Source organism: Juglans microcarpa x Juglans regia, chromosome 8D (assembly GCF_004785595.1).
Source record: "Juglans microcarpa x Juglans regia isolate MS1-56 chromosome 8D, Jm3101_v1.0, whole genome shotgun sequence".
NCBI classification, from domain to species: domain Eukaryota; kingdom Viridiplantae; phylum Streptophyta; class Magnoliopsida; order Fagales; family Juglandaceae; genus Juglans; species Juglans microcarpa x Juglans regia.
This window is the reverse complement of record NC_054608.1, coordinates 23,532,802-23,604,890: the sequence shown is the minus strand read 5'-3', so window position 1 is coordinate 23,604,890 and position 72,089 is coordinate 23,532,802. Positions and strand designations below refer to the sequence as shown.

Sequence of the window (72,089 nt, the reverse complement as noted above, 5' to 3'; positions counted from 1 at the left end):
ATTGTCACTAGAACTAGATAGTACCGATTGAGATACTTCATTCTCCTATCTGTAGAAGCTCGAGAAATGGCTTCTTTAGGGCTTGAAACCAAATCATCATCTATGCTGAGTTTTGTCTTCAAATCATCTGGCAGTGCCTGAAATTCATCAGATCAGGATTATGAACAAGTCAACAATCTGCAAGCTTAGTTGGAAGAGTAATACCATAACATCATTAATAAGCTTCTCCAGCTGAATTTGTTCTATGTATGTTCGAGGCACATATGAACCATCTAAACCCAGTTGCTCTGCAAGATATCTAACATCTAAACGATCTTTTCCCTGCACCTTTACACCCAGAAAAAAAAGTTGTAAGCGCTATGCTTTTGTGATTAACCTGATAAGCTAATTGTGACAATTTGTATAGGAAATCCCAAAGCTCAGCACATATATATATATATATGCAATTCTACTAAAAGAACGGGATTCAACAATCGAACTGTAACACCAGAGAATCTCAATATTGCCTGGTAACTGGTAAATGGTTTCCAACAACAATAGTCATAGAAAATAATCTGCGCGCGCGCGCACGTGTGTGTGTGTGTGTGTGTGTGTGTGAGAGAGAGAGAGAGAGAGAGAGAGAGGGAGAGGGATGCGTTGGATTGGCTATCTACATAGCCATGTAAACCCATGGACTTAAAAACCTAGATTAGGCAAGTGCAATCATCCACAAGTCCTGGGCTAACAATTGTATGTGACGTGATTGTTACTTGAAGACATGAAATATTTACCAACAAAAATATTTGAAGTAGAATAATCATTGGATGGTCATTAGGTACAAAACAAAAGAACCTGAAGCTAATAAGGAACGGAACTAGTGCAATAAACTCTGAATCAACTGCAACAAATGAATGAAGTAATGGGTAGAACACCTGAACATATTGCCGATTAAGTTGTTCTAGCCAATCAATTTTCACACACACCCTTTCATCAGAGAAGACATGGCTGTTCCGTTTCAGGATGCTAGCAATTGTATACCCCAAGGCCATGAGCCCCCCAAGAAGGCGAACACTAACTTCGAAAGTGATTCTAGGTGATATAATAAATGGAGTATCTGTAACCCATTCCTGGAAACAAGCAGCACAAAATGGTCAGAAATCTAAAGTTTCCTGCATTTTACAATTCTCACAAGTTCCCTTAGAAAATCTTATGTAGCTAGAACATCTCAGAAAACTCTGTCTGCCACTAAAGGAGATAATCCCTTTACACTATTTTCCTGTTCATATTCAGTTATATTACAGATTCAAAAGTCCGTTACAACCACCATGATACAAAAGTGCAGGGCTCAAGCTCCTGAGTTGCAATGTTAAACCTTAGCATCTAGATGTCTGGTATCCAATTTTTTTGCATAGGTCCTTCCGCAAATAGATCCAAAAAGTTCATAGAACTTCTTGTTGGCTGTTAGCAGTAGCAAATATTAAACAATACGAAAATTCATTGAAGTTATGAGTTCATTATTCCAACACCAATCTATATAGTCTTTTTAGTAGGAAGAGAGAGATCAATACCAAGCTGTATTTAATATAAAATTTCTATAGTATGTAAGTCATCCAAAACAAGCTCATGTGGGAGCAGGAGGGGTGAAGAGGCTTTATATATGATTGTAAAGTATATGCCAAGACTCCATGTTTGTACAAGAGGCGAAGGTCATTGCAGGCTTTTTAAGGTAAAAGGGGTCACTAATCTAGGTGGAAGCTCATATGAAATTTGTGCATCATTGGCATGAAAAAACTACAATATTTTTAGGACTACTTCAGGGCTCTTAAGGAATAAACTCAAAACACAAATCACTCCTGTACTAAATAGGCTTGAGTTTTCAATTATTTTCAATTCCCCTACCTCAAACATAAGATTGTACTTGCCATCCCTGTTCCTCATCCTCAGATATGATTGACATGCTTCAGGATCTTCACCTGGTGGTAACAGATATATGTCATATGTTTCCTCTGTAGTTTCCTTAGGTTCTTCAGGAAAAATGGCCTTGATTTGATCCACTGTCACTGCCCTTGTTGACTACAATAATAGAAAGCACTCTGTGCCAGAGTTAGATTAAACAAACAAAATCATGATGCACTTGAAAAAAATAAAACATAAACCTATGGGTTGGTTAACGAAAGATTCACCTTCAGTATGTAAGTAGGGTTCTGAAACCCAGTGAAAGGATTAAACTTATTGATTATTCTTATATGTGCAGTTTGGAGATCTGGCTCAATAAAAGCTTTGTACATGGGATATACCTGTGTAGAAAACAAATTGATGAAAATGTTATTAGATGCTTTAAAGCTAATTCTTAGTTACTGAGGGAAATCATTCAAATTCCTTAAGTAAAAGATCTAACACAGGATCAGTGAAAACACCGTTTCAGAGATTTGATGAATGATTTCTTCAGGCTCTTGGTCAGCACGTTGAATGTCTCGTAAAACTCGTTTGACAAGGTCAAAATGAACTCCACCGGTAACAGAGACACGGAGATCTAGCATAGGTCTCAACCTTTCACTTAAGGCATAGATGCCTTCAATAATCACAATGCGGGAGCTAGGGACTTCAACTGTCCTATAAGAAGCATCAACACAACTAAGCAATGAGAAAAGAGCTATACATATCTGATTGAGTAGGTTTAAAATTATGCAGGCTTGAGATATTTCAAGTAAAACAAGTAGCCTCGTTTGGTTACACAGATGAGATGAGATGAGATGAGATGAGATTTGAAAGTTGAATAAAATATTATTAAAATATTATTTTTTAATATTATTTTTGTTTTGGAATTTGAAAAAGTTGAATTGTTTACTATATTTTGTGTGGGAGTTTGGGAAAGTTGTAATGATTATATGAGATGAGATCTCATCTCCCAAACCAAATGAGGCATAAATAACCATGACAACAGAAGACATCTTTAGTTTTTAATTCCATTCTTTCTGTCATATTTCCTTCTATGTGTTGGCAGAATAAGTGGAGATGGCATGGTGCCTAGACAATATTTCAATGAGAAAGAGGATGGAGAGCTACACAACCTGTAACCTATGCGAGAGCTAGTCTTGAAATCATATATTGGGACCTGAGTAGGTTTCCCTGCTTTTAAATCACGTATATTCTCGAGCAATGTATCATAATCTGTCAAGCGTGGGTCTGTTACAAAACATGATAACCATTAGAGCCCCGATGCGTTCTTCTCTCATCTTGAATCACTAACTTTCATTGTAAGCAAATAATAATATCTGGAGAGAGAAACAAGAAGCAAAAAGAATTATAAAATGCAGAACAACTGCAATAAGAAAAAATGAATATCATTTGTGACAAGTATATGATCTGTTAAATCAAAAATTGCCCCCAAAAACTTAGTTGATGTGAAGAGCTGTATTTGATCATTAATAGATATTTCAACAAGTTCACAATTTCAATGGTCTGCAGCATATTTCACCAAATGTATTTAAGAAAATTTTAAATCAAATGAATCTCAACACGTTTTTCTGAAATAACATGATAATAGAATAAAATCCATTTACCAAAGATGAAGGTGATAGCCATAGACCCAGGTGAATGAGAGTGGGAGTAGGGGCCAAAAGAAGGTGGAGTGAGGAGTGATAAACATGATTTAAGATCAATTATGCAAGTTTTATACAGGTGTAACTACTTAGGTGTTAGGGTAAGCACACAGCAAGCAGATTAACAAAATCCATCATCTCAGCAATCTCATGCATTATCACAGGCACTTACTGCTGAGTCAAATACAGCTCCTCCAGATCACACATGACAGACTTGACTTTCCATTGGTGTTATATTGTCCTTCTATTGCTTTGATTACATTTATTCTGATATCCCTTAACTTATGGGATCCTCATAGAGCACACTTGTATATATATGTACCTTTGCCACTCAATGTAATAAGATAGTGAAGAACATTTACAATTCCAGCAGTCCTCTCTTTTCAATGCTTTCTTTAGGCAGGTACTTATCTGAGAGATTCTGAATAGCCACGGTAGGCTTAGAGATACCCTGACAACCTTTAATGTACATGTTGTGTAACAGTATTCTTTGTCGATGTCCACTAAATTATTAAGTCCTAACAGTCAACTCAACCAGTCATTTGGGAGTTCCTCAACCAGATGTAAAAACAGTATGGCATGCAATTGACTTTCATTCACTCAGTCGTCTCCTCCAAGGAAATATGATTGAAAGAAAATGCAATTGTTTGAGAGTCAAGAGAAGAATTACTGCCTATATAGTATGCAACAAATACACAGAAGTGATATATGTTGATCACTCTTGGCATAAAAATTTAAGAAAACTAAAAGAAAATTTCATTTTACCATCAAAGTTCCCATCAATAATTCGGCTAGAGTCGTTGTAGTTGTCCATTGTTATGACAGCAATGCTGGGCATAAAGTTGAGCACCTTCTCAGTGAAGACAGTCTTCCCAGCTCCAGAAGGGCCTGCGACTCCTACTAATATTATCCCTTCATTATGTTGAGCCAGCAACTGGCATGCACGAATTACAATGAAGAAACCTTTCTCAAACGACAGTGGATCTTGGATTGGGACAATTTCGTGGCGGTCAGAGTCCTTTCTTTTAACCAGTTGGACCTGATCCCGCAAGAGACCAGAACGTCGCCGAGGCGATTCAGCACCAAGAGAAGGATCTTGAGCCATCTAAAAGAAAAAATATATATTTTCCAAGTTGCAAAAAAGAAAACCAATAATAAGTATCTATAACAAAACAGTTAAAACATACACAATTCAACAGCCATTGGGATTGAATAACTTCAAACTCTACTGGAATTAAGACAGACAACACTAATATGTCTCAGCTAGTCCATAAAAGTATCAATAATTAATCCAACAAAGTTTCAGAAAGCACATAATATTACTTAGTGTCACTCGGATAACATAAATTCTCCACAAGACAGCAAAAACAGTAAAATTTATATGACGCGCAAAACAGCAAAAACCAGTCAAATTTCTGCATTCATATAAAGAGATTTACAACCGCCTGCATGCACATGTAGATTCCAATAAAAAAAAAAAAAAAAAGGTTTTTTGTTCCATTGAATTACACAGCTTAAAACCCACTCGTCCATTCACACACACACACACACACAAATATATATACATACACACATAAAAACAAACCCAGAGATAGTTTTCGAATGAGAATTTTGGAAACAACCATATCAATGTCACTAATGTTAAGAAAACCACTAATGTTAAGAAAACATTAAAAAGAAGTGGCGCATAAATACACTATTAAATTAACGGAGGGCCCGGTTTGGATTCAAGAATCACTTCATCTCATCTCATCTCATATTACAACTTTCTCAATTCTCACACAAAATATAATAAACCATTCAACTTTTTCAAATACTAAAACAATAATAATATTAAAAAATAATATTCTAACAATATTTATTCAACTTTCAACTTTTATCTAAAATCATATTATCTCATCTCATCTCACTATCCAAACTCCACCTTAGTAAATGATTTATCCAAAAAGAGACAGAATAAATGAGAAAAGGAAATTAGCAAGAAGCACAGTCAGAAAACTGTTAAACCATCGTATTCTGTAGAATCGATCTAACTTTGGGAAAGAGCAGCCAATCCAACAGCAATAAAATTGAAACTAGACTTGCCCAGAACAAGAATCCACAAAATAACAACAAACCAAAACTCACATAAAGCAAATAACTATGATTGCTTCAAAGCATATAAACCTCTTTAAACTGCAAAATTCGTTCTTCCTCTTGAGTTTCTGGAGCTTCTTTAAATCAAAACGGACGGTTGGTTCTGGAAATTTTCAAGGTGGTCTTGGGATTAGTATGTATCTATGATTCTTCTGGGGTGAGAGGGGGAGGAAGGCCACTTGGCGGGATATTATTGGTCCGAACAGACGAGTACGTGTACTAGATAGTTGATAGACAGATTGTAATTTTAGATGCGAGCTTGAAGAAGAGTGGTCATGAAAGAATGGGACGAAGGAACGGAATCTTATTCATCACTTGAAATTAAATATATCTTTAAAATAAATTGGGAAAAGCTAGGGATCCGCTTGGAGCTCCCGCTTCTTTTTTTTATTATTATTTTTTTTAATTTAGGGATTAAAAAAATATTATTTAATAATATTATAAATTTTTTTTTTAAATATTTAAAAATATTAAAAAAATAATGTAATAAAAAAACAAAAAAATAAAAACTTTGAATTTGGCCTAGCGGGGGCTCTCGCTGGGAGCTCCCCAGCGGTGGGTGTAAACCCACTCATATAAATTTAACAGTACATCGTTATAGAGAAACGTGGAAATAAGAAAAAGCGGATATATTTAATATAATCCAAATATTTATAGCCATGTGACCTCATCTCATCTAATTTTAGTTAAGAAGTTTTTTTAAAATAAAAATTAATTAAGAAAAATTTTATGTATCAGCTACTATTTATTTTCACGACCTACACTTATAATTTTTTTTATAGGGTGTGAGGATATTTTTCATATGATGCATGAGTATTTTCATATATAAGGTGTGGAGTGTGGGGTGTGAGGTAGTAAATAGTAACTGATGAAAAGAATTTTTTTTCAACTAATAATCTCACAATTATTTACAAATCATCTTAACTCATCTCATCTCATCTCACTATCTAAACATACTATAATGAATTCCTTTAAGAACACTAATAAAGCAAGAAAAAAATAAATATGATTAAACAAAATATTATTCTCCTTTTTTTTTTTTAGAGAAAATATTATTCTCCTTTAAACTTAAATAATCACGATAACCTATACCATAAGGATCCATTATAAAAATAAAAATAAAATAAATAAATATATAAATATATATATATGTATATATTTATATATATATATATATATATATAAACGGCTCGAAACCTGCTGCGCTGAAGCATGAATTAGTACGTCTATAGCTTTGGTGACTTTGTGAACATATGTATTAAGTATATATTTTTCCCCACCACTTTATTGAGAATTTTGAACTTGATATTATTGTAAGAAGGATAACGACATATTCGCACATTTCGTAATCCAATTCAAACTTATTTTTAGAAAAAGTAAAAGAAGAAGAGAATAATGTTCCAATGTAAGTGGGTAATCCAAGAAAATTTTAAAACTTTCTTAGAGTGAAATGGGAATGAGAGATATTCTGGGCCATAATGTTTCAGTGATTTGATCTCTTATAAATTATCAAAAATGAAGAAACCAAGAGTTGTGTAGACTTTTATTTTGTTCCAAAAAGGCGTCGTCCATACATGTTGATAATCATAATAATCAAAATACTATGGATCATATGGTTGGAAAGATTTTTGGACTATAATGACTTTTAAACAATTGGAATAGAATAAGAACTTGTTTAATAGTAAATTTGTGAAAGACAATAATGAGTGGTGAAGGGGGGGAGAAGATTGAGCTTGTAAATTGCATGGGATTTAAGGGATAATAATTGAATTTTTATCTGATATGAATTCATAAAAATACTAAGTTTTCTTGATATTCTAAGAAATGTAATGTCAACCTGGAAGAAATAAAGTGTTCAATAATTATTGAGATTTTGATAAACGAATCCTAATAATATTGGTTATCGCGATTATTTAGATTTAAAGGAGATTTTATATAACATAAGAGAGCAAATAACCTATCTTGAAATGAGAATTGATAGTTGTTGAAATCGTGTTTCACAGTCCGAGCAGTCCCAAAACAGTCAATCTTACGCCACCTACAACAAGGAGGAAGAATGGGCTCCAGTGACTTCCGGGTAGCTCCGATGCCAAAGTTAGTGAAGAACATCCAAGTAATGGGGAAAGTTTAGAGAATGAGGGCAAATGGTAAAATGGTTCCGAGAGCCCTCCCATGAGAGGGATAACTGTTATTTATACATGATTCGAACTCTACTGCTGAAGGAGGTCACCCTGCCGTGATAGTGTGTCAAGTCGTGGCTCATATTGCCAAGGGAGATCGTGGCATGTCAAGTCGTGCCCAGTCAAACCTACTGCCACCATCCTGCCATGACAGGGTGTCAAGCCGTGGCTAAGCTATCGTACGTACTCTGGCAGCATGTTGTTGCATTCCAGGTTCCCTGACACGCGCATTGAATGCTACGTGTCTCGGGTCTGACGCGCCCATGATATGGCACATCCAGTCTCCTGCGTACAATGGGGTAGCCTGCACGGTCCCGTTTGGCAGGGCTTGGTGGGTCACCGAGTCCCGAGATGGGATCCTTGGCGTATCCGAGCTCGGTGCCAAAACCTTTCCGGATAGGCTCACAATTGTGGGCTCGGTACGTGGTCATTTGGTCTGGGCTTCTAGCCCAATCGGAGTTTCATTTGAGGGGCCTGGGGTTCCCGTGGCTTGATCTCTTTGGGCTTAGACCCTTCTGAGAGAAAAGCCCCTCCTCACAATATCCCGCGAATTCTTATCACATAAATGTGGTGGGAATTCAAACTCCCCCCCCCCCAAAAAAAAAAATTAATGGTGCTGCCCTTTTGGCTTCCGTCGATTCAAGTCCCCAAGGTCACTTGTCCGCGAATTCCTATCACAGTACCCTTCCATCTTCTGTCTTTAATGAGCCATCCGCCAATTGAGTTCTCGAGGTCACCCATTCGGCTTCCACCAATTTGGGTTCCCAAGGCCATCTGCCCCTTTAATGAATGCCTTTCCTCGTTTCCTATGGTCGTTCTGTCTCCCAACGGCTGATTGGACGTGCCAGTTGCCTTTTTCTCCACATCCTAGTACCTCATTGGTCCATGCACCCCACTATCCTGACACGACGGCTACCATCCTTGCCGTCACTTCGGTTGCTAGGTGCTGCGTGGCTTTTGCTGGCGTCATCGCTGTCAAGATTGCTTCGTTTCCCACGCACCCTCCAACCTTCTTCTTCTATATAAAGCCCACTTCTCTTTCTTCTTCCTCCATTTCTTCCTTCAATCCGTTCTTCGAGTTCCTGCCATTCCTCTCAGTTCCTTCTCCAGTTGTCGTGCCTTACTCTCCTTACCAGGCATTTCGCTCCTCCTCTGTCGTCGTCTCCTTCTTCCCTTCACACACTGCTACCTTCCTATATTTCTTACTTTCCTGTCGCTTCTCACCACTGCTATGGCACCCAAGGTTGATGCCGTTGCTCCATATTTCAAGGGGAAACACTGGGTTTCCTCAATCTCTAGCGCAAACCTCATGGCGTCTTGTGCCAAATACAACATTCCCCGCTCTGTCGTCTTGGAGATTCCTCGAGGGGTGAGCACGCTGTAAATCTTGACAGCACGACGTCGCGGGTGGCACTTTTCCCCTTGATATCGCCAACGATTTTCGCCTCTCGTTCTGCCATCCCATTCGCAAGGTTCTTAATTAGCTAGGGCTGGCCCCGGCACAACTCCATCCCAATGCGTGGCGGCTCTTAGTATCCAGTTGTGTCATTTTCTGGATGGCACTTAGTGGGGCCGTTAAGGAATACCCTGACTTGACGGCTCGGGAGTTTTTGTCGATGTACTGCATCAACTGCCAGCCAGGGAGCATATGCAGTTTTTGGGCCCGAACTCCTAGTTGGAAGATTGCTTCGCATGAGCAGAGTCACTCGAGCATTAAGGAGTGGTCCCGAAAATTTTTCTTTGTGTCGGGCTCAGATTGGGAGTACCCCGAGGGGGAGGCTGCCCACAAGGAGTACCCCGTTCAGGCGTTCTGTGGTTCCTCCCTTCCTCAGAGAGTCTAGAACTCACACTGAATCGGAAGGAGGATGCCTGTCTAGAGATGATGATAGCTTGGGTGAAGGCCCATCCTAACGAGTCGTAGATCGACTAGGCCCTCTCTGTCAAGAACATTCATGATTTCTTGTCCATGCCCGATCGCTTGTACGCGATCTGTAGGAACTTTTTGGGTGATGTTCCCTATCCCCAAGGCCGGAAGTGAGCCTCGAGCTCCTCGGGTGACCAGACAAAACGACTAAAGATGCGTCACAATCCACCTCAGAAGAAGCAAAGCGGTGAGGCTAAGGGTTCCTCTTCCTCTCGTGGTTGAGCCGAGGGGTTGGGGAGCCGTGCCGAGATGCAACAACAGCAGTCCATGTGCCCAGAGATTCCGATCCCTTCAACATGGGGGACCACGTCGTTTTCGAGCAGTTCACACTCTGCCACTGGGCCTTCTTCTTCTTTGACTGGCCACCTGACCATTTCTGTTGAGTCTATCACCGACCCATTGTTTCCTTCTGGGGAAGAGGTGGATGCATGCGACCTCCAAGCGTATTTCTTTAGTTCCTTTGCCCACCCCCCTCATGGGCCCAGCATGTTTGAGCCATTCGTGTCCTTTGAAGACACCTAGGGGAGGCGACAGCCCATAAGGTTCCCCAGCCGTCCCCGGAAGTCGGGAGCCGAGAGGAAGAGTAGAGTTGGCAGGGAGTTGGGAGAAGAACAGGGTCCTTCCAGTGCCACGAGCAAGGAGGAGGACATAGGAGGTGAGGAAGAAGTGGGAAGGCATCCCAACTTCTTCTTGGAATCGGATAACGAAGAAGAAAGAAATGGAAAAGAAGAATAAGAAGAAGAAAAGGGAGTGGGGGGAGATTAAGGAAGCACCCCTCTAGTCGCGACCGGGAACTCCGAGAGGCTCACTGAGTCCACCTCTCCCCTGCCTTCCTTTGCCAAGCAGAGCGAGGCTAACCACGAGGGAGGTTCACATGATCCCTCATTCGTCGTGGAGCTAAGCGATGACAACAGCTCTGAGGCCTTGTCCCCAATTGCCCCTAGACCGTGCAACGAGAGTTGGGGGTGCTTCCAAACTTTTCTTGGCAGTTGGCCCTCCCCGATCCCTCCTCTTCCGCTGGGGTCGATGGGAGCTAAGCACCAGCCTCGAAACTAGATAGGGCCAAGGCTGTGGCCACTGAGACGGCCCAAAAGCTACGCCCCTTCTTTGCCCAGGTTGGCCTTTTCTTCCTTCTTGTTTTACTTCGTTATGCTTTCTCAGCTCGGTACTTTGAAATTTCTAATCGTTCATTTCATTGCAAGTCGCAGATCAGTTAGCTGCGATGATAGGGGAGGAGCTCGGGGAGTTGGAGGAGGTCAACCGAGAGCTCGGGAAGTTGGGTAGCTTTGGGTACTACAAGATGAAGCAGGCAGCCCGAAAAATTTAAGGATCTCAAGACCGAGTGCAAAGAGTTGATCAACAAGGTTATGTACATGAAAGACCATAACCAACTCTTGGAGACGGTCGCCGTGAGGCCCAAGCAGAATAAGAAGGTTCTAAAGGGCTTGCTGTGTGATGCTTAGAAGAATATCTGCCAGTGGTTGTCTACGAACCAACGAGCCAAAGAGGCCCTTGTTGCGGCCGAGCGGAACCTGGTCGCCCGAGAGGCGGAGATGGAGTCTGCTCAGGAGAAATTGAAGGAGTCTGAGCAAGGTCAGGCCTAGGTAGTCGAATAGTGCTCGAAGCTATTGTTTGGGCACTTCAAACTTACCTAAGAGGCCCAGCACCTAAGGGAACAACTACCTTGGGCGAAGGAACGCGTTGGTGAACTTTCTCGCTCGGGGACTTAGGAGAACATCGACCTCCTAGCTCGCGACATCGAGATTGCCGACCTGAAGTCCCAATTGGACAATGTTGCGCAGCGTTCCGAGGAGATCAGGTCCCGGATCGTAAAGGCCAACACCATCTGGGACGCGGCTTGGTCTTACAGCTACCGGGAAGGTCTTGAAATGATGCACAAACACCTGCTCCAGAACCTCAGATTGGACTTGCACGCTCTAGACTTGGCCTCCCTTCCCCCAAACGCCGAAGCGCAAGCTTATGTTAAGAACTTTGGGAAGCTAGGGTATCCTCCGTACCCCGCGGGTGCTCCTCCGCCTCCTCCTCCTCCTCCCCAGTGATGGGCACGGACTCTCCCCTTTGTTTTTTGCTTTGTAGGACCTTTGTATAGCACCTTTTTGTTTCCTTTTTTGTAAAAGTTGTATACTTCTGGTGAAATGAAATGGAAATCTCTTTGTACTAACTACTTGTGTCCTACTTTATTTTTTCTTTGTGACTTTTGACTTTACGGCGAATCTCGTGGGTCGACCCCTTGAGGCCTTGATGAGAACCCGGGATCTAACATTTGGCACGGTCCCCCTGGCGAGTTTAGGGATTCGACATCGAGACGAGTCTAGGCACTCAGCTTTATTGGACGAGGGGTCGGTAAGTCAAGAGACTTGGCCTTACCCAGCAGCGAGTCTAGGGACTCGACTTGGATGGGGGTCGGGGAGTCAAGAGACTTAGCCTTACCCCGTAATGTGGTAGCGAGTCAGGCCTTGTAGAGGGCTGGGGATCCGGTGCCCAGCCTGGACCCTACAGCAAGTCTAACTTTGTTGGACAGGGGGTCGGCAAGTTAAAAGACTTGGCCTTACCTCGCAGCGAGTCTAAGGACTTGACTTCTTTGATCGCGAGTCAAGCCTTGTCTAGGGCTCGAGATCAAGAGCCCAACCTGCACCCCACAGCAAGTCTAGGGACTCGGTTTTGTTGGACAGAGGGTCGGCGAGTCAAGAGACTTGACCATACCCCTCAGCGAGTCTAGGGACTCGACTTCTTTGGTAGGTAGCAAATCAGGCTTTATCGAGTGCTCGGGATCCAGTGCCCGGCCTGGACCCTGAGTGAGTCTACGGACTCGGTTTTGTTAAACGGAGGGTCTGCGAGTCAAGAGACTTGGCCTTATCTCGCAGTGAGTCTAAGGACCTGACTTCATGGCGAGTCTAGGGACTCGATTTTTTTGGACGGCGGGTCAGCAAGTCAAGAGACTTGGCCTTACCCCGCAGCAAGTCCAAGGACTTGACTTCTTTGCTCGCGAGTTAGGCCTTGTCGAGGGCTTGGGATCTGGAGCCTGGCCTGGACCACGCTACAAGTCTAGGGGAGTGCTTTGTTGGATGGGGGGTTGGAGAGTCAAGAGACTTGGTCTTACTCTACAGCGATTCTAGGGACTCAACTTCTTTAGTCGCGAGTCAGGCCTAGTCGAGGGCTCGGGATCCGAAGCTCGGCCTGGACCCCGCAATGAGTTTAGGGACTCGGCTTTGTTGGATAGGGGGTCAGCAAATCAAGAGACTTGGCCTTACCCCACAAGAGACTTGTTGGACTCGTTTGAAGGAGCGCGACTTGACTCGTCTGTTAAAGTATTGCTTTGCCTTTCGCTTGTTACTTGTCGTTCGTGTAGCCACCTCTTCCTTTTTTTCTTCCAACAAGTCCAACTGCTCAGCTATCCTCCCGTTATTAGCATCCAGGTCGAAGTGTTGAACACGAAAGGTGGGCATTTCGACCTCTACAAGGATTACTGCCTCGCTTCTGTATGTGAGGGCAAAGGATGTCTCTCTAGTGGGGGTTCGGATAGTTGTTCGGTATGCCCATAGTACGCCCAAGAGTTCTTCTGCCCACGCTCCTTTTTGCATCCCAAGCTTCTTCTAAAGAGTGGAGAGGAGGGTTTTGTTGGTTGCCTCGACTTGGCCATTAGCTTACAGGTGTCCCGGCAAGGAGTACTTTACCTTGATTCCAAGCTCTACGCACCACTCCTGGTAATGTGTTCAGTCGAACTGTTTTTTGTAGTCCGATATGAAACTCTAAGGTATGCCAAACCGGTAGACTATCGACTTCTACAGGAACTTCGTGATGGTTCAAAAGGTGATGCTTGTAAGAATCGACTGCAACGACTACAAACTTGGCCCCTCCCCAGGCTGCTGGGAACTGGCCGATGAGTTCTAAACCCCACTGGGCGAAGGGCCAGGGGGCCATGATCGACATTAGTTCCTCTGGTGGGCAGTGCAGCACCGCCCCATGCTCTTGACACTTTGGGCATTGTTTTACGAAATCCTCCACATCTCTGAGGGAGGGGTGCCAGTAGTACCCAACTTGAGTTACCCTTGCGGCCAGTGCTCTTCCTCCTAGGTAACTCCAGCAAATTCCTTCATGGATTTCCACCAATACGTACTACGCTTTGTCCGGCAAGAGGCATCTCAGGAGTGACTTGAAAAAGCCTCTCTTGTACAGGATCCCTTCCAACAGGGTGAACTGAGCCGCCCTGTTTCTGACCTTCCACGCTTCTTCCGGGTTGTCTGGTAGTTTGCCCTCCTACAGGAAATTCCTGATATCTGTTGCTCATTCGAGGGATGCTAGGGTGGTGATGGACACCTCTCCCCTAATGGACGAGGTATCGATTGTTCTAACCACTGTGTGTTCCGAGAGGGGGATTTCTTCCTACCCAAATGCAGCCTTAGCCAGGCAGTCCGCCTTTTGATTCTCTCCTATCAGGACTTGTTGGATGTAGAAGTAGCAGAAGCAGTCGCGCTCATTGCAGATGATTTGGAGGTACTTCTTCAGCCTTTCTCCTTTCGTGGCGAACTGACCCAGCACCTAGCAGACGACCACTTAGGATTCGGCCCTTACTTTTATCTCCTCTACTCCTAAAAGTCGAGTGACTGACATCCCGGTCAAGAGCGCTTCATACTCGGCCTCATTGTTGGTTACCTTGAAGGTGAGTTTGACTGTACAATTATGCTCCTCCCCTTGCTCAGTCACTATATGCACCCCTCACACCCCCGTCACCCCGGCAGGATGAGCCGTCTACATAGACATGTCAGGACTTTCCTTGGGGTGCAATCAAGACTTCCTCTGGGAAGCTGGTGAACTCTGAGATGAAGTCTGCCAACACTTCCCTTTGATCATAGCGTGGGGCAGGTACTCCATGTCAAATTCACTGAGCTCGATCGCCCACTTGGCAAGGCGTCCCGAGGTATTTAGCTTCTGCAAGACTTTCTTAAGGGAAAGGTTGGTGAGTACTTTTACCAAGTGGGCTTGGAAGAATGGCCTCAATCTTCTTGTGGAGACAACTAGGGCGAACACCAACATCTCGGTCAGCGGATACCTAGATTAGGCTTCGCGGAAGGCTCGCCTTGTGTAGTAGACCGGCCATTGTCCTTCCTTCGTTTCCTGTACCAGTACTGCTGACACAGCGTGCAAGGACATGGCTAGGTACACGGTCAGATCCTTTTCTGGTTTCATTTGGCTCAGCAATGGGAGGTGGCTCAGATACTTCTTAAGCTCGGCGAATGCCTCTTCACCAGTTGCATCCTAACTTTGGGCCTTCCTCAGAACTTGGAAGAAATGGAGACACCGGTTGGTTGATCTGGTGATGAAGTGGTTCAGGGCTGCCACCCGGCCAGTCAGCCTTTGGACTTCATGAAGGTTGCGGGGGAGGGCGTCCCCATCACCACTTCCACCTTTTCTGGGTTCGCCTCGATCCCCCTCTCGGAGACCATGAACCCCAGGGACTTTCCCAACTCCACCCGAAACATGCACTTCAAAGGGTTGAGCTCCATCTGGTATCTACAGAGGACAGGGAAGGCTTCTCGAAGATCTGCTAGATGCTGCATGGGCTCCTTGCTTTTTACTAACAGGTTGTCCAGGTACACTTCTATATTCCGGCCAATCTGCTGCTTGAACATTCGGTTGACGAGCCGTTGGTAGGTGGCCCCAGCATTCTTGAGGCCAAACGACATCACTCTATAGCAGTAGAGCCCCTGATCCGTGATGAAAGTGATCTTTTCTTCATCGTCAGGATTCATCTTGATCTGATTGTATCCCTAATAAGCATCCATGAAGCTGAGGAGGAGATGTCTTGTCGTTTAATCCACAATTAGGTTGATTCGCGGTAATGGAAAGCTGTACTTCGGGCAAGCTTTATTCATCAACGCACATACGGGTAGTGAACTTCCCGGATGAACCCCGCTGCTAGGAGGCGGTCCACTTCCTCAACTATCACCGCATACTTCTCAGCACTAAAGCTCTGCCGCTTTTGCTTAACTTTTTAGGCCCTAGGGTCAAGGTAGAGCCGGTGCTCAATGATGGAGTTGTCAATCCCAAGCATCTCCTCGTGGCTCCAGGCAAACACGTCTTGGTGTTCGATGAGGAGACGTTTTAACGCCTCCCTCAACTTCGGATCCAGCTTAGTCCCAATATGGACCATGCGCTCTGGTCTCTTCTGGTCGATCGAAACCAATTCCAAGGGTTCGTTGGGCTCTACCTACCGAAGGGCTTGCTCGTCGCAAACTTCTTCATCCCATTTTGCCAAGGATGGTGTTGAACTCAGCCCAGGTGTCTCCCCAGCTATTTCGATGGTTGTGATGACTTTGACTTCGTGCCTCAACTCTCGAGCATAAAACTCCCGAGCCAACACTTGCTCGCTGTGGACATTACCCACCCCCAAGTTGGTAGGGAACTTCATCTTGAGGTGGTAACTGGACTTCATCGCCCTTAAGTTGTTCAGGGTGGGACATCTCAGTATCGCATTGTACATGGTCGGGACTTTGACAACCAAGAAGTCAGCCATGGTCACAGCGGTCCTGGGGGCCTTACCTGCCAGAACGGATAGGGTGATGGCCCCCATTGGTTGGACAATGTCGCCTGTGAAGCCTTTGAGCTGCATCGGGGCCGGGTTTAGTCGGTCTGGGCTGATTCCCATCTAGACAAAGGCCTCCCAAAATAGGATGTCTGCCGAACCATCATTGTCAATTAGGATCATTCGGGTCTTAAAGTTCGCAACCTACATCGTTACCACCAACGCATCGTCGTGTGGGTGAAGGATGCCTTCTTCATCCTTCTCCCCAAAGGTTATCCTGGTGTTCCAAGGATGCCGTGGTGTCCTGACTGTTGTCCTCACGATTGTAAACACTTCTTCCTAGCGGGCCCTCCAGGCGTGCCCTCTCCGGGCTGACGACGTGACCCACCCCACCTGTATATCCTCTAGTGATTGTGCGGATTTCTTCGATTGGCTTGTCCTCCGCCTGGGGACTCCTCTGAGCCTCGTTCCTTGCAACTTGCCACTCTTTGCTTGCGCTCCACTGGGAGACCTGTGGGACCTGGCGGCCTCCCTACGCCGGTCTTCTGACTGGCACCTCTTGTTCTGTTGATCTTCCTCCCTTCTCCTTTTGAAGGCATAGCAGTCCCTGGTGTTGTGCTGGTCAGTCATGTGATACTCGCAGTATTGGTGGCTCTCTCTATCTCGGGGCAGCTCTCTCCGTGAACTCCGCTTGCGACCCGTTTCTAACGCTAAACTTGTGTGAGTCGGGTCGGGACTTCCCCCTTTTCCTTGTGCCCGATGCTTCTTTTTTCCCTCATTCGAGGCCATGACTTCCTCTTTGCCCAGCTGCCTTTCGATCCACTTGCTCCATCTCAGTCCATCTTAGAGCCATCAGGACTTTGAGAGTGTCATCGGCGTTGATAAATCCGTTTGCCCGGTCCACGAACGCCCTCAGTGTAGTTGGAGTCCTTCGTGTTATTTCAGCCATAAACAGGTTCCTAGGCCATATCCCACCTAGGAGGGCTGCTGAGGTGATTTTCTCATCTTGGCAGTCCGTGGCTCAGACTCCCGACGGAGATCGAGGCGTGTCAGGTCGTGCCCAGTCAGACCTGCTGCCACCATCCTACCATGATAGGGTGTCCAGTCGTGGCCAAGCTGCCCTACATACTCTACAGCACGTCGTTGCGTGCTAGGTTCCCTGACACGAACATTGAATGCGGCATGTCTCGGGTATGACACGCCCACAATTGGGCACATCCAGCCGCCTACGTACAACGGGGAAGCCTACACGGTACCTTATGGCAGGGCTCACCGAGTCCCAAGATGGGATCCTTGGCGTGTCCGAGCTCGGTGTCAAAGCCTTTCCGGATAGGCTCACAGTTGTGGGCTTGGTACGTGGTCATCTGGTCTGGACTTCTAGCCCAGTCGGAGTTTCATCTGAGGGGCTTGGGTTTCCCATAGCTTGATTTCTTTGGGCCTAGGCCCTTTTGAAAGAAGGGGCCCCTTCACAATAGGCTTCATTCTTTCATTAATTTATGTTCAATATGTTGTTTAAGAGCGTATTTAGTTCATAATTACAATGATTCATGAATCATAATTAACCATAATTAACTACTAGTTTTCTCAACAGTTGATTGAATCATTTGTAAAGAATTTAATTTAGAGGAGAAGGTAGATTATATATTTGGTTTTTTTGAATATGAGGAATGGTAGATTGTAGATTTCTTTTGATATCTAATATATTATTTTGAAAACAAATTAATGAATAAGATCAGATTTCTTGGGAATAGTATTTATCAAGAGACCATCACACCTATTAGCAGAGCCGTGGAATTTGTTGATAATTTTTTTTTATGAAATCAAAGATAATTTGTTGATACCAATATTATTTACTCATATATTATAGTTACTTATTTAAATAAGGGACACATAAATTCACTTCAAACTAAATGTATCTTTAATATAAATTTAACGCTATGTTGTGATAGAGAAATATGGAAATAAGAAAAAGTGGATATATTTAATATTATGCAAATAGTTGTTGAATTCTTTTAAGAACACTAAAATAAAGCAAGAAAAACATAAATGTGGGTGTATATTATATATATATATATATATATATATCTTTATACTTTAAAAACGTCTATCTGAATTAACAAGACTCTCTAGCCCTTCTAACTTAGCCCTTCTAGAGAGAGAGACTCCCTCTTCTCTCTAGAAACCACTCAAATCATAAACAGTGCAGGGGGAGGAGTTTTGTCTCCTCCCTCCCTCCCTCTTCTCTCTATTTTTTTTTCATTCTCTTTTTATTTTTGTGTATTTTTCAGGGCTAAGTGTGGACAAAGGCAGATTTGCTGCTCTCTGGCGTCCGGCAACCACCACGCGCCCCACCACGGGCTTCCTAAGGCGCCGATCCTTCAGACGAGCAAAGAATTTCGCTAAACGGAACTGCGTGTGAGCCACATGTGTAGCCCAAAGCTATGGGCCTGGAGCACGTGTATCCTATGCACCACCACTCAGAGCGCCATTCTGCTGCCACGCGCAACCTTGTTGGGTCCAAGACCACCGGCTACTTCAGACCTGACCGTCTGCTATACCTCTAGGATGGCGCATGTCTCTCACGCGCTATCACAACTTCTGTTTGTGCTTTTTTTTTCTTTATTTCTTTTCCTCTAAGGTTGAAAATGCATATCTATATCTTTTCAAAATATAATCCATTTTTTTTTATGTAGTTTTAATTTTTGTAATGTCTTTTGTTTTTTAGAAAAAAAAAAAAAACATAATCTCATGGACTTCCGTTCGAAGAGTGTGTCCTTAACTCCGTCTTAGACGGAGTGTGGGGCTTGGTTAACTCTGTCATGGATAGTGTGGTGTTCTCTCTAAGATTGTGGGGTCTATAGAGGTTTGCAGCTTAGATTAGACTATGTCAGTCATGGAAGTGGACTGAAGAGCTATTAATGTTGTAGTTTAGCTTGTAATGTATGTTTCAGGTCAAGTTTGTAATGTCCATTATTCATGAATGCAATATGCTTTTTTATTTAAAAAAAAAAAAAAACGTCTATCTGATATAAACAGTAATAAATAGTAATTCTTGTTTAACATTTTTATTTCATCAATGCCCTTGGTAGCTAGGTGTTATTATGGCTTTAGCCTTACTTTTTGCGTTTTACTTTTTCCATCTGCGCTTTGTTAGCCACTCTTATTTGATTTGTCATTACGGTTTTGGTCTTTTGATTTTACTTTTTGTGTTTTACCCCTTCTTTGATTTGAGTATATTACACTGTTACCCCTTATCACATAGAGAATAACTTTATGACATAAACATCATATTACAAAGTTTCTAAGGAAACTATTTGGTTAATACAAACAGGTATGCTCTTAAGATCATAAAGATCATTTTCACATAAAAGGGCATTCTTGGCTAGCAATCGAGCAGCCATATTAGCCTCCCTTTCAATATGACAAACACTCCAAGTTGCAAATGATCCTAATACATTTCTAGTGTCTTCAATGATTAAACCACCTGGACTCCACTCCTCCAAGGAATTCTACATCTTCTCGACCACCTGTATTGAATCACCTTCAAGAATGAATTCATGAATCCCGGCTTCTTTACAGAAGAGAACATCCATCATCATGGCATATGCTTCTGCAGTATATGGAGATAGTGTGAAATTTCTTCTAGCTCTAAGTGTGCCAAGAACCAAACATTTGCAGTCTCTGAGAATTGCTCCAATTCCAATCAAGTTTCTGGGTTCATTGATAGTAGTATCCCAATTCATTTTGTATTTTCCTTCTGAAGGTTTTTTCCAACTCTGAACACTAATTGAGGATGCTGGAGTTGTAGCAGCAGAGATAATTGTCTTAGTGGCTTTAAAACATCTGAAATCTTCACATGCTTGATGGATAATAACATTAGGATGTCTGAAAGTTTTTCTATGCAAGAATTCATTTCTCCTAGACCATAAAAGTCTTAAGATCAACCCAGCTTCTTCTAAAGCATGAAGTGTCACTTTTTCTAACATTTGTTTCCAAATAGATTTAAAACAGGTACCTTATAGAGATAGTTTCTATAAAGGTACGCTTGCCTGACACCAAATATCTTGAGCAGCCCCACAGCTCCATAGCACATGTTTAGATGATTCCTCCTCTAGATGACAAATGGGACAAAGGTTATCATCTATAATTTTTCTCTTATACAGGTTCCTACAGGTTGGTAGAACCTCATTACATGCTCTCCACGGGAACATTCTTACAACATTTGGTACTTGTAGTTTCCACAAAGCTTTCCAAGATTTTTGTTGATCTTGACCATTTGAGGTACCGCTTTCTTGATTAGATTGTAGGTCTCTATAAAGATAGTAGGCACTCTTTACAGAGAAGATGCCATTGCTTGTTCCTTCCCAAGTCAGTCGATCCACTCTGTTGCTCATACTGATGGGTATATTTTTAATAACTTCCACTGTATTCTAAGGGACCATTTTAGATAGCAGATCTTCATCCCTTATCACATAATATCTAATTGACTTCTTATCTATTTGGTAAAGTTCTCTTCATTTCTTCACAGTTTGCACAGTAGCCATCCAGTCCCTCACCGAATATTAGTCTGTTTTTTGGTCTCCTTAGTTCATTCTCATGATTTATTTCGTTCTTTCAGTACTGATTTTGATTCTTGTTCGTTGGGTCTCGCGCATCTCGTTGGTTTTACTATTTCATGGTGTGACGTTATCGGCCAAGATGATGTTTTGGCCTGTTGATAGATTAAGGGATGGAGGGCAAAGTACTGTGTTGTGGTTTTTGAGTGTCTATTGCAGAGCTTTGAGACTAGGCTGTCAAAGAGAAAGGAAAAATTTAGTTGAGGGTTCTTCTTCTTTACTGTAGCTGCTGGTATGTTTTTCTACATCTTCTTGTGGTTTTCATTCTGCATCTTTTTTTAAAAATATTTATGCATTTGTTCGTACATCTTCTTTTTTTTTTTTTTTTTTTTTTTTTTTTTTTTTTTTTTATAAATATTTCTGCATCTTGGTGTTTATTGTGATTTGTGATAAATATTTTTGCATAATTGGGTGTTAGATAGAAAGAAGAGTGTGTTCTTGCTTTCAATTAGCATATCATATACACAAACATCCAAACAAAGCAAATGAGTGCTTAACTGTGCAAATGAGAAGGAATTATTTTATTACACAAGTAGAGAAAAATTGTTCATCAATGAAACAACAATAAGCATGCTGGTTTTGCAATGAAAATGTGCCTTCGGCATATTAAAAATATATATAGTGCACCATGTAACTGTAGGTTGCAACTTGAATGAGCTATATTATCCTCATTTACCTTAGTTGTTTTCTTGTACATTAGATGTTTATATTTTTTAACAATTTATTTTATAGTAAGTAATGCAAGGCAAACATGCCTCGCACGTAACTCTACTGCTAGTGTGTGTATATATCCACTCACTTATAGAATTTCACAAGCCAAAATGCAATAAAATTACCAAAATTGGATTATTTTTCATTTTTCATTCAATCATACATAGATTAAGGTTTGGACACTTGGAGTATCTCAAATTTAGTGAATAGCAGTGAAATGGTTTGAGTTAAGATATTTTTATTGGGTTATGGAAAATGAAAAAGAAAAAATTGAATAAAAATATTATAAAGTTAAAAATTATTTGAATATTATTTTTTTTTAGTTTGAAAAAGTTATATTGATTTATGTGTTTTGTTTTAAAGTTTGTAAAAGTTTTATTATTTTTTATGTTTGGATATTGATGAGGTAATAGTTAGATGAAAAAATCGAATATTTGAAATTGAAAAGTATTTTGTGTTTAAGTGATGTTTGGGAATAAACTTACGAAAGTTTTTTGAGAATTTCATGTCTCATCTTTGTGTCCAAACGTCCTAAGACTCATACATTAATCTTGTTGAGAAACAAAATAAAACTATAGGATATCTCCAAATCTTGTTCTTGAAAACTAAAATATGTACTCTATTCTCAACATGGATTAGTGCCGAGAGGAGTCATGATCTTCCTCCTTCCTCTTTTTCATGTAACATAAATATTAAAAACTTGAAAGAATTTATCTATGTGCGTAACACAAGGAATAAGATTTGAAATGGTTTTTTCTTTATGAAACTCTCTCTATGTTTGCACAACACAAGAGGATAACGACATAAATTGGCCAGTAATCCAAGCCAATTCTTCTTTTATGAGTTCCTACAATTCTTCTTAGTTATAAACCAAATATAATCACACTCCAAAGCCATTGATTATGTCAAATTTAATAGATCCCAAACATATAGACCTTTTTTTCCCCTTTGAAGTGAAAAGTGATCTTTTATTAATACTCATAACAGAGGATGAATACATGGAGGAAAACTCTTCAGATCAATAACATCATCAGTGACCTCTAAGGCACTTTTTGGTAATGCATGAACTATGTTGAATTGACCAGCTATCAGCATTTGTAAAGAGTTTCCTTGTATCATGTACGATCAATCCTGTGTTGTTCCACCTCTCTTCATTATTCTTGATTGCATTCACAACTTGTAAAGAGTCTCCCCCCAGATTGATATGTTTAAAGTCCAAGTTTTAACAGAGGGTTGCAGCTTGAAGAGCTCTAATTGATTCTGTAAAGAAGACATTTGGATATAGAGATCTCTTCACTCTTAAGAGTTGCAAGCACACTGCCTTCTCAATCCCATGCTATGACTCCAATGCCAATCATATAATGTACTTTATCTATAGCAGCATCCCAGTTAATTTTCAGAGATCCTTCTGGAGGTGGCTGCTAGGACTGGACTGGCTACTTTATCTCCCTGGGACACCCTTCCTCTATCCAGCTGCTTTTAGTCTTCCAGGGATTGTGTAGGTTTGCAAACCAGGATGTTTGGGTGCTTAAAAGCTTCTTCGAAGACAAAGCAGTTTCTTCTCTACCAGATTTTGTGAACCACAAATGCAAACTCCTCGAATTCATCATCTGTCAAGGAGCAGAACATCTTTTTAACTACCCAGATAAATGGTTCTTGTTCAAGTCTGCATTTTTTATATCTTTCTTGTGCAGTCCCCACACATCTTGTGCCGAGGCGCAACTCTAAAGAGCATGCTCACACTTTCTTCAGCTTGCTGACAAATGGGACAAAATGGATTATCCACCACTTTCTTCCTGAATAAGTTCAACTTGGTAGGAATAGCTTCATGACAGGCTCTCCTTAGGAATATGAGTTTGGGTAGTAGACTTTAGTATTTAGGGTAGGATTAGATAGTAAGACGAGAATTTTTAGTTTGAGATGAAAATTTAAAATATTATTTTTTAATATTATTATTGTTTTGATATTTGAAAAAGTTGAATTGTTTATTATATTTTGAATTGTGCTACACAGAAGCCTCACACTCTATACACCACTTAAAAAATATATAATTTTACTATTTTATCATTGTGTTTTATATTTCATATTTCATGAAATATGAGGGTAAAAGAATAAATTCACATGTTTTAAGTGATGTGCTAGAATGTGAGGCTTATGTATAGAATTTTTCTTATATTTTATATGAATATTTAAAAAAATTATAATGATGAAATGAGAATTTTATATCTCATATAAAATATTATTTTTTAATATTATTATTTTTTAATATTTAAAAAAGTTAAATTATTTATTATATTTTATATAAAAATTTAAAAAAATTATAAGAATGGTTCTCATCCCACTTGCCAAAGTTTAAATGCAATTATTATTATCCGCTTTTTGGTGGTTCTTAAAGTTTCAATGCAATTCCCGTGGCGTCCTTTGCCCTTTAGAAGGAATTGGATGCTTTTATGATTGAAAACCAATCGGATTTGGATGGTGAGTGCGCGAGTGGTGGTGGTTCTTTCGTTCCCATGGATCTTCCTTTTATTTCCTTGCTGTTCTTATGCAAATTTGGTGATTTCAAGTTTGCTGAGTGATTGATTTTGAGGAATTTGTTAAAATTTAAAATTGAAAAAATAAATCTGAAAATTTGTTTAAATTTTGAGGAATTTGTTAATTTTTTTTATTTTAATAGTTGCCCTGCCCAGCCACATGTGAGTACTAGCATTGGTTTCTCTATATACATCTTTAAAATCACATATTTTAAAGATTGATTTTGCATATTAAGAAAAATTCTCACATTGAATTATGTATTTTTAAACTAAATAATAATAAATTATTATTATTATTATTATTTTTGTAAAATTATTATTTTTTATATATTTTACAATTAACACCATGTGTTCAAAAATACAAATTTCATATATCAAAATGACCAATTTTATCAATAAATATTAATATGTACTAAAAAATACTGTATCATCAACTTAATACAATTTTCATATCAAAATCATTTTAACACAAATTTCACGAAATTGATTTTAATGGGTAGAAGAGAGAGAAAATATTAAAAATAATATTTTGAGAGTGAATAGTGCTTCTTTACCATTTATAACTATGTAAAAATTTAGAGATACATAAGTAAATATAGATAAATTAAAGATATTATGCAAATATCAATATAAAGATAAATATGAATAAGTCATTGCTAGTGCTTAGTAGGTTATATATATATATATATATATATGGAGAAAGATCTTTGTCTTCTGGGCAAAAGAGGATGTGATTATATATTAGAGCTTATTGCTTTTCTTTGTCTTGTTCCGACTTCTTTTTGCATTATAACCATATGATAATTTAATATTTTAATGTATCAGTTAAGAGTATGAATTCATATAAAGAATTCATATATTGTGATTAAAAGCAAAAAATTTGTAATTAACTTTATGTTTTGTATGATCTATTTGCAACAAGGTCATTATGGTCAAATTTGCAACCAACTTACATCTAACCAATATCGTTGTAAAAAAATTCTCAATAGATTATGAACAAATTAACTTTGATAGTAGAGGGGTAAACTATGGCTTAGGTAGTTGGAAAATAAAAATTAAATAATTAATTAATATATAAATTATAGTTATAAAATATTACAAAAAAATAATTTTTGTAAAATATTATTTATAATACTATATTGATTTTAAAATTACTAATCTAATATAAATTTACATAGTCAAAGATTATTGAAATTCTAGTCAAAATTTATACTTATCAATGACCAGGTCAGCCAATGGCCCAGTACTCTTACGGAGAGGCGTGTGTGATGAAGGGTTCCGAAAGGTGTCTAGGTTTTCGATGCTGAGTTAGTTTTTTTTTTTTTTTTTTTTTTTTTAATAAATTAATGGTGTCACGTGGCTTAGCCACATCAAACGGGCAAATCGAGCGGTAACGCTCAGGCGGCCCCGGTAGCCTTACCCGACCAGGATGACATGTACGCAGCCATCGAGACTGCCAACAGTACTATTCCACTGACAGAGTTCACTTTCGACCCCACCGCTCTGTTTAGTTTACGAGGACTGGTACGGTTATGGAAATAGCAGTTCGAAAATGTGTCCGAACGTGTATTTTATTTTTTTATATATTTTTTTAATTATTATAAACATCTTTTAAAAAAATAAATACATCATAACATTATTAAAAACACTCCTTAAAAAAAAAATTTGAGGACACCTTCGAGACCCAAATTCGGGACCAAAGCATTTTTCATCTTGGTCTCTCTTCTCAGGTCGCGTCAATCTGCCATAGGGGATCGTCGGAGTTCCTGCCTTCACTTTCTGTCTACTATTTCAGCTTAGCCAATTCACGGTGATGGATTTAAAAGGTTCCCCTGCTCTCGATGGGTATCAAATGCCTGCTGAGTGGGAAACCCATTCACAGTGTTGGATGGGCTGGCCGGTAAGTACATCTGCTTTCAATTTTCCGGTTGCATATCACATAATAGTGTCTTGTTCAGATTTATGGGTCGTGTTGTTTTTCTCTGTTTGAGAAATGGGTTCTGTGCCTGGTTCATGTTGCATGTGAAATCCAATTTACTTTATTGGATTTTTGGTTATTTGTATGAATCCGTGATGTATCTGGGCCTTTCCTATCTTATGCATATCCATGTTAATAGCAAACCAGATGTATCTCATAGTGATACCTCAAGAACCTCTATGCTTAATTTGGATGTGCAGTATGTTATGGATTTGAGGGTATTGATTTTTATTTATTTTATCTGTTAATTATCGCCTAGTATTGTATATGGATTGTGTGAGATTTGATATAGGGCATGTCTTCTGTGGATATGTATGAATTGTGTATTAACTTGACATACATTTATATATAGACTATGTGCATGGGATGCCATTTTCCGATCCATTGATGCTTCTGGGAAACTAGTTAGGCCTTCGTTTTGCTGCGAAAAAGTATTGCTGGATGCCAAAAATGCTTCTTCCTGCAATCCAAGAAGCATTTCTGTCTACATTTTAAGAAACCAAGTGACCGGGATTTGCTTTTGTACGATTAAAGGAGAAAAGAAGCCAAAGGCGCTTTCTTTTCTTTCCTTAAAGAAGCTAAAATTGACTAGTGAAACCATTTGCCAAGCGGATTAGAATAAACCTTCCACAAACGATGTATCAAAGCCAGGTACCAGCTTGTACCAAAGCAAGGTCCTTTGGACCAAATGACACACGGATCTGTTCCCCAAATGGGAAAAAAAGGCAGGTACCAACTCCATTTACAAGCTGAAATGACATCTCCACCTTATAAAGCCATGTTCACGAACAGATTGAACACCACTTTTGCTTGTCCACTGCGCTACAGAAATACAATTCTTAGTCACATTTTTTGATAGGTAAATAAACCTCATTTATCAGTATGGGACTGAATCCATGACCTCAGCCTGCATTCCTTATGTTTTGGAGGATGAATACGCTTATATGGTCCAAGATCATCAGCCTCGAACACCTTTTTACCTCCCAGATGCCAACACCTTTTGAACAGGTCTACTTGCAATGGCACTACGCAGAAACCCACTCCTTCAGCAAATGAGTCTTAGAGCTGTGCTTTGTAACTTCACCATCATTCATTACCAAGAATAAATTCTCAAAGGCCAAAGTGAAATATAAATCTCAGAGTGCTTAATTACACCCCCTTGTCCTCCCTTTCTAATTTTATTTTTTGCAAACAAAATTAGAAAGTTATTATACTCTCACTACTCTTCTACCCCAAAAAAATCTTGTTAGCAATAATTTCTGGATGTTACAGTTTTGCTACATGTGCTGTTCGGTTGCACCATATGCGGTCTTGGCATATTTTCAATCCTGATCTTCCTTCTCACACTGCTCTCTGCACTTCACTACTTATCAATCTAAGCTTTTTTAAGTCCTGGTTCTATGCACAAAATTGTAGATCATCTCTGATTCAACCTATCATGCTTAGTCTGTTATGACAATCAGGCTTTGTTCGTGTTACAGGAACGCCCAGATAACTGGAGAGATAATGCATTGCATGCCCAACATGTGTATGCCAAGGTAGCATCTGCAATCTCAATGTTTGAGCCTGTGACTGTCTGTGCAAGTGCTGCTCAGGTTGGTTGTACATATTGGAGATGTAGATTTGTCTCACAACTTGCCTTTGCTTTTGTTCTTAACTAAGTTTGAGATTTGTGTTTCTTACATGCTCAGTGGGTCAATGCACGAAATCAGCTACCAGAAAACATAAGAGTGGTTGAGATGAGCATGAATGACTCTTGGTTTCGTGATACTGGACCGACTGTGAGCTCCCCTTTTCTACTCATTTCAGCATTTGGAATAGTAATATCTTCAGTTTGCTATTTAAATTGACAATGACAGTTATGTTTTTGCTTTTTTTTTTTTTTTCTTTGTAATAGTTCGTTGTAAGCAAGAGCAAATCAAGTTCTGTTATCTCACAGCAGAATGTGGCTGGCATTGATTGGAATTTTAACAGCTGGGGAGGTAAACTTTTGAATAGTCATCTCATCTCTTCTGTAAATATGCTATTGATATTACTATTGATATTAAAAATAAGTTCAAGATATTGCAAGAATTCTCATCTTTTACAGGTATGATAATCTTGAGATTTTAATGTTCTGTTCTGTTCATAGAAAAAAATAGTAGTTTTTTTTTTTTTTTTTTTTATATGGGTAATGGTTTATTAAATACTGTATACGACAACAGAGTCTAAAACTATTGAGTTGAACCTACGTTCCTTTCCTGTTCCTTTCCTGGTACTCTCTTACCATAAATGTTGGCCTTTTCTTAATGCAAAATCATGATCAATATCGTCTGCCATAATTGAAAAAAAGGGCTGATCAACACCTGTAGTTTGAGGAACTAAATCAACAATCAAATGTGAGATAATGAAGCTTGTTCATTAGATGTGCTGCAGTAATCTTTGAAAATAGTGCAAGGGTGCATCACTGATTGCATAAAGGAAATTACTGCCCTTTGTCTTTGTCGTTTTATATACGTCTTGCTTGGTTGGTGCCTTCTATAACTGCGACTACTCTAAAAATTTCTAGGTCCTAGTGATGGTTGCTACCAAGACTGGAGTCTTGACCTCCTTGTTGCGAGAAAGGTTAGTGTAGTTCGATAGATTGTAGCATTGCTTTTATATTTTTTCATTTTTTTCATAATATCTACCATTATTTTTTTCCAACGACAATTCTTGTGCATAATTGCTAATATTTTGTTGTTAGATTTTGGAGAATGAGAGGCTTCCTAGATTTCCAAACTCAATTGTTCTTGAAGGTGGAAGCATCCATGTTGATGGAGAAGGTAAAAATTCATATACTCTCCAATTAAAAAAAAAAAAAAAAAAAAAAAAAAAAAAAGGCTCGAGAGTATTTCTCTTGCTGCTTTTGAACAAATATAAAACAAAAGGCTTTAAAAGAAATAATTCCTTAATATCCATGTAGACCCCAGGTCTAAGGTTCAAATCCCCTTGGGTGCAAACAATCTCTAGGGGCCATCAGACTGGGGGATTTTCTCCTTGAATTACCCAATGTGTACTTGCGGGAAACTCCTTGCCGAGGGTCTGTGCACTGCCGGGATTAGTCGGGACGCTGTTCCTAGACACCTGGTGCTAATAAAAAAAAAATATCCATGTAGACAATAGTTGAGCGATTGCTGCCTCTTTGTTCTGATATGCAATGAAAGAGTACAACTATACCATATGAGCGCATTGCATTATATGTGGATATATATGTTATTTATTTTCATAATGAGGAGTAATGGATATTGAACTCTTAGAAAACGATTGAAGGCAATGTCTTCCTAATGTAATGTACAAGCACACTGGTATAGCCTTATGGGATATTCTAAGGCATCCATCTGGTTCACTTATGCTGCATATATTTAATTAGAGTTCTATCTATTAGATATGAATATGATTCAGACTCTCAATTAATAGAGTTACTTATAGCATATGCAGCTCCATTCCAAATTTAAGACTATCTACCCAGGTTTAGAAGTTTGCATACCATAGTCATTTTGGGCAAGTGGCTCATTACATGTAACTTATTTTGAAAATACTATAAAACTAATTCTTAAGGACATTCACCAATTTATGCATATTTACTCCATGTTGGAACTTACGGGACTACCACCTGTTCTATTAAAGAAATCTGTAGTTTAATTGCATACATTACTATCTTTTACTCGGTATTTGTTTTGATGAAAGTAGTTTAACTTTAAAAGTACTTTTACCCGGATATCCCTCTTTATATTTTGAGATGATTGCATGCTTATCCATTTGAAACTATTCTATAATGAGCAAGCATTATAAGGGAGGCTCATATCCTCTGTAACTGAGGGACATTTGCCGTGTGGTTGAAAGATGCGCTTCACTTCAGTCCACTAAATGCATCAAGGTTCCCATATCTCTTCAAGTTTTGCTAGAAGAAAGCAGAAGTTTTATAAACAGTTAAGCCAGAGATTGTTTGGAAATGAGAATATATAAACAAAACCCAACTCACAAAATATACAATTTTACTTTTACTGGGATGATTTTCCTTATCTTAATATTGTTCAAGAGCTCACATATTATATTTCCTACCATTTTTCTTTGTCAAACTTCTCCCCACAGAAAGTGTTACTAAAGGTTACATCAGTAGTCGATGTATCAAGGATTGAATCACCATGCACTTCACATGGAAAAAATTCAGAACCCAAGCTTTTCGCCATTCTACTGTTACAGAAACTGTCAACGCATCGCCATATAGTTTGGTTCCTGCCCATTGAATTGACTCGTTTTGCATTTATTCAGGATTTGTTTTCTGCCTTCAGGGACTTGCCTTACCACAGAGGAGTGCCTTCTGAATAAAAACAGGAACCCGCATTTAAGTAAGGAGCAAATAGAGAATGAACTTAAGGCTTATCTTGGAGTCAGGAAGGTTATTTGGTTGCCTCGTGGATTATATGGTATGTGATACTACACTGATGCTTTGCTTAATCCCATGGCTTATATTTTTTTACTGAGAAACTCTTTGCTCTTGATAGTTGTTCTCTTTATGAAGATCTACATGCCTTTCTCTCTTATTATCATATACACAAGATTGCATAGAATGTTCTTCCTTTGTCATATTTTCTGACCTTGCCATTCTTTTAGGATTTATTGCTCCCTTAAACTTTTTTACCTCTAGGGAGGATGTAGGGTTCATCCTCTGTCTTTTTGTTCTTGTGGAAATTTGTGATGGTGTGATGGTGGTGGGCTGGATTGGGGTAGTGATGAGGTTTGATGTGCCTTGATACTTTTAAACGGAGGGGCTCCAATTACAACATGTATACAGGTGGAGGAAAGATGATTTGTGCTCTCCATACCCTCCAGGAATTCAGCACTCCTCCCACTAATTAAAACAACAAAATCTCTGGTTTGCGGAAATTTTCTTTCCTAACGTTCAAATCCCTCCATTTTCCTCATTCAAGCATACCTTCTCACAATATTTATTTATTTATTTACATACAATATTTAAACAGATGGACATCACTTGGTCACCTTCTCAATCTTTCCTTGAAACATATTTTGGATGATGCTTTACAGGTGATGATGATACCAATGGTCACATCGATAATATGTGCTGTTTCGTGAAGCCTGGTGTGGTTCTGTTAGCCTGGACTGATGATGAAAATGATCATCAGCAGCATGAACGATCTGTTGAAGCCTTTTCTGTTCTTTCCGGTGCTACTGATGCCAATGGTAGGAAACTACAAATAATTAAACTCCATGTTCCCGGGCCACTTTATATGACAGATGAAGAGGCGGCTGGAGTAATTCAGGTAGTGTTTTATGGGTCCAGAATTGGGCTTTCTTGGCTGTCTTAACACTTGTCAATCTACAATCTAAGGGTAAGAAATTTCCCTACTGCAGTTCTTTCGTTCAGTAATTAAATGATAGAAATGAACAAGATACACTAACAGCACTAGTGTGTTAGTTTTTCGGAACCTTGAAGGTTTGTGGTTCATTTTTATTTTTTTCGATGAATAATGCTTGCATTGCCTTTTTTTTTTTTTTTAAAATAAGATTACCATTACAAAATAGAAGATAAATGTATCTACATTAGCAAATGTGCCTTTCCTTTGCTGAGGAAGCTACAACAAAAAGCTTGGCAAAGTCTGAAATTTAATATGAAAAAATTTATATTTATTAAAGATCAAAAAATCTTTTAGATCTTAAGGCCAAAAAATTAACTATTTGAATCATCTTCTTTGCTCTCATAGATATTTTGTCTAAATCAACGGAGCTTATTACTTACCTTCTAAATATGAGGTGATTCTTTCCTTTGCCTTTGGATTGTCTTTGGACGTATAGCATCTTCTCCCTAAATAATGGTTTTAGGGTGAGGGCATGGGTTCAATAACCTATGGCCGAGTGGGTCACATTGTGTGTTTATCTGTAAAAATGGGACACAAGATGATAAAAGATGGTATCCCGACATTATCTTCGGAAGGGTTTTGTAGTTTTAGGTAATCAAGAAGATTTATTCATTAGAAAAAGGACATAACCCAAGTGTTTTGTCACAAACTATAATAAAGTCCGCTGTCATCATTCGGCAGTGCAGCATTGTCATACACACTCTTCTGCCGTATGCTAGCCAGATTTAGGAATTTTCTGATAGCATACCTAGGAACATTTTCCCTAGCACAAAACTGTGGTAGCATATGCCATTAATATTTTCTAATAAGCCTCACTGCCCTGAATATAGCTATATATCAATCCCAAATTTAGGCCATTTGAGCTATGAATAACTTATGAATTACTCCTACACACACATGCCTTAATCAAGAAAAGTAAATTACTGGAACATAGTCCATGACTCCATTGCTGCTTTGAGTCTGGAGAACTGATGCCTTCTTTCTTGTGGCCGTGCCATTGTGGATCTTCTAATTAAGCGTCCTCAAGATGCCTGGCAGAATTAAACTTATTTCAGAATGCCTCGTACTCTCTCTGTACTCTTTTCTTCAAATCTTCTCTTTTTTCCTTTTTGAGAACAATATTTATTTATTTTTTTCACTTGAATAGAAGTCACTTGAATGCATAGAACATAATTTTTTTTGACTCTTCATTGTTTTTGCAACAGGATGGTGAGGCTAAACCAAGACTTCCGGGTACAAGACTTGCCGCCTCATACGTGAACTTTTACATTGCCAATGGAGCAATAATCTTGCCACAGTTCGGTGACCCAAAGCGGGATGAAGAAGCTGTTCGTGTCATATCTGAAGCCTTTCCAGATTATGAAGTAAGAAAACATTCTTCAATTTACATGTTCAGTCTTCATTTCAAAATTTGTGCAGGGTCCACATGCATCTCCCGACATCTCTTTGTTTTTTCTGCCCATAAAAAGATCATTCTGTTTTATCTAACATCATACTTTTCATCACTTCCATGGCTAATATCCAAGTAGTGACATTATTAAATGAGAAATGATAGTTGCAGTCGTTAGTGCGCAAGCGTCGTGCAATCATTTTTAAAAAAATGAATAAATATGAGACTCACATGAAAAAAAAATTAATTTTTTAATAGTGGATCCCACTCTTTTTCAAAACAACTGCACGACGCTTGCGCACTCCACGACTGTATATATCATTACTCTTTTGTAGTTCTGAACAAACCCTTTTAATGATGTTTGGCTGTCTCAGGTTGTAAGAATCGAAGGAGCAAGAGAGATTGTTTTAGGGGGTGGAAACATACATTGTATTACCCAACAACAACCTGCCATTATCCCGCATGGAACAGCGAAAGACGACTGATCCTTATGAACATGGGCACAGATGTATTAGTACCCAATATTGAGATTAGCTGAACAATTAACTTGCACGGTTTTATTTATCACTTCTCTGACTTCTGGTTTTCCGGATCGTTTAAGGTTGTATGTTATTGTAGATGGTGCAGAGGAAAATGGGTGTAGACACTGCCTCCAGAGGTTTTCCGTGTAGGTTGTATGTTGTTTTAGATGGTGCTATGAATCGTACCACTCAGTAGAAATGTACGAATTGACGTGCCAAAATGTTGAATGGAATTAATAATAGTTGTCGATAGCGAGATGAGATGAAATGAATTGAGATGAAAATTAAAGGTTTTTTTTTTTTATTTTTTTTTATTTTTATTATTTATAAACAGACTTCCATTAGAAACACATTACAGTGAAGTCTTATCAAACCATAAGGCTTGATGAACAAAAGCAGGAACATGCTCCCACCATACATTAATATTAGATACATTCCAAGTATGTCTTGCCAAAGTGTGGGCCACCCCATTTCCCCATCTAGAGACATGTACAACTTGAGCTTGTTGGGAATGAGACAGCAATTGCCTAGCCTCTGCAACCAAGTTTCCATCTGGTGCATAGGAGTCTTCTCCACCTGCATTAGCTTGGAGTTGCTGAACTAAAGGCAAACAATCGGACTCCACCACTAAATTAGGTATTTCCAAAGGCAAGCATAATTGTAAGTCCCTCAAAACTGCAATCAGTTCAATTGCAGCATGCCCTTCTACTTTAGATTCAACTTTAGTAGTTGCCATCACTATCTCATCATGAGTATCCCTCAGTACTACACCAACACCGGCCTTTCTCTTGTCACTAAAAATTGCACCATCAATATTAACCTTAAAACAACCAGTAGGAGGAGGTTGCCATCTATATGAGTTCCTCACATCAGTAGAGTTAACCCTTCTGACTTCAGAAAAGGTCTTATGAAGAGATAAAGCATGGTCTGCACCATCCATAGGGTCTAACACCATCTATTCCATTTGCATTTTATTACGTCTAAACCAAATACCCTAACTTAATACAAACAACATAGTGAAATCAGATTCTGTACCAAATTGCATAACAGATTTGACTGTACCCAAAAAATCCATAGGCACAGAACAGTTCTGTAGAAAGGGAATGTACCTTTTCCATATTGTTTTGATAGAGGGATAGTGCAAAAGTGCATGAGAAACATCTTCATCAGGTTCCATACAAAAGCAACACCCATTCGCCACCACTACTTTTTTCTTCCTCAGATTAATAAGTGTTGGAAGTATATCTTTGCATGCCTTCCAAGATAATTTTTCTAGGTACTTGCATCTACCACAACCACCTTCATAACCTTCTATCTTTCATCATTGCTGAGCTTTCACCACACATGTTGGCATTCTGCAACTGAATCAGCCTATAAACACTCCTAATAGAAAACCTTCCATTAGATTCCACACCCCATATCCACCTATCATTTGTTGGCAGTGCTGATAATCTGGTCTTGAGGATATTATCAGATATAATTGGATTGAAGAGAGCTTGGATAGATTGTCTTTTCCAAGAATTAGTAGAGAAATCTACAAGAGTTTCAAGTGTAGCAGCCTCATCAACATCCACCTGCCTATTTCCATGAATCTCAGGTTTTAAAATATTGAAACCTGGAACCCAAGAATCTTTTCAAATTTGAATCTGCTCACCTGATCCCACTCTGAATCTGCATCCCTCTTTAAGCCATTTCTTGCCTACATAAATCCCCCTCCATACATATGAAGGGTTAACTCCCAATTTTGAGTTCAAGAAAGAATCATTTGAATAGTATTTTGCCTTGAAAGTTTTTTGCAATAAAGAATTTTCACCTATAACAGTCTCCATCTTTGTTTAGCTAATAGAGACATATTAAAAGCATGCAACTCCTTGAATCCCATCCCCCCCTCTGAATTTAGACACACATAGCTTTTGCCAACTCAACTGATGGACTTTTTGCTCATTACTTGGTTGATTCCACCAGAATCTAGCTATCATCCTTTCAAGATAATGACATAATCTCAAAGGCAACATGAATCAACTCATTGCATAAGTGGGAATATAAAGGACAATTGCCTTAATCAGAATTAATCTCCCTCCTTGTGAGAGTAGTTTTTCTTTCTAACTTTGAAGCTTATTCCAAACTGTAAGTTAAAAGTTGAATAAAATGTTATTAGAATATTATTTTTAATATTATTATTATTCTGGGATTTGAAAAATTTGAATTGTTTATTATATTTTGTCTGAAAATTTAAAAAAATTATAATGATAAGATAAAATGAAACACTTCGTGTATCCAAACAGGACTTAAATTGCCTGCAATCTTACAGATTGTGTTATGGTTCAAAGGAAAGTCTTATAAGTCATATCTATCTAAATTTATCTATATCTATAACCTATATTTTTTTTGAAAAAATTTTATGCTCAAACTAGTGTGTAGAGCATATTGCTTACATTATTTAAATGATAATATTTAATTTATAAGATTCGAATTTTAAAATTTATTTTTCAAATCAAATTATGTCACGTGTATAATTTGATTTAAAATTAAATGACAAATAATTTGATTTAAAAGATAAATTTTAAAATTTGAGTCTTACAAATTATATCTTACCATTTAAATGATGTAAATTATGTGCTTAACATATATAACTTGAGAACACACCGAACTTGAAAATGGAATAACCGTAATTTTAAAACCTCCCGTTAAGTCACATCAAATATTAGATCACTATCGAAGAGCCTGATGACATATGATCCGGTTTTCTAAATAAAAAATCTGCATTCGAAATCCCCAACCCCTGTATCCAAAATATATATATATATATATATTAGATCACTTATTCTAGGAATATGACTCTATGAGCATACTTTGTTTTATTTTCTGCGACGCTTCGAAGTGTCCTCTGTATTACAAATGCCACATTTAGAAAACTTAACAATCAAGGTATAAAAAGAATTAATAATTTGTAATTTTTGGGCGCAGGACTAGTAGTATTTAATTTTCAACGTAAAACAGTCTTGCTATTATTATTATTATGCAACCACACCATCCACTATCTTATTATGTAAATAAATAAAACACATTCCCATAAAGGTGTAACATACCACAATTTGTATTAGAATTAAATGAGAAATAATGATTTTATAAAATTCAGTTAAACTTATAAAATGAAATATAATACATCTAATGAAATTCATTTTTATTTAAAAATATAATTATTAAATGCAAAATAATATATTTAATCAAGTTGCTAAACATTTTATACATCTTCAAAATATTTAACAAAAATTTTTAAAATAAAATGTAATTTTAAAAAGATCATAGATCATTTTAATTAAATATATTATATAATTACCTTCTAAATATTTAAAAAAAATAAAGGAAACATTATCACAAAATTAAATATAAATTATAAATTATTAAATGAAAATATTTGTAATAATAGAATTTATTTTAAAACTACATTTATTTTAATAAAAAATATTAATATTAAAAATTCCATTTCTTACTTTATTATTTATATATAATTTTAATTAAATATATTATATCATTACCGAACATTGCACGACTATGCGACTTGTCTGATTTGAAAGTGTAACGAAATGTTACAATCCCTTGAAAGTTTGAAACTATTTTATTCTAAATACTTGCTCATTTAGTTATATAAAATTAAACTATATGATATATATAATTATTATAATTTTCTCAAATATAAAATATAATAAATAATTTAATTTTTTAAATTATAAAAAAATAATATTATAAAAATATTTTATTTAATTTTTAATAAAACATTTCATCTCATCTCGTATAAACGAAATGGTAATTATAGTTACAAGATTAAAGTGTGCCATCGTGATGCAGATTGTTTGTAAAAAAAGGTGGGTTATACTTAAAAGAAATACTTTCATGGTATGGTCTACTTTCTTTTCTTTTCTTTTTTTTTTTTTTGAAAAAAAAAGGAAAAAAAACCTTGCGAAGAGAAAAAGACTGATGAGATGAATCAAATTCAAGACTTTATTAGCGCCAAAAAAAAAAAAAAAATCATAATTCCACCATTATGTAGAGTATGATATTATGCAAAGGTCAAAGTTTTGTCCAGTTGAAAAAATATATAATGGACCTAACAAAACTCAATGGGTGCATTAAGGCCTAATCTGCATTTATTTTCATTTTATATGGATGTGTCACTGTCGATGGAACTTCTCCACCGATAAAATCATTTCATGATGTGATAATAGATAATTAAAGATTATTTATTATATTTTACTTGTGAACCTATTATCTAATGCTACGTTATGAGATGATAAGAATATAGTTAGAAAATGGTTGATGAATAAACTTTTTCTTAATATATATTATCAACTAATTATTTGGATTAAGATGAACTATTAAGGCAAGTTGAACTTGAACCAACTTGATTCGACTTAAAAACGATTTTTGATTTTTTTACGACGAAAGGTGGATCTATAACGACATGAAGCGCGAAAACCCAACATGTGTTTGCTTAAGATCGGAGAGATCCAAGAAATAGAAAGAGAGAGACAGAGACCCCATATATTCAGAATAAGGCAAGGAAGGTTGACAAGGGGAAGATGGGGTGCACATTTTCTGGGTTGAATGCGCTATACGATGCAGTAAACGGCGGAGGAGACGTTTGGATCAATGAGAACCGGTTCAGGATCGTGAGGCAGCTCGGGGAGGGCGGGTTCGCCTACGTTTTCCTGGTCAAGGAGGTGCCCACAGACTCGGGTTCGGCCTCTGGTGGCGGTGGTGGCTTGGCTAAGAGAGTCAAGGACCCATCTCATCTCTCTGGTTTGAGCTCTCTCTTCCTCACCATGTATCGATTTTTTTTAGATATTCTCATCTGGATCATCGAGTTATGAATCTAAATGAACTGTTTTTGAATGTCTGTCTGAGCTCAGAAGTGATTGAATCTTGCCATTGAATTGAATAATTCGATTGAGTCTCAATTTTGCTATGGTGGCCTTAAGGGACTTTTTGGTGATCTGAAACTGTTATATTGGATATATCGGAACTATAGAATTTTCTATGAAGTAGATCTTAAAATGTGGCGGACTATGTTCTCCAATATTCTTTGTTTTGTTCTTGCTGTTCTTTCTTTTCCTTGGATCTGTGTTTCAGGTATTATGGTCTGTATATATCATTTTTCCTTGTGTACACGGGCTGTGCTATAACATTCGTATCAATAAATTTACTCTTACTTATAAAAATATATATATATATATATATTAAATTCAATTTATGATACTTGGAATAGAGTTTGGTGTTTGAATTTTTTGCTTCTTTTTTTTTTTATTTTTTTATTTTTATAAATTTGAATCTGTGATTTAAGGTTTTCTGGGTTCACAAATGTGGCTATGTCCTCTTCTTTTTAAACTTTGTAGGCTTTCACACACACACACACGCACACACATTTCAATGGGTTTGGGAATGTTTTTATGTATGTCTATCTATCTATCCTATCTATCTATCTTATCTATCTACATACACACATAACTATGATGCCCTCACCTATTTCCATATTGTCTGGTGATATTACTTGTAGATCAAAACTGTTCAAATAAATTTACCGGAGAAAGAATTTGTTATCTTGGAGTCTAAGCGATTATCTTTTTTACATGAATTAAAATTGTTGGCGGCAGCGTGTGCCTATATATATATATATATATATATATATATATATATTATTTTAACCATGCAAGGAAATCCCAAGCCACACTAGGCCCATATTCGGAAAAGATTAGTCAATGATACAATTGGAGTGCCTTGGAATCATTATAAAAAGTAAGAATTTCTCCTTTCCAAGGAATGTGGGATCCCATTCACCCCTTCCTATGCTCACTCAATATGGAGGTGTCACAATCTCCAACCTTAAATCTCGACATCCTTGTCAGGCTGTTCGATCATAGGTGACATGACTGTAGTCTCACACTTGTGGTTTGGTTTGGCTCTGATACCATTTGTTACGACTCACAAAAAGTCCAAGTAACATTTGACCCATACTCCAAAAAGACTAGTTGCTGATACTATTGGAGTTCCGTGAGATCATTATAAAAAGTAAGAATTTCTCCCTCCAAAAAAATGTGGGATCTAATTCCCCACCTTTCTATACTCGCTCAATATGGGGTATTAAAATTATAAAAAGAGCATTTAAGTTATATTTATACTCTATAATCTCTTGTACTAAAACTCTTAGTCTACTCAATTTCTTAAAATGTTTGTGTCTGGTTTTTTCTTCCTGTTTTGAAAGTAATTTCATGGAAAAAAATGTTATTTCTTGGCGTGTGTGTGCAGATGATGGCACTTATGCCATGAAGAAAGTTCTCATTCAGAATGCTGAACAGTTAGAGTTGGTTAGGGAGGAAATCCGCGTCTCATCGCTATTCAGTCATCCAAATTTGCTTCCACTTCTTGATCATGCTATTATTTCTATTAAGGTAGTTACTCAGAATAGCTATTTATTTCTAGTTTATTAATTAGTTTTCTCATCTTTAAAAAAATAAACTTTTTGACCAATATACTAAGAGGAATGATATATGACTGTTGTTTTAGTTGGTAGGCTTCAGTATGAAAATTATTTGGTATTGAACTATATATAGTTCTGGCTTTGACATTGGGCCCCCGAGTAACAAGAAGTGGAAACATTTTGTGTAAATTTGAGGAAGCATGGTAAAGACTTTGGCAATTATTATTGCTGGAGTTACACACCAACAGCATTTTAACCACATTGGCATGGAAATCATCCATAGTGTGCTTAGGGAAGTTTTTTATGCTTCAAACTGCTGCTAGGTGGTGGGAATATCATTTATTTGGGTGATATTAGCTTTTTTTTGAACGTTATTTATTTGAAAACAATCCCTTCTAGAATGCAATGTGCTTTAAAATAATTTTAAAAATAGATATTTATATAACATTATATTACTTCACTGACAGCCAACACAAGAAGGATCTAGGAACCATGAAGCATACTTGTTATTTCCAGTTCATTTGGATGGAACATTACTGGATAATGCCAAAGTTATGAAAGCTAAAAAGGAGGTTTTTTCTACCTCAGATGTTCTTTATATATTTCGACAGGTGAATAAAATCTCCTTTTCTTTTTCTACTTCATTTATACTGTTCCTACTGCAAGTCAATTTTCTTAGAATATTTTTTTTCCATGATAACTAGATACTGCCTAAGGTGGATATTTTTCTCATGGATATCATAGTTTTCTGTCTTTTTGTCACACTTTCTTAACTCCAAGCCACAATCATTGAAAGTAATTGGTTAGCTTCTGTCGAGAGTTGCAGTTGATTGCTTGAGGCTTAAGGGAGAAATGTTGTTAGAAATATGGATGTCTATTGTTTCTTGTGCTCTAGATTCTATAGGAGAGGCATAAACTTACTCATGTATATGTCCCGTATACTTGGGCATTTTTTGTCTCTCTTTTGATCAATAAAAATTTATTTACCGATAAAAAAAAAAAAAGATTCTATAGGAGAGGCACTTAGGAGTTTTTTTTTTTTTTTTTCTCTTTTCTCTTTTTGGTTTATATCCGTAGTATTTTTAGATATGATGATGTTATAAATTGATCTGAAATTTCTTGCATGCATAATAATCATTTTAATTAACGAAATTCAATTTGACAGCTTTGTGCAGGACTCGAGCATATGCACAATCTTGATCCTCCATATGCACATAATGATGTCAAACCTGGTAATGTTCTTATAACTCATATAAAAGGAAAACCTCCTCTTGCTATATTAATGGACTTTGGCAGTGCTCGACCTGCCAGAAAGCAGATTCGCTCTCGTTCAGAGGCACTTCAGTTGCAGGTGCTTTTTTTTTTCACCTTCTTCTTTCTTTTTGCAATAATTGTGATGTTAGAACATTGATTTTCCTGGATCCCTGGTAAATGTCTAAATATGCTTTGTTTTTACATATTTTTGTATTTTGTGCGTGCTTTGTAGTTTAATGATAGCTAAGAGAACCATTTTACTCTGTAGTTTAAGTTCTTCACTTTTAATTCGAAATGTCTTGAAAATTAATTTCCATATTTTCTTACCCTTGGTATGACAAGGTCAGCCTCTTGTCTCTCCCTTTACTGTTATGATTAATATCTATAGATGCTTGCAATTTTCATCTCAATCAACCCATTGGATCGTATTATAGCGTTGGTGATTTTTTGTTTTCTTCTTGTGTAGGAATGGGCATCTGAGCATTGTTCAGCTCCTTTTCGAGCTCCTGAGTTGTGGGATTGCCCAAGCCATGCAGACATTGATGAGAGAACTGATATTTGGTCGTTAGGATGCACTTTATATGCAATAATGTGAGGATAATTCTTGCTCTTTTACTGTCACCACTATATTCGTGATTTTTAAGAACTTTTTTTACTGTACCTCGTGTCATTAGTGGTAATTTTTTAAACAGTTTGGGAAAATTTTTGATTGTATGTAATGTAGGTCTGTGCATGCATTCTAACGTACATAAATATTTATTCGAGCAATTTAGGGAGCTCAAGGGTAAGCCTTTTTTATGTTTATCTTTAGTGATAATACACCTACACTGGTGAGGCCTAGCATAACTGATTAGTCTTTTAATAGTTTGACTGGATATTGATGCAGCCATGGGATAAGAGTGAAGTTGCTGTTTTTAGAGTGATCTTTATATGTAGTGCTAACATGCAAAGTCTAATTGAAGCAAGAGTCGTGTAGTTCAAAGGTCTAGTCATAAGTATACTAGATTTAAATCAGCTTATTTTACGACCTTATTGAGTGATTTGAGTTTTGGGACAAGAGTGCCTATGTTCTCTTGTTCTCTCTCTCTCTCTCTCTCTCTCTCTCTCTCTCTCTCTCTCTCTCTCTCTCTCTCTCGTCCTAATTTTATTCTAGCGCTGTTAGGCCTTGTTTGGTTACACAGATGAGATGAGATGAGATGAAAGTTGAATAAAATATTATTAGAATATAATATTTTAGTATTATTTTTATTTTGAGATTTGAAAAAGTTGAATTGTTTATTATATTTTGTATGAGAATTTGGAAAAGTTATAATGATTAGATGAGATCATCTCATCTCATCTACCAAACCAAACCAGGCTTTACTTTTCACATCAGCTGATGTCGCTGTTTCAGCCACTAAAATTCAATTTTTGGAACTCCAATTCAATATTGTTAAGATATAAATTAAATAATAAAATTTACCTCTTCCCATTAGCTTAAGTTTTTGGGATATGTGGTGATTTCATATGATATCAGAGTAGAAGTTTTAAGTTTGAACCCAATCCCTAGGGGTTGGCTCAAGTGGTAAAGGCTTTGGGCTTGAGGGTATGCTCCCCTCAGATCTAAGGTTCAAATTCCCTTGGGTGCAAACAATTTCTAGGGGCCATCGAGTTGAAGGATTTTTCTCTTGAATTACCCGATGTGCACTTGCGGGAAACTACTTGCCGAGAGTCTGTGCACCCCCAAGATTAGTCGGAATGCTGTTTTCGGACACCCGGTGCCAATAAAAAAAAAAAAAGGTCCTGAGCTTGAACCATGACTCTACATTCCACCTCATTTAATTAAATATTCCATGTGTTGGACCCACTCATTGAGAGGGAGTGTAGCCCACACGAGGGGGAGTGTTAAGATATAAATTAAATATAAAATCTACCTCTTCCCATTAGTTTAAGCTTTTGGGACAAGTGGTGATTTGACAAATATAAATTCTGAAAATGCTTCCCCTCACCATAAAAATCTGCAAGATCATTACTTTCCCTATTCTAAAGCCCGCCGTAGGCAGAATGGGCCTATTTCCATTATCCTGTCCGATATCAGTTTGGTACTTAAGTGAAGAGATTCAAAGAAAAGATTGTTGCAAAAAATTTCCATCCTTGTCCATGATGGATGTGAAATTAGATTTCAAGTTCAAAACTTTTTCTGAAGATTAAAACAATGGACCAAGAAGATTTCGCAACAGTTGTGTGAAAGGATGTTGGAAACTTTGCAGCCTCAGTTAGGTATTGGTTCAATGCATCATGGTGCCGCCTTATAGGAAGGGCAAGGTGAGCACTGCCATCATGGTGCTGTCACCACACCATAGGCCATGCCAGAGTTAAGTCTTAAAGCCATCACCTACCTCAAATCTAGTATAATTAGGAAAAAAAACCCATCCTTTCCTGATAAGAGGTGACCGCGGTATGACTGCTTAGAATTTTTCAAACATATGATGTCCAACTGAAGCAACAGGCGTATAGTTTTGATGATCTATTCATATTATTCAAGGATATCAGCATTTAATTTGTGTTTTGATTTACAATTAATGTTAAGTTTTGGATGAGGGCTCAAGGTCTCCGGGAATCCTTGCCATAAAAAAAAAAGTTTTTGTATGAGGGCAGATAATTAATTTTCCTCAACTCTATGTGAATCATGGATATTTAGGTAATATAGTTTAGAGCCTTTAGTTTTGATTGTCTTGGTGTATTTCTTTTGATTATAAGTTATTCTTTAGTTGAGTTTATTAAGTTTTTATTTTTGATTTGGAATCCTAATGTTAGTACTAGAAATGAGTGCGGATGTATTTATGATGAATGTTCTCAATGAATTTTAGAGATTTTGATTAATGAAAGGTTGAGTGATTTGCATTTTGAGGCAAGAATATCGTAGCACCTCTCTCTCTCTCTCTCTCTCTCTCTCTCCTTCTTTGGTGTACTGTGGACATTCGTGTCACTGCTCACATAGCTGCTGACCAAATTCACTCTTCTTTCTTCTTTGCAACCTCGAAAGCATGCCCTTTTCCTTGCCTATGAAAACCATTGCACATATTTTTCCCCATTGTTAGCCATCAAATCGACCATAAAGTACCTAATTTTGCTGCGAAAGAGACGCAAGAAAGGGTTATGTTTCAACTGCAATGAATGCGGTTACTGGGGCACGATTGTAACAAGCTTCAACCTCAAGTATTCCTCATCAAGGAGGGTATAGTGGTTGGAGAAAAACTGTTGGATACTAGGCAGCTTTTCACTTATTGAACCTTGAAGACGAGGTACTTCTTAAAAGGGGCAAGTGATGGAAAACCAGTCCGATGTGGTGACAGATTGCTGGTGAAACAGTATTGCAATAAAAAGTTTCATTAGGATTAGGTTTGTTTGTTTGTTTGTTTTTTAGAGTTTTTTTTGGATATTTTTTTCGGAGCAGTCTATTTTGGATTAGACTGCATGTGAAGTGTAATAGTTTACTGAACAACTACTTAGATCTTGATTGGTTTGGACGCAATTTGAATTTTTTCAAATTACTTAAAAAAAAAAAAAAAAAAAAAAGCAATCCCGTGAGTATACATGACCCCACTACCTGTATAAAGCGTAATCTCTGCTCAGGGAGTAGGTCAAAATTGGATTGCTGTTAAGATTAGGATTGGAATGTTATTCGGATCTGGATTGCTAGTTTAATTCTCTTTGGTTTACTGTTAAGATTAGAATAGGACTGTATTTTCCTTTGCTTATTTAAGAGTGTTGATTAATAAAGTATCCTCAGTTTTTTATTTGAACAGTTTGTGGTTTCTCGTTTGCCCAAAAAGAGAATTTCTATCTTTTATTTGCTTTTGTGCGTCTGTTACAATACAGCCCAACCAGATCATAATTTTCTTGTGTCTGATTCCATCACTGATATACACTAAATATAGGATGCAGCTCATGTCCATGCATCATTTTCACCATCCACACTATTTGGGGTATCATGATCTTACCATTCAAATTTTTAATATCCTCATCAAGGTGTATGTTGAGCTGAGATGTCCCAACACTACCATTGCATTGTTACGTTTTAGTACCATTTCTCACTATCAGGAGACACTAATTGCATCTGACCAATATATCAAAAGGACTAGTTACTATTGGGGCTCCTGTATCTCTCTTATATAGACAAAATCAACTTAGCATACGTCCAGTGTTATACTCAACACCTTCTCCCACAACACATTCAAACTCGACCTAATCTAAGATACCATAATTTTAGTAGAATGTTTTTGTATCTGCATACAAATGCTATAGACTTCTGCATGGAACATTCTTTTTAGTTTCATGGATTCCAAGCACGGCTTTTTCTTAAGATAATTATGACTCATCATCTTGAGAAAATGGATTCTCCCATTGAAGCAAAGCTGCATCTTTTGCAAGAAATTTTAATATATGCGTCACTGATAGCTACTTATTACAGGTATGGGGTATCTCCATTTGAGTACGCACTTGGAGAATCGGGAGGAAGCCTACAGTTGGCCATTATAAATGCCCAGGTAAAGTGGCCAGCTGGTCCTAAGCCCCCATATCCAGAAGCTCTCCACCAATTTGTGACATGGATGCTTCAAACCCAGGCTGCAGTTCGCCCTCGCATAGATGATATCATAATCCATGTGGATAAGTTGATTTCGAAGTTCTCTAATTAAGACAATATCAGAATGAACACATTGGAGTGTGATAAATGGGTTATATGCATGTCAGCAGATTGACTTGTCAAGGTCCATTGACCATCCATTTTTCAACCGAGGGATATATCATATATGGCAATGAAGTTATCAAAACAACTTAAGCTATAATGTTACAGAGTACGATTGTGGAGTAGTAGTTTGGGCAGTTGTGCATTGGTTTAGTTTTATTGTATTGTTTTGTAACAGCTATCTAGTTTTATCTCTTGCAATGTACCAAAAGTGCTAAGCTTCCCCATTTTGATTAGATTTTATTGCATTGTAAACGCACAATTATCTGTGGTCTACCCGAAGTCTCCAACTATTAATGTTTATAGGACTTTGACATTCTTGTCCTAAAGGGCTTACAAAGTCGGCATTTATCCAAGTTCATGAATGATTTCATCGTGATGATGTATATCGAGTTTTCAAGTTTCAGTATTTTTGTTTTCTTCAGGGCATCTAAACAAACTAATTTTTGTTATCCTTGCACTGGAGTGTCCATGCATTTGGTTTAAAAGATCGAGATTTGGAGTTTTGTAGATTGGTGCAATTTATCACTAGATGGAAGGAGAACTTGAAAGAATAAACAGCCAAACTCCTGGGGTCATGTTTTGAATCACCCAAATAGACCTAGGCCTCTTAGGTTGTGTTTGGTTGTTAAATCAAACTCTACTCATCTCAAACCAATCATTAATGAGATCTATTATTTTTTCAACTTTTTATAAAAAAGTTAAACTTATCTCAACCTACTTCATATATTTCAACGTGAGTCATTAAGGTCTTGAGATGAGTTGACATTAAAATTAAAAGTTGAATAAAATATTGTTATAATATATTTTTTTTAATATTATTTTTGTTTTGAGATTTGAAAAAGTTGAATTATTTATTTTATTTTATGTGAGAACTTGAAAAAGTTGTTTACTTCATCTAATCATTACAACTTTTTCAAATTACTATACAAAATAAAATAAATAATTCAATTTTCTCAAATTCTAAAATAAAAATAATATTAAAAAAAATATTATAAAAATATTTTATTTAATTTTTAATTTTAATTTCAACTAATCTTAACCCATCTCATCTCATATACAAAAACAAAGTAAGCATTAATGGCTCACGTTGACCCTAGGAATTTCCACCATAGTGATTGCATTGAATTAAAAATCTCAGTGCACGTGTTTCGAAAGATAATTTGTTGTGAAGTTACGAGTATGCGGAGTAGAATAACCAATAACCAAATATACAAGTCTCACACTTCATGATTCAGAAACAATTTGCTGTGAAGAAATTTGTTTGTTTTATTAAACTCCCGGGTAGGATGCTTCAGGGGAGTCATAAAAGTGATATGTACTAATTTGAATGATATTTCTTAAACAAATTGCTACAATTACAAAAAAAAATTCTCACAAAAGTAAACTCACAAACTGACATGATTTTATGTATATGTTAGATCTATTTTATAATAAAAGTAATTTATAATTTGACGTACCGTATCAAGTCATATTAGTTTGTGAATTTATTTTTATATTTTTTTTTTTGTGAATATTTCTCTTTCTTAAATTGTCACATGTTCTTTGATCATATGAGAAGCAAATATATTTTGAGAAATGATAGAGCCACCTAAAAATTATACAAATATTTTGTACCAATTTCTTTTTTTAAAAAAATTGTATTTTGTACCGATCGATGTTCATTCCTTGAACATCTATTTTAACCTAAAATTAGTACACAATTAAAAAAATGTCTCTCGCATGTTCAAATGATTGGTAACACAATTTCATTGATTGGGTTGAAAGGATTTTTCTAAAATTTTTGTTTGACTATAAGGGGTCTCATTACAAATAATGTATTAACACACCGACTTATGTGTAGCAAAACTCATAATAAGATTTTTGACGAGAGAATATATTTAATAATGATGTTGTAGACCGTCTATTCAACGAGATGGTGCATAAATGAATTAATATTATGATAGTTTTTTTTTTTTTTTTGGCAATTAAAGATTACATTAAAGTAAAACTAAGAATGTGTTTGGATACAGAAATACTCTTAACTCATTTCATCTCATCTTACCTCACCTCACTATCCAAACCAGCCAGATGGGAGATCTCAACAAAACCTTCATTAAAATTGATGCAATGTAAACATAAAACATAAAGAAGGGCCTGCTAAATAAAGAGGTTTGCAGTCCAATTGATGGACTACACAAATGTAGTTTGTAACATCAACCGAGAAAGGATCACTGCAATTTACAGTAGTGATCTTGATGATAGAGTTATCCACATCCTCTTCCTCCAAAATTTTAAACAGGGAAAGCACGAACACAGTTTGATAGCTATACCAACGGTATTTCACAAAAGAAATTCGCAATGAGTGTCACGCGTGCAGTGGGATGTGAAATCGCATGGTCAAGATTTGTAAGATATGGACATGGGGAAATCAGTCTTGCTGTACATGGATGATGGTGGCCGGAATAGACGATGGTGTGTGTGATGCATGTGCGGCCTGGGTGGCGCATGAGAGCCACGTGCAGGTCTTTTGGCAGCACTTCTACCTGAATTTTGAAGATCAGCGGCCGGTGAGCATGATGATGGTGTGCGGTTAATATTTTGTGGCTGAAAAACGGTAGATTTGGCAGCACTTTCTGGCCTAGTGGAGAAGAAATGACAATAATAAATGAAAAAAAGATGTATGGACAGTGGCTTAGAGAGGAGGGCGAGGAGCGAGGCGGAGAAAGCTTGGATTTTCTAGAGAGAAGGGAGAGAAAAGTAACATTCTTCTATAGATTAATTTAGAAAAGAAACAGAGAACAATAATCAACAGAAAGTTTCTTTGCAGCTAATTGAAAATATCGTAATATTAGATAATAAGATGTACCAATCGAAGATTTCTGAATTAACAAGCACAATTTTGGATCCCTTATCTCCTAGTATAATTCAAAACTAGCTTAATGGGACTTGAACACAACACGGTAACACGAATTACTAGTTCTATCACCAAGTCCTTGGAAATTGGTTGCGTTTTCTCATGTTGCTCACATGATCAGCAAGTGTTAGTTCTTGTGTGGAGGTGTGATGGCTTCCATACTAAGGGAATGCATGGCTCGGATTCTGCACATATGCTGATCCTCCAAATTTTGTCTACTCATCCTTCTACTAATACCAGTCGGATATGCTGTCTTTGAGTAATGAACAACCATTAGAAATGAAAAAGATATCTCCGAGCTAAGATAGATACTGCATCATATGGTTTGCTAAAGCATGGAATCAGCCATCTCTTATATTACGAAAACCGGTCTAAAATTGCACAAGTAGAACAGAAGTAACAATGCAAGATTTCTCCTGTAACTACTCTTTTATGATGAACCATGCTTTATACTGGCCAAAAGTTGGCCACGAATCAAGTCATTAACAAGTTACTACCTTTCAGTCATCTACATTTTCTGTTTCATCATATAATATATAAAGTTCCTCAACTACAATGATTCCTTACCAAGTGCAAAACAATTTAAAAAATACAAACTTACATTCAGTTCAAATACGAGAATGTAGACATCAAGTTCGGCAAGCCTGTTTCACAACCATCAGAATGATGAAGAACAAAGAGCAGAGTATTCTACCAGGATGATGAAAGTGAGAATGCTAAACCTTCTTGCTGTAGTTTGATATAATGGTCAGTCATCGTGTTCCGCCTCATTTTCAGAATCTGAAAAAAAGCGAAGGCATCCAAGACTGTGTAACCATAGGTGATAGCTACAAAGCAATAAATTCTTTCCTTTAACTACAACCTATCCCATATAGCATTCTTATTACATGTAGGTTAGTGATGGGGTGTAATTTGGGAAAGAAATAAAAATCTGCTGCATCTTTAATTCAAAAAATATTTGCATAATTTTCTATTTGGACCTTTTAAAATTTTTTGGCTCTAAATAATGAGCATTGTGAATGACATGACAATCATCTCTCATAAATTAAAATCCTAACCAACATGATTTCAGAACTTTACCTGTGAATGTTGGATTTGATGGTAGAATGATTCATATGTGCCTATAGATTTATTATAACCACTAAAGTGCCACATGTCCGAATAATACTGCATTATTCACTGTAACAAATAAAGCGCAATGCATGCTTTCATATCTGGATTTTCAAGGGTCTGAAGATCATGTAAAACGTCATTCTGTGAAATTTTCAAAGAGTATAATAAGCTTGCAGTCAATTTCTGGATAGAAGCTTCAATTGAAAGAATTTAGATCAAAATGTGGATCTCGGACCTATGAATGGGGATATTCCCGAAACTCACAAAGAAAAAGGGAAGTGAGTTAGACAAAAAGAGAAGAAACTTAAAAATCAGATTGAAAGTTGAGAGGTAGCAGATCAAGGTTGGATGGATACAGGAATGCCAAAGAAGAGATTGTTGCCCTTTTAGAGCCAAAGATGTTTGAGACAATATTTTGGACCTAACATAGAACTCATTATGACATTGATATGATCAGGTTTGTTAATGTAAAATCATAAAATAAATTCCAAACATAAATCTATGTTTTTGGACTAATTATTGTGGAATCATCCTAGGGTAATACATAAACTTTTAGACATGTTGGTTAAATAATTTCTTTGGTGAAGGAACTTATAAGAATGGATACAACAAAATTAGACAACATTAGTCTCTTTGTTATTTTTTATTTTTATGAATAAGGGCAATTAATGAGTAACGATAATATGTGGCTACAAGTAAAAAATAATGTATACAAGTGATATAACATTGATTCCGCTCCTTAGCCTGACATTAAGTGAATACAAAACTGGTTTACAAAGTTATGTGGATTGATGTGGTTTGTCAACTTATAAAACTCTTTTTATTATAAAATAAATCTGACATATCACATTATGCCATGCCAATTTGCAAGCTTCTTTCTTCTAATTTTCTTTGTATTCTTCTTGTAATTTTGTTTGTAGGCCTAGCATTTATCATTTTTATTGCATCTTATATTAAGCCTTCACATATATCCTTCGTTGAATTTGAAATTCTTCTCACTTTACCCATGCACATGCTTGTGCAGGTGCATGTGCGCTATTTTCCAAACAATGAAAATTATGCTACTTACCAGATCTAGCATCATCACCAATCTGGCCTCTTGCACGAATTTGTTCCAAGAGCATTACAAACATCAACTTCCACCAGTAGATATGTACAACGAGCAAGCAGAAGAGAAGAGTGTTAAACAAGTAATAATAAATAGATCCATTCACCATGTGCCTCTCCATGTCCAAGGTCAAAAGAACTTCATAGCTGCCACAAAGAAATGTAACAAAGTTAATCAATGTAGAGAGAATAATATAAAGCAGTGAAAGAACTCCTTTTCATAATTAGAAAAGAAAAAAAGGGCACGTGAACAAGATGTGGACCATGTGGTGCTCATCCAGGTATATATATATATATATATATATTTTCAGAATTGGAAGACACTAGGTTACTGCAGTCAAAGAAATGATGACTGCAGTTATTATAACTATGGCACTAAGAATTCTAATAGGAAAGGCCACATAAAATTATGCTCAAACTTAATAGATGCCTTCATTAATGAAAGAAACACAATTCAGAACTTTGTAAAAGATATTTACATGGCAGAAACTTCAACGTGCAAGTAGAGGAGCCTAAAGGAAAGGGAGGAGGACTCTCTTACCAATATAAAAACAGAATACTCAGTGCAAATTAAAAAAAAAAATAAAAAAAAAATGAAACTTGGCAAATCTAGTCCTGACAAAACAAAGTTGCCCTCAAATTCCTGACGGAAATCAGGTTGTTATCTTACATGGTATGATACATGGTTATATTTTTGGCCATATTTCCGTATATGTATCATATATAATGCACACACATCCTTGAATACATATTGATGTACAAACTTGTTGGCCATGTCACAATAAATCTGGGGTAAGGAGGTACTCAAAAGTATTGACGCATAACATTCACCTAGTGCTCCGAAGTATCCTGAAGGGGTAGTAGATAAGGCGAAGCACAGTCCAAGAGAGAACAAAAAGAGCGAAAGAAACGCTTGCTATCTTTTCAAAGCCACTATATTTGGACATCTTTCCAACTTCTAGAAATACATCGCTTCCATCATGGAGAGCTAAAATGACCGAACCAACACGGGCAAACCTGAAGGTGGCAAATGCAGATAGATGAGCTACAGAAGACATGAGTGCATCTTGATCTAAAACTTAGGAAATATTTATAAGCAAATCATGAGCATGTGCCTGCACTAAGATTCTTTTTAGAACAAAAACCAAGCATGCTAGTTTCTTACTCATGTTCATTAACGTCACCTTCTCCCTCATGATGTTGGATAACTGTCTACCTTCTCGAATGTTAATAGAGTTTCAAGTTTTTCTAATGCGTTGGCTTTCTCAACTCATGCCTTTTTAGTTTTTAGATTCAATGGATCCTGGATTCAAAAGGATTATTGAATTTCAGAGGAACTTAAAAAACTTACAAGCTATGACTTTTATGAGTAAGGTTACATTGTCACACTAAATAAATGGCTCTAGGTTGCTTTCTCCATTCAAGCAAGGTTTGTGAGCCTTTTCACTTCTTACATAAAAACATAAGGAGAGTAGGGCGAGAAAAGAATAAGGTGCTGAACCAAAGTTTGGAAATCAAGGTACCAACATAGACACACTTTTAAAGGTCTTATTTGTTGTAAAATGACTCGAGATATGTTAACTTAGTTATGTATGTTATTTTTCATTTTAAAACTTCAACTCTTCTTATGCATGCACAGATCTAGGACTAGTTTTTCATTAATTATCAAATGGATCTTTTTTTAAGAACATTATGAAATGACAAGCTGAAAGACAAAGACCTCTAAATATACCTGAATATATAAGACAGTATGATTAATATAACACTTGCTATATGATGAACCATCGATACCAAAAAGTCGGAACGTCTCGTTTCCCAAAAGATCAGAGCAATGATGGAGTAAGTATAAAACCCGGCAGCATACATGTAGAATGCCTTCAATTTTAATCTGGCAGGGTAAAAGGTTAATTATGTGGTTATGCCTAGATAAATGAGATGTAATTATCATGAAGACCAATTAAATTAAATAAGCCAATTCTACTAGTTGACTTATATTGATAAATGCTCTGTATGAGGGTAGGAACTAACTTAATTTTCTGATCTGGCCAAACCTGATCTCCAGGCCCTACCCAGAAGTATTTGGTATTAGTGAACCATAGCTCATCATAGGTAACAGAAAGAGCCAAAAGCTCTGCTGAGGAAAAATAAACACATTTCCAAGCAGACTCTTTGAATTTATTGAGTTTCTTCCTCTTATCACGTGCCTCAACGTCCAAAGTGACATGCCCCTTTCCAAAAATCAATCGCCTGGCTAATTTCTGCATCAAGCATGACCATCTAGTTCAAAATATATAAGCTCACAATTATAAGAAAAACAAGAAAAAACACTGCCAAAGAAGGAGAGGAAAATGTAGACATAAAAATTAAGCAGAGAGGATAGTCGAGAATGCTCAAAAAGCAGGAAAGAACTTCAGAATTCAGATGTCACACAAAGCGTATGAACTAATGGTTACAACAGAGAAGGAATTCTTTTTTGATGATGAGGAACCTTGGAGACTATACAAACACAACATGTATTTTATCCAGTTAAACCTTGGAACCATTTAACATGCACACATCACATGTATAGGCAAATCGGCGGCTTTTCACCTGTAAGACATGATCCCTAGAAATTATTTACACCCAAGGGTTTGAGTTCTAGACCTGGGAAGAGCATTCTCCCAAGACCAAGGCCCTTACCACTTGAACCAAGCCCTAGAGGTTTTACAACAAAAATTAATTAAGACCATTGTTTTCTTGTCCAATGAATGATAGCCGTTGGGAGAGCAAAATGGCATACATCATCATTCCATCAAGAGAAAGCTTCAAATGGCCAACTTTGCACTCCACAAGTTTCGATAGTGCAACCAAGTTGGAAGTGACGGCTGTTCTAATAAGAGGAGTTTTTGGAGCTTGGTTGTTTGAAATCACTAATGTGGCAAAATAGGATCTTTGCACTATTTGAGGTGGATGGAGGACTGCAATAGTTTTTTCATTCTAAATTCATTGCATTCACCCTTTAAAAACATGACTATCTTTTTGGGGTAGGAACTTCAAAAACAAATCTCACTTGCTTGTTTAAGCAACATTTGCCCTAAAATGCATGTCCAGAATGTGAGATATGTAATTGAAATAAAGAATGACTTAGAACCACTGCTCTAGTAACACATCATATTCCTGATGTGGAACTTAAGTGTTACAGACTATTTTACTTAAAAATTTAACATTCTCATCAGGACCATGTCATGCATGCTCTAGTATTACAGCTGGTTCTAATGCCAGGTATAACTACCCAATGAAAGCACTAGCCACATCTGCTATATAACCCCATAATGGTAAGTCACTTCCCTCCTAGAATCACATATAAAGCCCAATTTCAACTAGTAAGTAGCCAATGTTGTATTTAGTACTCATGACTACCTTTATAACTTGCCTCTTCTATGTGGGTTATTCATACTCCCAATGTGTGATTGAGTTGTTACAAATATGTAATACCCCAGATTTAGTATAAGAGGGTGGTGAATGAAATTTTCCCATATTGCTTGAGAAGGAGAACCTGCGATTTATAATGATTCCAGAGGGTGCCAATTATAATCTTCATTAATCCTATTGCAATATAGGTCCAAATGTGGCTTCGATTTTTCTTGGGTTGTTACAAATAGTATCAAAGCCAATCCCAACCAAAACATGGGACTTAAGCCGTGTCACATAAAATGGACTTCCCTACCAAAAAGGTCAAAGATTTAAGAGGGGGAGATTTTAATACTCAAATTTAATATAAGATTGTGGTGAGTGAGATTTCACACTGCTTGAGGGGAGAAGTTCTTGCATTTTTTAATGATTTCAAGGAGCTCCAATTGTAATCTTGAATTTTCCTTTTATAGTAGAAGCCCAGATGTGGTTGAACTTACCTTGAGTTGTTACATAATGTGAAGTTAAATTTGCATAACATTCGTATTAATAAACTGTCTTTCTTACTTTTAAAAAAAAATAACAATAATAATTTGCATAACATTCGAAACCAAAAATGTCTAATTTTTATTATCCTCTCTTCTATCATTCTTGTTCCTTTGTCATCATATCTTAAACAGTAATTGCATTAGGAATAATGCATTAAGAATCCAATTTGTATGACATTTTGTATTAATATTTTATTTAATAAAATAATTCCTGAACAAGGAACGTTACATATTCATACGAATAATGTAGCCCAAAAATTACATTATATGAGATTTAGGTGTATGAATGAGAGTATAATATACAGAACATTTAAATCACAATTTTCTTGTAACTTATAAATTTAAGTGTATATTTTCACTAATAAAATTGGGCATTTTATCTGATAAGACTATAACATATCAATTATGATGACCTAACTTGATTGTGAAAGTGGTGATTTCTATTGATATGTTGGTATATTTGGATTATATACTGAACTGAACCACACCACAGTGAATTATCGTTCTGAGTAATTAAAGTGCCACTGCTAATCCTATTGGAGTTAAAATTGTATTAATGTCCTTCCCCAAGCCACCCTAGATGGTTGGCCGTGTCATTATCTCTGTGAAAATAAATAAATCCTCGCCTGTGCAGAAAGGTTAGAGAGAGAGAGAGAGAGAGAGAGAGAGAGATCATTCCTTCACTGTTTTGCTAAGTATGAATACAACGCTTTTGCCAAAGGCCTGTGCCTGATTGGCATAACCCCAGCCTCCAAAATGGAGGTTGAAGTTCGAAACTCCCCTCCCCAATCAAAAAAGAAAAAGAAAAAGTATGAATACAACGCTTTTAAACACAAGAAAGACAAGTGTGTGATACATACAATGTTTCAACTTTTAAGTGCACACACAGTGTGGGATAATTGCTTGGGTTTTGTGAATACTGACCTTTTTTTCCAGAATTCGACTAATTTGAAAACAGTCAACACAAACTACAATACTAACACCAGTTCAATGGAATAACAACACTTCGAGCGGAAAAAACCGAAGACAACCAAAACCCAAAAGAATCCGACCCAAAGAAAATAAAAAGAAACATAAAAATGGTGAAAAATAAGGGATTATTTAGATACCAAAATTATCTCAATTTATTTTATCTCATCTCATCTCATCTTATCATTATAAATATTTTCAAATTTCTAATCACAATATAATAAATAATTCAACTTTTTAAAATCTTAAAACAAAAATAATAATATTTCATATAACTTCGACCAAATTTTCTCTAATTCATTTCATTTCAACTTACTACTCAAACCTCCCTAAGAGTAGTACCTCAAAAACGCATCTGTCAAGAAAAAGCCGAACAGAAGGGAAGAAGAGAGCAAAGAAGGGAACGACCAACAAGTCTTCGGGCTTCGGGTACGACTCCAGCTCCCAATCGATCCAAGCAGTGGCTCCCATCGAACCTATTCGAAGAAGCAATGCCAATCAATGGCTGAGTGATCGGTATTTCAACAAAAAGAATGGCTTCCAAAGCAGAGAAAGTTGACGTATAATGGATACATGTATCCAAAAGGCAAGTCTTTTTGACCATTGTAATGGTAAAGTCATGCAATTTGGGCAGACCCGGATTTCATTGACCCGAGTTTGGCCCATCAGTTTCCTTTTTTCTTTAGTGGTTTTCTTTTTGTGGTGAGAAGGAACCTAATTATGAGTATATTTGAAAGAAAGTTGATAAGAAAAACAAAAAGAAAACAAGGCTTTGGATAACCCATGGAATATAACCATAATAAAGAAAAATTACCAAACCATAACATAATGATTACGAGCTTATAACCTGCATAATGTGCAAATTATTGTGTATGAAGGAGAGAGATTTAGAGAGAGATTGGATTTTATAGTGGAGAAATTTGAAACAATTTATAAGGCAGTTTATTTGACAAAATAATATAAAGCTTAAAATAGTGCCTTTGGATGGAAACTTGAATCGGTTTATATATTTATATGTAAGAAAAAAAATGAAACTTAAAAGTTACAACAGTTTATAATGAAACATTGCTTTTAAAATGATTACCTCTTCATAAACATAACACTCAAGTATAATGGGTAGAATACCTACTTTTATAGGTAGAATGCCATATCAGACTCATATGACTCTGCTTAAAATATAAAACAATATAAATGTTGAATTAGTGTTTTTGGGTGAAGTCTTAAAATTGATTTATATCTTTATATGTAAGAAATGAAATGAAATTTATAAGTTATAATGATTCATAATCAAACATTGCTTTTAAAAGGTTTACCGTTTCATAAATATAATACTTCAAATTTAATGGGTAGAATGCCTACTTTTATAGATAGAATGCCACATCGGAATTATATGACTCCGCTTTTATATATAATAATAGATTATATGATTTGACATAATATCTTGTTTTTAGATTATGTAAAGTATAAAGAGTTATAATTTATTTCCCTAGTTAAGATTTAACTGTCAATGCTAATAAAAGGGGCAAAGTAAAACCTATTAGTAGTTTAAAATGCGAAAAAAAAAAGTGGACATTAATTTAGGAGTGAAAAGTGTAGAGTTTGTTTGGTTTTAAAAAAATCAATAGATTGAAAAACTTCATTCTATCTACCTACTTGTACAAACTCAATACAACACATATATAAAAGAAATTATTCAAAACAACTTTTCATTCTTTAGATCCACTTTTCACAAATCAAATAAAAACAACAAGAGTAATTAATGATAGGAATAAATCTCAAACCTACAAATCTTGCGCCGACTTTTTATAAAATGTGGATCCAACAAAACAAAGTTAATTTTTTACATTTTTCTATGATGTGATTCACTTTTTTATAAAAGATTTGTGCAACATTTATGTATTTGAGGTTTATATATATCATTATTCAAGACAAGAAATCTCATTTTGTAGCACTAGAAAATTAGCTAAAGGAAGTAGCAACCGAGAGAGTAAACATCCAAGTAGTGGCATCTCATCAGCTGTTAACAACTCATCTATAATTGAGAACTCTGAGCTATATAATCTCTCTCTAGGAAAATCCTCTCCCTTATCTCTAAACACTCTAAAACTTCATATCGAACGAAAGGGGGTGGGAGCTTTGGCTCCTCCCCCTCTTTCTCCTTCCCCTCCCCCTTCTCGTCTGTCCATGTCATGTTTTGTGTAGTGTTCTTTTGGGTTTATTTTTTGTTTTTCAGGCCGAATAAGGGAGGATTGTCGTTCGGGTCTTTACAGCCGTCACCCTCCTACATGCGCCCCACCAGGATGAAACCCAGCCACCAATCTTCAAGACCACCAAATTTGGCGTTCATCGGAGTGGAGTGTAGCCCGCACGTGCGGGACGAAGCTCCGGATCTCGTCAACGCGTGCCCATCACGCGCTACCACGGAGCCCTCTGCCGATGCCACGCTCGGCATCTCTGGACTCCTTGACTCTGGGGCTTTCAAGATTGACCGTCGGTTTTCCTCCACGAGTGACTAGTACCCTGCATGCGCCACTGCCGACGCATCGTGCACTGTTCATTCGCTTGGATCTTCTATTTCTTTGTTGTTCTATTCCAGTTTTTGATGCGTTTTTTTTTTTTTTGTATTCTTCTGTTCTTTTGTTGACCCAAGTAAGGTGTTGTGCCTTTGGATCGTCCGTAATCTGGGGCAAGAGCTATTTGAGAGTGAGGGGCGATGTCATGGCCGGTGATGTCGTACGACCAATGCTCGCACGTAGGTGCTACTTGCGTAGTGGAGGCTGTTGTGTTCGTGTGTGAGTTGAGAGCTCGTGCCGTCAGGGCTTGAGATGTCGATGCCTGCGGTGGGTGTGACGTCCGGGTCACACTAAGGCTTGTGGTTTTGTAGTTTAGTTGTTAGTTAGTAGTTGTTAGTTGTTAATGTGTTTTATTTGTTTTCTTGTTATTTTAGTTTTTAATAAAATAGAAATAGGATATTGGATTTAGTATCCATAGCAGTGTCCCGTACTTTTCCTCCCTAGGAGGATAGAGGGGCCTTCAGGTTCTGTTTATAGAATGCTTTCTCTGTTAAGAGAGAGTTTATCGAGAAGTTAAGACAGTGTCCGCCACAAAGAAATTTATGTGTGGGGAAGCCCCATAGCTTATGCATAGTTGGCTTATAGTTTGAATTTTTCCATGTATTGATAAGTCACAGTTGTAACTTCATTTCATTAATGAAATGAGACTATTTTCATTATAAAAAAAAAAAAAAAAAACTCATCTATGGTGGACAAGGTCTTCGTTCTATCCTCTTACAACCATGCAACAATGTTATCCCTCCATCTATTGTCGTTAATGTGAAAATGACACTCTACTTATCATAGGATCAGTTGTAGGAGAACAAGTGTCAAAATGTCCCCTCAACATTCCATATCAGTAAAGGATTAAAAAGAACAATAAAAAAAAATCAAAATCAAAATAACTAAATTATAACTATATATAAGTGAAAATTAATCACCAATTTTAAACCTTAAGTAATAAATATAACAAAGATTATGTTGCGTTTGGATATTGAGACGATCATAGATGATTTAAGTTGATAAGTGAATATTAATATAAAATGTGGTTAAATATACGAAGTAAGTTTAAATGTGTATTTCAATATATGATATGAAATATGTTCATATAAGTTTTAACTTTTTCATAAAAAAACGTTAAAAAAATAATAATTTTATTTGACATTCAAACGTAATCATATCTCAATCTGCTCTGTGAAGTGGCCCAACAAGGTGGGTGGCCGACGATTGCCAGCCCATTTGGGCAAAATTAGATCAGAATCCCAAGCTGTGGTGCCCATTAGCCACATGTACTGACAGAAGCCACTGCTAGGGCCACGTAAGAAGCGACTAGGAAGGTCGAAGGAGGCTCCTTCCTTTTTAATTTTTTAATTTTAAAAAAATGGATGGCGCACCAATGATGGCCAACTTCTTTTGTTTAAAATCATTTTAATTTTTAAAGCTTCTCTTCTTACTTATTTTTTAAAATTTTATCTTAAAATTTTTTTTCTTAATTGAATTTCTAACAATTTTAAGCACTCGTTTGGTTATGCAATTCAAAGGAGATGAGATATAATAAGATAGAATGTTTTGTTAAAAGTTGAATAAAATATTGTTATAATATAATTTTTATTTAAAAATTTAAAAAATTTGAATTATTTATTATATTTTATGTAGGGGTTTAGGAAAGTTGTAACGATTATATATGATGAGATGAGATAATTTGATTTTATATAATCAAACCAACCCTCACTGTTTTAATTATTTTTTTTTCAGATTTTAAGTTATTTTTCTTATCATCTTCCTTGGTCAATTGACACGTACTAGAAATCATGATTCTCTCACTAATTAGAAGTTTTGTATCTTTCTACATCAAGAATTGATTTCCTTTGTCGTAGTACATCATGTAATTTTATTTTAAAAAGGGAAATATTCTAATTATAAAAAGATTATATAAAAATAATTATACAAATTAAGATTGAGATTAATTGACTAATTAGTGCATCAAAATGATTGACATGATGACTGTATCCCTTACAAAAAAAGATTTTGTTCTCTACTACCTGAAGATCGCAAATCATTAGATTTCCAAGTTAATCTTGCATGCTTTTAATTAAAGATTATATATCTTTTAATGTTTTGTCATTTTTCTTTTGTCTCCTAGTTGATCAATTCCCCCCCCCCCCCCCCCGCGCGCGCGCGCGCACGTGGAGTTAGGACTTGGCGGAACTTAAAGCATTAAGATATGCAACATAATATTACATACTCTAATTCATGACAATTAAAGATGCAGTACACCTAGTATGAACCTAACAATATGCAATATTTACAACGGATAATTTTTTCTTTCAGTAATACATTGTATCAGAAGTACTATATCTCAAAAATATAAACATATTTCATAAATTCACATCATAACAAGTATCCAAAATGGTCACAACACTTGTCCGACATGTCTGTAACAACATAAGTACTAGAGATAGAGCTCCATAATTACAATATGAAAATAAAACTATTACACTAAATTGCTGAGCTGCTCATGCAACTCGACTGTGATGTCTAAGATCACGTCCAAGAAGTGGATAACTGAAGTTATTAGTTCCTCATCGTCACTGTCTTGCTATGGCCTAATCAGTCTCATCCAGTCTGTCGGGCATGGGTCCTCGAGATCCTGACACATCATCTACCATTTCGAAGGGAATGATAGTTGAGACTATCAAGTGAGATTTGTAAACAACAATTAAGCTATTAATCTACCAACAGTATACGTATGCATGCGTGACAGTAAAATGACATAAATGCATTGTGACATGATTTGACAAATAGCATGACATGTGCTTGACTTGAAAATAAAGTGACTGAACATGGGCGTGACATGACTTGATTGAAGTGAATCGTGACATGAACTTAAAAATTTGTTCAACATATACATAGTTGATTAAACAGGAACGTGTGGATACTACACGGGTCCCCTTGAACCATGTGCTCCTACCTGTATCGCATCACATCACAAGCATCTGTACCAGTTGTGAGTACGCCGTGATAACTGAAATAATTTAAAAACTGATAAATATGAGATTGGCACCACCAGTGTTGGATGCCTGACTTCGCTCCTGCAACTAGTTACTAGGTTTCATTCGAAACCTGTTGAGGATACTTTGTCAACTTAGGAAATTCCACACTAGTTTAAATACCCTAGTGTGGACAATAGAGTTCCACTAGGATAAATTCTCATCCTAGCACTTGAGGTCATGATAAAAATAAAAGACTCAAAAGTACTTAAAAATATTTCATGACATACTAAATGTATGTGACATGGCATGTAATGTGACAAAATAAACATGTGATAGATGACAAAATAAACATGTGATAGATGACATGGCATATCATGGCATGTAACAAATAATATGTACTTGAAGTAAATGACATGACATGGCATGATATAAAAATTTATAATAATAAGTGACAAGAGTATGAAAATAATAGTCTTACCACCTTATATACATAAATACACCAAGAGTAAATTAGATGTTAACTTACTGTGAATGAGCGGAACGTGAAACGTAGCGGGAAAAATCGTGAACTGAAACGAGATATTTTTAAGGGTTAGGATATCTCATTAAATACTTAGAAACATACAAATTTATTGACTTATGGCTAAATTGCTAATTCACCCTCCTACTTATGAAAAATTACAATTTGCTCCTAAAATAAAGATTTTGCATACTAACTCCAAATCTTACCAGAATTTACATTTCTTATGTAAATTTTATCCTAAAACCAAATATCAAGCCAGAAAAAATTTAAAATAAAACACAACTAGGTGAACCACATCTTGGCCGATTCACATTCTAGGAAAAGTGTAGAAAAAATTTAAAATTTTATCCTAACACCTAGATAAAATCCTTAAGAATGTCATATGTGAATATCAAATCCATTAGATCAAGTTTATAAAATCAAACATCACAACTTCATCAAAACAGAAACTATTTTGAGTCATCCAAGTTCTAACTTCCCAAAATCATGTAAAATTATTTTATAAAAATATTAACATGCTATGAATCCAAACCTAACTTGCATATGCACATGTTAATACTTCACCATAGCAAGATCAGCTACCCAAGATTGCACCAAAAACTTCATTAAAATATCAACATCTCACATAAACATCAAAATTATCGCCTAGTGAGACCTTTGCATGTTCAAACTGAACTTTGACCAATCAAAACACCATGAAAAATTACCCTACATATACCGACTTAAAGTAGACAAAAATAGGAACAAAATACATAAAGATTGTATCATGAGAATCGACTTAAAAAGGGCTAGAAAAGCTGGTGCAAAACTACCAGAAAACTGCTTGATGAGCTTTCTCAGGTTCTCTCTCAACAACTGATGGAAAAATACATAAGTGTGAAATGGAAATGCATGGGGGCATGGGATATATGAGAGAGGGCTGACATGTGGTGGTTGAGTGATCATTGGATGGGAGGTTGGCGGCCAAAAGGAGGGGACAAATGGGGCTGCACAGGTGCTGTTTCTTTTGCTGCACCTGGCCATGTGATGGCTAGTGATGGAGGTAGGGATTTTGAATCCCATCAAGTGACTATTGGAGGCTCGCACTTGAGTGGATGCTAGCCATATACTTGGCCTTGGGATGGGGAAGAAAATTCCAAGAATCCTTGGCTTGTGGTGGCTTTTGGCGGGCCGAAAATGGGTCTAACCGATGGGCTTCAATTTAGGATTTCAATGAGCTTCATTTGCGGTTTCGGTTATGGGTCAGTTCGAATCAAAATTTTCTTGGCCCAATGTGTTTAACAAGATGTAAGAGAGTTGTTAATGGTGTATGAGTGAAAAATTGAGTGATTTATAGTATGTGGAAGTGATTAATATAAGTGATCAAACACTTAATCAGAACTGATCACTTTAAGGTTTGAAACCAAGTTTATTTGGCCAACACATGGGGTTTTAGGGTTTTGATTGAAATCCAGTGGTTTAGGGTTTCACTAGGATTAAAACCCTCTGTTGGTTGACCAAAAAGTATTTTGTTTGGTCGGAATAGTATTTGCATAGGTGGCATAATTACATGGCTTTATTTGCCCTCCATTTCATCACACTTTATCTCTAAGTGACAAGTGTCCTAACACTATTCATAGGAGTGGCTAGAATTGTATCATGTGTCCATTAAAAAGTAATCCTAATGATTCTAAGAGTGGATTTGGACATTTTACATAGTGATATCATTTGAACTGGGTGCTTTGTGTTATCCCAAGTGTTACTATTTACCCAAACAAATGCGAAAATGATTATTACACCATAAATTTTACGAGTCTAGTGGTGCAATTCATTTCACAAAATTCGACTCCTAAGTGCTTCGATTAAAAAAAAATGCACTCCTGATTACTATTCATCCAGGAAATGAAAAATGCATTATTGCACTAAAAAATCTTAAATATTCATTCGAGACTAATGGTGTAGTTTCGTTTTACAAGCTTATACTCTTGAGTGCCTTAAATAAACAAAAAGACAAAATTTTCACCATATATCGGGTCAGGATCCGACTATATTGAAAGATTAAAATCTAATCGGTTGCCCGATTCGTGAAATTTTTTCAGGATTTCACGACATTCTTTAAGATCTGAAGAAATATATTAAATTTCTTTTGGGTCGTTACAACTGAATAACTAGATAAATACATATATTTAAAGTGAATTTCAGTACTCTCTCACTAAGCAAGTTAAAATTTGTGTATTAGAATTATATATATTGTCTGCAAGAAAATGATTTGTGCATATATAGGACATGTAAGTCTTATGTAGTGTAGTGATTTTAATAAAAGTGAAATCCACACCTTGCGAAAAACTCACTTTGAGTTCCACTGACTTGTAAACATTACCCTTTGAGAAATGTTTTATGTATAAAAAGATTTTATAAAATTGGTACTTCAAATTTTAAAGCAGATTTAATATATGGTATGAAATCAGGTTAATTTATAAATTTATTTTTATAAAGTCCGTTGGTAACTTAATGACTTGATCTCCTGCTGATCTTTTCTTTTGAAGGGGGTACCTAATGCAGACAGAGAGCGCCCCACTGTCTGGACTATATTAGAGCAGCGTGAGACCCACCCAGTACGTGTGGGCTCTTTCTTCCGGTTTGGCTCTGCAACAGTGCTCTATTATTGCCTGCCCGAAAGCTAAAAGAAAAAAAAGGAAAGACTTGTCGCACTCAAACTCTGGAAAACGCATGTACGACATAGCCTGGCATGGGAAGGTTTTGATTAAGATGGCCGCTTTAGCGCAATCAATTGCATGGTTTATACGCGGGTGAAATATTACTTTATCTTGTTTTTAAGCCCTTAGATTTGGTTCACCATCCATATTTTAATGTTAGATTTCGAGAGAGAGTGAGAGGTCTAGATCAGAGATGCTGTTATACGTGCACTTTAATATATGGTCTGATCAGTCGTTCGCGCGGAAGCACATCCACAAACAAACAACACGTACAGACCAAATCCCCCAACAAAAAAGAAAAAGAAAAAGTAATTGGACACGGGACCAGCTAACTGCCTCAGACAAAGATGGATTCATGTGGCTCTGTCGAATTTTAATAGGCTATCTCAAGATGCTTGCCTGCCAGTGCCGGACCACAAATCATCATGAGTAAGTGGCTTAGCTACACGTCGTAATAATCTTGTATTGAAACTTCCAATACTCAGCAAATTAACCAAGGAGCTAGCTAGCCACCGATACACACCATGTACAGTAGAGGATTACTGGTACAGAAAATCTGTCGTCGCATTAGTTTGGATGCTAATGAAGTTATTATTTCCAACGGTATTTTATAATACATCGTTGGAAATTGATAGCTTTTAGCAACAAAATCCCGATCATCATTGCTTTATTATTCGTTGCAAAGTCCCTACTCTGTTGTAGGAGGATCTTGTTGATCTCCCTTAACAAACATGTTTCACATATATATAGCTTAATAGATCTCTGAGTTCTTACTCAAATTTAAGGCCTCGAGGGTATCCAAGTGGAAGAGACACGTTAAGTGAAATGCATATCCAATATTAATTTATTAAACATGTAATATATTAGTAATCAAAAAATTTATGCCGACAGCAAAACTCTCCCAGTTGTACAGAAAAGCTAGCTGTAGATCACATTCTATATCAGTTAGCTGCAAAGCTCCGGTTGCCTTGGTTAGATGTAAAAACGTACTTCAGGGTTGATCATGTTGCTAGTATATATATGCTATCTTGATCAGAGCAATTAGTGCATTAATCTGTGTCTGTATTCTACAGATATGTAGAAAGAAAGCGAGCACTGTCTTATCTATGAATGTTTAAGGGGATCTAGCTAGCTAGCGAGCTGAAGCTGATAGGAGACATTAATTTTATTCAACAACGTGATGAACTGGAACAGCTGAAATGGATATAAATCAATACATAAACATGATATAAAGATGAGATCGAATTGATGTGTAAAAATATTACATCATGATCTCGGCCTTTTTTTTTTTGTTCTATTTCTTTTGTGGAATATATTATAACAATCCTCCGAAAGCACTTGGATGATCTAGGTAGTGTTCTCCTCACTAGTGATTAATTAGAACCAAAAACCCAAGCAATGGTAACAGCACAAGTCATCACAACTGCAAAGAAATGAAGTACATAAACCTTTTTCATCAGTACATATATATATATATATATCTATAACACAGAGAGAGATCAGAGAGATTAGAGAGAGAGAGAGAGAGAGAGAGAGAGAGAGAGAGAGAGAGAGAGAGAGAGAGAGAGAGAGAGAGAGCCATAATTACCATCCCTTCCAAAAGTCATCAGAATTCCTAGCCTTAAATTCCTCCACCGGAGGGAGATCAGGAGAGGGAGGACGAGGATTTGGAGGGTAAGCGTGAATATCTTTTATAGGAATTATGACAACCAGTGGTGGAGCCGTATAAGGTAGCACCGGATCAGTAGGAGCTGATGATCAAGGATCATGTATATGAGAATCCCAAATCAACACTCTCTCTGAGCATAAATTATAAAAAAATAACGAAAATTACGTGCGAAAAAGTGTCAAACGAAACAACCAGAAGCGGTATTTACATGCAGGGTTATTAATTTATTTATTAGGTTAGGAAGCTAGCTAGCTAGCTCGAGTGTCTTTCACAATTTCTTTAATTTCGTGAGCAGTGATTTTCAGCTGACCACTGAAATCATCCTCATGCTAACAATGAAGCATATTAATCCTTGATAATTAACCATCCCATGCACGTGACGAGTAAAATATAGATCCAGAAGATCTCAGTAAATAATATATACATATGTAGACGGACCATCATGATTAGGTAATTTTGTCATGCTTGATAGTGAAAAGTATTATGATAATGGCTGCATTGAGTTGACCAAAAGGGTTAATATATTTTCAAAGAAAAAACGTAAAGAACAAAGAACCTTAAAATATACGTACGAGTAGTAGTACTTTTAAATTTTCTGTTAGTACTAGAACTGATTTTTCTCGCATGGGCCAGGAGAGAGAGAGAGAGAGATTAATTACCTTCAAACTGCTTTTCATCATCATGGGAACTCATTTTTAAACAGAATAAATGCTTTGAGAGAGAGATCGAGAGAGATTTTATTAGGAGAAGAAGAATAAGCTGGGGCGAAGAAGAGGTAGAACTGTGAGGTCTTAAAAATGAAATGGAGTCAGGTATAAAAAGAGGTTTGGGTGGTGGAGTGGTTGTAGCGCACTAGCGCATGCATGGCGCATGCACGCAGCCGCCGTACGCAATTCGAGAAGAATACCGAATAACCGAATATATGTTTGGTTCTTGTCTGTATTAATTAATTCGTTGATATTTTCTCTTCTTCAGTTTATAAGGGGAAAAGACATACTAAATTACATGGGTATATGTTATAAATAGTAATAAAATATTCACAGCTGTTATATTTATGTCTGCATGTCGATCGTGCAGACATAAAAAGCCAATTGTACAAGGGAGCAAAACCTAGACAATTAATAATGGTATGCAGATATACAACCAAAAGGTTCTTGGCCATTAATTTTCTCAATTATAAGAAAAGGAATCCCATTCCCATGCTTGAGCCGCTTGCGTTAGTGTAAGAGAGTAATTTTAGACATAAGTTTAATTAAGACGTGTAAACTTCGTATATCTTTTTAGAAAAGTGAAACCTATAATAGGTTTCACTACAAGAAAAACCTATTATATAATAGGTTTCACCACAAGAAAAATAGTCTTTCTCAACGTAAAAAATTGCCTGAAATAACTCCTAAAATCGTCAGATTTGATCTTTTTTGGCGATTTTTACTGCGCCGAATGTTCGTCGTAATTGTTTGCTCAATTATAAGTTAAACCAGCGAACTGCAAAAAATCGTGCAAAGTAGTTACTTTTTTCGGCGATTTTTTTTATGCTACAATTATTCAAAAAATCGCTAGAAAAGGCCCTCCAGTTTAATGATAAATTGTTGAGAAAAGCTAATTGTGGTGATATATGTCGTTGCAAATAGTGAAAAAATTGCCGGAAAAACATCTATATTTTTCTAGCAATTTTGAATGATCGTTGCAATTATATTTTTCCAGCGAGTAATTGTTGTTGCAAAAGAATATTTGATACAAAAAATTTCCGGCAAGTACGTTTCGCCATAAATAATGTTTTAGAAAATAAAAAAAATGCACAAAACAAAATATATAAAAAATATAAATTGCAATTATATTCACTATGAAATTTCTGGATGGCCACACAAATTGCAATTTCGCCATAAATTATATAAATTGCAATTTCTGCAATCATTTGATCCATTTAATACCATAACAACCATTTAGATCCATTTAATACCACTGCCATAGACATGCAAACATCAATCTACCAATTGTATATAAAATGTATTAGTATACACAATATGTTATAGATAAATCGCATGTTCCTACCATTATTTCCAATAACAACAAATAACATTGGAATTTAATAAGTGATATTCAATTATCACTTACGAATATACTACATATATGACTTTATACATTGACAAACATCAACTATCACATATACATTTACAAATGAAGTTTCAAATTTATCCTGCAACAAGTTTACATGTAAATGATAATGTCATGTACAATATGACATTACAAAGCTATTAGTCCAGTTTATATATTAAAATTTTTGGCATGGTTATTTAGTATGTAACATCTGATTTTATTTACTTCTCTACTAGGGTTGTTGTTCCTCAATCTAAATCTCTCTAAGAACTGATCATAGTGGACTATATGCTTGTCTGAAGGGGGCATAAAAACCCAACAAGCCTTACATGCCTTACTTAAGGTTTTAACCCTCTAATTTACAAACTATATATATATATATATATATATATATATATATATATATATATATATATATGCACACACACAAATAGCACAATGAAGAGAATGACACGACCCATTAGGTCTAATAGATTTCTGAACAAGATAGAGAAGTAATCATTTACCTGCATAACACATCCACTAAGGTTAGCTTCTATGTTTTTGACAATTCGGATGCATCTCTTGGTTATTTGTTTGATGGGATCCACTCCAGAAATCCTTCCAGGTGCAACACCTTTTTTATAATGCACCACATATTTTTCTCTTCAGAACATTTTTTGGCAATATGACCAGTACAGTACCACATCCTGCATAAGCAAAATAGGTTGGCACATCAAACTCTACCACACCAAACTCAACCACTCACAGAAATTTAAGAAATATAGGCATTCAACATTAGTCCAGAGAATAAGTAAAAAGCACATACATGATCTTAAATCCAATACATCACAACCAATTTTCAAAGCAATTCTTTTCCTGGGGCACAAGAATAAAATGCACTGTTTCCCAGTTATTCTATTTATGTATATATATGTTCTACTATGTATAATTTTATATACATCATTAGTTTTGTATATATCTATATATATGAAGACAAACCTAAAATAAGACAATGCATCAACTTGTTCTCATGGATAGCCTAGAGATCTCAGGCATTCCATATGTTTGGACTACCTTGATTGGTACTCACTCTTGCCATCCAAGACTCAAAAATACTAAAAGAAAAGATAAGAAGCATAAAGCTAACTCAACACTTCAAAATACACAAACAAAATACACTTGATTACCTTTAACTTCTTCTACGTTGGAGCATCTATGCTCAATGTATAACTCAACACTTCAATATTTTCAATAAATTGTGCGTTTGTTAGAAATGAGCTAGATTTATTCAATCCACAAAGTGTGCACAAGTTGCTCCATATGCGATCATCTACATATGTAAGTTAGACCTTATAACATTGTAGAATTAGAAAACTATAATCACATTGTAATCTCGCAACTTAGAACTTATAACCAATTATCCCCAAGAAATTCAAGCCCATGCGAAAGCATTAGTAGTGTATACTATAAAGTCATTTGTATTGAAGTATTGATTGAGTTTCCAAGCCAATAAATTACATAAATGGTTTCAGATTTATATCCCGTGAGAGATAAAAGAAAAGTGCAAACAGATAAAAGGCATTATTAATACAATGGTCATTGGTCACATGTTGATATATAAGCTAGGGAAGGGAGATTATCATGCATATAGCTACCTAGCTAGCTTGTAAAATTCACTGTCAAAGAAAGAGAGGTCACAAAGAAGTCAGAGGAGATCAAAACCAACATATATAATTGATATAGAAAGCTAGTTGTTCTTCTTAATTACTAGAACATTCTTATATATATATATATATAGAGAGAGAGAGAGAGAGAGAGAGAGAGAGAGAGAGACTTTAAGATCTACTAAGGAAGACAACAATAGATCATACTTGGCAGCCACCCAATTCGTCACATTCAATTCAAATTTTCAGGGGTTGAGCATAACAAGTTATGAGGGAAATGAAACCAACATTACATGGACGTGGCCAAACTTGAAACCAAATAGAGCAGAAAAAATGCCAGACATTGCCATAAGAAAGTGATGTGCGAGGCAATGTTGCAGCTGAAATAACTTAAAATTTAAAGAGTAATGCATAAAATTGTATTTTGTACTTGAGCCAGGAAAGTATTCGAACTAAACCCACCACCTAGATTGTGCACTATGTATTTCTCCATCAGAACTTATAAGCTCCATGTATTAAGACCTAGATTGCTAGAACAAAACATCAATACTAAGCATTAAGTCCTGTAATTATCAAAATAATTTACTTATAAAAAATTATCAAAGGGATTTATACCTAGGAGGCCCAATATATGTGAACCAAACCCAAAAAATGTAAATCTTTGTCCTAGTAATAGGAAAATTACTTACATTAAAATGTTCTACAAGCTCACGAAGGTCATCTCTCTGACTAGCAACCTTCCTTCCTGTCAAATTCCTCAAATGAAGAACAAGATCATGTGAATAACACAACCTCATCTACTTTTTTTTTTGATAGGTCAAGAAGAAACAAATTGACAAACTAAGAAACTTAATAAACTAATATAGTCTCAACAAATATACTAGGGGTGAACACCAAATCAAAATGCATAGTAATTCTAGGCAATATCTTCTTTTTATAAGTAATTCTATTCAATATCTTCAATACATGATATGAGAGAAAATTGTATATGTTAGTTTCTTTTCCCTTTGCAATCTTATGCTGCAATGTAATTTACGATACATTGATGCTAAACTGAAATAGGTTAAGAGCTTGAAACAAGAGAAAGACCTAAACAAAAATAGTAAAAAATAAAAAAAGAACCCAAAAAATCCTGAAACTGAGAAGTTGTAAAACAAGTCAAGACAACATCCAATGGTAAAGAGTACTGAAAAATAAAGCCTTAAGGTCCCCCAAGTATTGAGCAAGTCAGGATAACCATCCAAAACACATTGTTTTCTTCAACATTTCTCATTGTTTATCAATACAAAGAGATATTATTCTCCTCAGTATCTCAGCCTCAAAGGACAAGAATGAAAATTGCTGCACAAGGCAAGCAACAACGAGTGCCAATGAAAACTAAGAGCTTAAAATTCTGAAGGCATTCCAATAAATGTCTTCACTACAAGGAGAACAATATGGATGGCAAAGGATCACTAATGCAAACCCTTTATGAGATGAGATCTCATTATTTAATATTATGATAGCAGAAGGGTAAAAAATGTCTGTCACTTCCAATCATCAATACAAATAATTATAGATATTGAAGTGAGGCTCTTAGAACTAATGTGATCAGAAGCAAAGGTCAATTGCTTGGCATTATACCTTGACTTAAATCTACTCCCACATTTGAAACATTAAAAGACTCACCTTGACAATTTTGGCGCTGGTATCATATGCAAATAGTATCCGTAAATCACATATTGATTTTTTAAGTTCTTATTAGGGGGAAAGAATCTCAAATGTTTCAAATATAAATATAGATATAAACAAACCCATAAACAAACTAGCGACCACATAGATATAAACACAAAACCCAATCTCCAAATGGAACTAAAACAATAAATCAAGCAAATATAACAAGAATGAAAAGAACCCATAAATGTGAAAACAAAAGGCA

The 72,089-nt window shown here is 36.5% G+C and overlaps 4 protein-coding genes across 7 annotated transcripts in view; 2 read left to right on the top strand and 2 right to left on the bottom strand.

Moving 5' to 3' along the window:
• LOC121242747 (inorganic pyrophosphatase TTM1-like) overlaps positions 1 to 6,012 on the bottom strand; it is an 8,794-nt gene extending 2,782 nt beyond the window's left edge. The window contains exons 1-9 of one of the 2 annotated variants that reach the window (XM_041140694.1): positions 5,709 to 6,012; positions 4,347 to 4,686; positions 3,051 to 3,165; positions 2,397 to 2,592; positions 2,163 to 2,276; positions 1,879 to 2,052; positions 912 to 1,106; positions 205 to 327; positions 25 to 137 (exon numbers count right to left, since the gene is read on the bottom strand). In XM_041140694.1, coding sequence (XP_040996628.1) covers positions 25 to 137; positions 205 to 327; positions 912 to 1,106; positions 1,879 to 2,052; positions 2,163 to 2,276; positions 2,397 to 2,592; positions 3,051 to 3,165; positions 4,347 to 4,686 — 1,370 coding nt within the window. In that variant the 5' untranslated portion in view covers positions 5,709 to 6,012. The remainder of the gene's footprint in view (positions 1 to 24; positions 138 to 204; positions 328 to 911; positions 1,107 to 1,878; positions 2,053 to 2,162; positions 2,277 to 2,396; positions 2,593 to 3,050; positions 3,166 to 4,346; positions 4,687 to 5,708) is intronic. The other variant, XM_041140693.1, reaches the window with a different exon arrangement.
• Positions 6,013 to 25,895: 19,883 nt separating this feature from the next.
• LOC121243453 (agmatine deiminase) lies at positions 25,896 to 33,766 on the top strand. The gene is made up of 11 exons (XM_041141570.1): positions 25,896 to 25,911; positions 25,954 to 26,126; positions 27,686 to 27,799; positions 27,896 to 27,985; positions 28,102 to 28,186; positions 28,753 to 28,808; positions 28,930 to 29,008; positions 30,518 to 30,652; positions 31,272 to 31,507; positions 32,809 to 32,967; positions 33,368 to 33,766. Exons 2-11 carry the CDS (start codon positions 26,040 to 26,042, stop codon positions 33,476 to 33,478), a joined length of 1,152 nt encoding a protein of 383 aa, XP_040997504.1. The 5' UTR covers positions 25,896 to 25,911; positions 25,954 to 26,039; the 3' UTR covers positions 33,479 to 33,766.
• Positions 33,767 to 38,001: 4,235 nt separating this feature from the next.
• On the top strand, positions 38,002 to 46,328 carry LOC121243455 (probable serine/threonine-protein kinase DDB_G0291350). The gene is made up of 6 exons (XM_041141571.1): positions 38,002 to 38,314; positions 39,818 to 39,960; positions 40,457 to 40,600; positions 41,155 to 41,340; positions 41,710 to 41,834; positions 45,697 to 46,328. The coding sequence occupies exons 1-6, from the start codon at positions 38,095 to 38,097 to the stop codon at positions 45,920 to 45,922; spliced, it is 1,044 nt and encodes a 347-aa protein (XP_040997505.1). The 5' UTR covers positions 38,002 to 38,094; the 3' UTR covers positions 45,923 to 46,328.
• Positions 46,329 to 49,296: 2,968 nt separating this feature from the next.
• Positions 49,297 to 56,678, bottom strand: LOC121243452 (ASC1-like protein). Of its 3 annotated transcripts, XM_041141568.1 has the most exons (7): positions 56,338 to 56,678; positions 53,289 to 53,346; positions 53,117 to 53,153; positions 52,821 to 52,976; positions 51,920 to 52,105; positions 51,051 to 51,235; positions 49,297 to 49,648 (listed from the first exon to the last, which is right to left on the bottom strand). In XM_041141568.1, the coding sequence occupies exons 1-7, from the start codon at positions 56,464 to 56,466 to the stop codon at positions 49,617 to 49,619; spliced, it is 783 nt and encodes a 260-aa protein (XP_040997502.1). In that variant the 5' UTR covers positions 56,467 to 56,678; the 3' UTR covers positions 49,297 to 49,616. The 3 variants fall into 3 exon arrangements, with proteins under 3 accessions (XP_040997502.1, XP_040997501.1, XP_040997503.1); XM_041141567.1 differs by having other exon boundaries at positions 53,117 to 53,346; positions 56,338 to 56,673; XM_041141569.1 differs by lacking the exon at positions 52,821 to 52,976 and having other exon boundaries at positions 53,117 to 53,346.
• Positions 56,679 to 72,089: the final 15,411 nt, after the last annotated feature.

Bases quoted from the DNA above. Each gene is read 5' to 3' on its own strand.
- LOC121243452 (XM_041141567.1), bottom strand. From the start codon at position 56,466: ATGGGAGCCACTGCTTGGATCGATTGGGAGCTGGAGTCGTACCCGAAG. The intron at 53,347-56,337 runs GTACTACTCTTA...TGCTTGATGCAG, and splicing joins TTGACAGATGCGTTTTTGAG to AAATTAGCCAGGCGATTGAT. The intron at 52,977-53,116 runs GTTAGTTCCTAC...TTACCCTGCCAG, and splicing joins TGGCCAGATCAGAAAATTAA to ATTAAAATTGAAGGCATTCT.
- LOC121243455 (XM_041141571.1), top strand. From the start codon at position 38,095: ATGGGGTGCACATTTTCTGGGTTGAATGCGCTATACGATGCAGTAAAC. The intron at 40,601-41,154 runs GTGAATAAAATC...TCAATTTGACAG, and splicing joins TTCTTTATATATTTCGACAG to CTTTGTGCAGGACTCGAGCA. The intron at 41,835-45,696 runs GTGAGGATAATT...TACTTATTACAG, and splicing joins TGCACTTTATATGCAATAAT to GTATGGGGTATCTCCATTTG.
- LOC121243453 (XM_041141570.1), top strand. From the start codon at position 26,040: ATGGATTTAAAAGGTTCCCCTGCTCTCGATGGGTATCAAATGCCTGCT. The intron at 28,809-28,929 runs GTTAGTGTAGTT...TTTTGTTGTTAG, and splicing joins ACCTCCTTGTTGCGAGAAAG to ATTTTGGAGAATGAGAGGCT. The intron at 30,653-31,271 runs GTATGTGATACT...GATGCTTTACAG, and splicing joins GTTGCCTCGTGGATTATATG to GTGATGATGATACCAATGGT.